The following is a 62100-nucleotide window of genomic DNA, read 5'->3' as shown; positions in this document are numbered from 1 at the left end:
TGGGTACTGCTTCCTCAAGCACTTCAACAACCCTTTACTGCAGCACAGAAAGGGAACTTGATGGACAACCCCCCCCTCCAAGAGTTTCTACTGGAATTCTATGATTTTATGCCCTTGGGTAGCTGAGGCTGGTCTATATTTGCTCAGACACGTCCTGCTGTAGGTCAGATGAACGTATTGCTTGGATCTGGATAAGGCTCTTTCCCCCCTTGAAGTCTGAGCAGGAGGAAGTCTGCAGCGCCTCTAGATACCAAAGTAAATGGAGCTGGATGGATATTGATTATTTTGTTAGGGCTGTTTCACTAAGGAGTGATTGTAATTTTGCTAAAAGAGAATTCCCTTTGCACACAGCAAAAAACAACCCTGGGTGAAAGCTAATAACCATTTATAACCCTCTACTTCTAAATTAGAGAAGGTATTCTGCCAAAACACAAAGTGAGGCTGTCTTTGACTCACAATGTAAAAACTCCAAACAATTTTGCCACTTTCAGCAAGGCCAGGAATAATGGAAAACTGGAAGGATCTAGCATGGCACTGAGGAAAGACCCAGTGGACACAACCCTTAATGTGTGTTTAACAGCTTATCACAGCTGTTTAAAATTTGGTTTTGAGCTTTTTCTAGCCTGGCTTCAGAATAGTTCATTGCAACTGACTGTACAAATCACACAAACTAAAAACGATTTACAAACCCTCTTACTCAGGTGCAGTTTTTAACAGCTTAACTTGGTACTCAGCTGCAAACTGAAAGCTTTTCTAGTAAACACCGGTAATATTCTAACTTCCAAGAATATTGCATGCTTTTCTTTCCACTGACAAACAAAACCATTGTACAGCCTGCCTATATAAGGGACAGCTATATATTACCATGCAGTGTATTAACTTGCATCATGTGGAGAGCTGGCCTCTTCTCACAAGTGACAGGGGGCAGGACAAGAGGGAATGGCCTCAAGCTCCACCAGGGGAAGTTCAGGCTGGACATCAGGAAAAGATTTTTCACAGAAAGGGTCATTGGGCACTGGCAGAGGCTGCCCGGGGAGTTGGTTGAGTCACCTTCCCTGGAGGTGTTTAAGGGACGGATGGATGAGGTGCTGAGGGGCATGGTTTAGTGTTTGATAGGAATGGTTGGACTTGATGATTCTGGAGGTCCTTTCCAACCTGGTGATTCTATGATTCTATGTTAAGATTTACAGAGCCTACATTATCCCTATTTGCATTTCTCCAAATCTAAACAGTCCAAGGATGCATTTGAGTATCTAATTGCCATCAGCAGTTGGTGGGAGGTAAAAGTTGCCTAGCTCAGTATACAAAGTGTGTCTGAGCCACCTGTGCAGGGCTGGTTTAGGACATGCGGCCTCTGGAAGAGCTGCAACCTTTCAGCATAGCAGCTGGAGGCTGGACAAGGTGCCCTCAAATGTTTGAAAGGCACAAGGTAACTGTGTTTCAGCTCCTGAATCACTACCCACGTGGGTAAATATCATGTGCTATTTGAAAACATCTAACTGTGAATGTCTGCAGAACAAGCGAAACACTCGCATTAGATACAAAACCTCTTCTTCTAACCTGAGTTCATCTCATGTATTTAGAACACTTAATTGAGATGCTGAAGTTAGAAACCAAATCAATTTCAGTTTTATCCTACATGGAGAGCATGAGAGAAGGACACGTCTATAGGACTCCTCTAGTCCTGCATGGGCTGAGCCACCAGGTAAGGAACCCCTCTACCCCCACAGAGAAGGACCAGTCAAAGAATTGTGTCTCGGCAACCCCATTGATGGAAGCACCTCAGACAAGGTGAGAAAAACTTGGGCGTTAATGACATTAGTACAGCTGTACAAGGCGAGAGTTAAAAAAACGACCCTCAGTTCTCATACTAGAAGTGTGGTTTTTATGGTTTAGCCAGACAATTTACAAACACATCCTATCCTATGCTAAACAATGAGTGAGATTTCTAATTGGTTTCCTAAGAAATCATGTTCGTAACTTCCATAGATGTTATACAAAATGTATTTCTCCTGTATTAATCTGTCCAAATTAATTTTCTGTACACTGCTGGAAATAATGAAGTACTATTCTGGCTAGCATAGTCTTTTTGACATGCACACTGAAAGCTTGGTAAATAAATAAATATAAAAAAAAAATAATACATTTTTCAGTACCTCCTCTGGGACACCACAGGATATGTCTGAACATAGGGTTAAAGAGGCAGTTTGAAATCTCACCCAAGGCAGCAGCGTTTAAGAGCCATAATCATTTGTGAGCTGCTTTGAGAGCCTGTGAAATGCATTGCTGCTTCTGATATGTTTCTTAGGGGACAGATGCCTTACAGAGCATACAAAGGATTAGTTGAGGATATTTGCTTTCATGGTATTTGTGTTCCTTTATATCTTGTAAGTAATATTTAAAGTTAAGCCTATAGAAGGAGCACTGTATCCTTTTGAAGCATTTTCACATGGATGGTTATGCTTTTTCCAGTATTCACAAAGCATGTTTTTGTGAAATATGGGTCTCTTCCCAAGGTCAAATTTGTTCTTCAGTTACACTGTCTCTCCAGCACTGACACTGAGCTGCTGGATGAAATTAAGCCAGTATTTTTTTGTCTTCTCTTTTCTTCCATTTTTTTTTATGTTTCCACCACACAGTATTTGGTACAAGTTCTGTTTCTTCCCATGTTCAGTTACAGCCTCGTACCACCTGCCCTTGGCTCTTAGGAGTAACTATAAAACACGTCCTTGACAATATATGTTCCAGTAAGCAAGGTGAGAAAGGTATGTTCATGATGGGAACACTCCAAATCCACCTATAGCAATAAAAACTAATTCTTAGGTTTAAGATAGTTGGCTATCTATATGTTAGGAAGAATTATTGCTAAATGTGGTTTGATTTTTGGGGGGTGTTTGTTTTTTTAGGGGTGTGGAGGTTTTTTTCCTTTTTAGGGGGTTGTTTGCTTTTTCTTATCCTTCTATCTTTCTTCTTTACAGAGTTTGTTGTTTGTTTTCTTTCCTGAGAAAAGCTGAAGATATCTCACTGGCTTCAGCATGAAATGCAAAATGTTCTGCTTCTCACATTCTCACTAATACTCACCATCATAAAACCAAATCAAAAGGGGCTTCCACAAAAGAAAAGTCTTAAACAATAAATGTGACATGACAGTATTTATTGATTCTAATTCAGGTTAAAAAAAGTTCACAGCTGTCAGATAAAAATATCTGCAGAGCCTATCGAAAAGGGAACTTAAGAAGGAAACCAAGGGAGACAGTCACCACAGAGGCACTTGAGAAAATGCTACAGTTATAAAAGGCACAAATTCATCACGCACACAGCATACATATTCCTGCAAATTGAAGTCACTCTTTTTTTTTTTTTCCAAAACACAGAGGCAGGCATCACTGAACACTGACCTGCACATAACCACAGAAGACACACTATAAGCAGCAGTCTATGACAATGCCTACACGATTTGATTGTAGAAATATTTTGAAAGCAAGACTGCTTTGGCCATCTCATTTTTATCTCTATTGAAGAACAGTCTGTAAGATGAAGTTGATGGTGGTGGAGATGGGAGAGGGAATGTTAGTCCATTTAAACAAAGGTCAGGTTTATTTAGGAACACTTGTAATCTGTGATTTAAGTGTGTTTGCTTCTTGCCTGAGAGCAGTGGCAAGTGACAGCAGATGTGCTATTTGGAATCAAGATCACTACCGAGAACAAAAATGTACCAGTAAAAGGAAAGACAAAGGGCTGCCTCAGATTGCACACTTCCTTGTTTTGTCAATTAATTTATACAATTAGCTTTCAAATACTTTGGTTAACACAGCTTCGCATGCCATGACCTGATCTTTGCAATATACTGTTGCTGTCAGAACAGTGGACAAGCAATTTTTTTTGCAAACTCTTAGGAGCCCTACAGACTATGCACGATAACACAAATCAGTCCATAAGAGACAAATGCAATTATTTCTATAACACATTTTATGAAGCTGGTAAACTGCTGGAACTTTCATGATAATAGATTTCTCATCAAACATGAATAAATTAGAAATATAGCACAACTGGCTACCCATTAAACCAGACTTCATTCCTTTCTTTGAAGGGCTGGCATAAGGAACTTTAAAAAGGTAAGCCAGTGCTAACATTTTTTTCCACCCACGGGGAAGAAACTTGATTCTCTACCTACACTTGTAATATTCTCATCGTACTGGCATCCACTTAGACACAAGTGCCACATATTCCTTTTATGTCGAAGACGTCAAGAAAACAGCAGCAAATTCTTCTTTTTAATCCCATAGTGGTAATAATGTCCACATCATAATCACAGAAAGACACATCTGTAAAGACAAAAAGAGTATTCCTAATGCTTCAACTGTCTGGAAGGAAGACAATCAATAGAGACTTTTGAGTGCTAATACAGATGCTGCAATTCAGACCTCCCAGTTCCACCAGATCTGGCTAGAAATCTGAGGGGATCCAAATTTAATTGAGATTTCAAGCCATATCCACTTTTAGCTGCAGCAGAATAACACAGGAAATACTTTGTGGGCTTTTTATCCAATTTTCTTTCACTGTGAAACTAAGAATATGAAAAGTTTATAATTATGTATACTTTTTTTTTTTTAACTGACCAATGTAATGAAAAGCTTTGGTTATGATTCAGTTCAGTTCTATCTATGCCTAATTTCTGTTTTCCTTTGCATTTTCTGTCCTGTGGCACACAACATTTTCTTGTTAGACTGTGAATAATTTCTGCCAGATTCAGGAGCAAAGGAGAGATACATTTTTGATGTGAGTAAACCCAATTTATCTTCATTAGTCTCATAGATTTTTTCCCCTTTAGAGATATGCAGACTATTTCTAGGGCAGAAGCAGGACTTGAATTCCAAACAGCTTTGACAGAGAAATCATCTGCAAATGCAGTAGTTCTTTATATGTTAAGTATGTACTCACTGTATAGCACTAAGAAATATTGGGCCAAGACTTTCAAAATCTCTTCCTTTAGGTTCCTGTGATTATTTCTGGCCTGAGAATTGTCTGAGTCAAAAGCTCTGAACTTACGCAGTTCCCATTCAGCTTTCAGTTCCTAATTAATTTAGTAAAAAAATCACACTGAGAGAAAGCCACGTAGAAGCAATCTGTGGTAGGCAAATGTCCCAGGCAATTAGTGCTCTATGTGATGCAATGAAAAAGGCCATATGTACACTACTGCACTGTTCTTCTGAGTTAAAGATCTTTATGTCTGAAAAGTTCCCCTATGAATTTTAAAAGGCAGTTATGAGGATATTCATTTGTGATAAAATCCAAGCTGCTGCTACAAGAAGATTTTTAACTGGCACATCAAGTTAAAAAGAATGAAACCTAAGGGCCAGAAACTGATGCCTTGCTCACAAATATTACAGCTCTATAAGTAGTTCAGTGGATTTCCATGGGACTATTTGGGGAATGAAGTACTACTCTGCACAAGCGAGATCATATGCTAGCCCAGAATGTCTGCCTGAGACTGGTGATACAGTTCTTCCACTGTATGCTCACACCAGTTATTGAATACATTCCTGTTACACTTCCCTCTATGTTTTTTTTTACTGCAATGTAATTTTTTAACATATAAATCAACTCTAGTTGAAGGGAGAAGTGCAAAAAACGGGCTCAGAAAACTTCCAGACACATAACTTTCTTAAACTTATCTGCACCAAAGCAGAAATTCCTAGAACAAGGTACCCTGATGTTGATGGTACATCAATGCCAGGAATCTAAGGTTTTGGTGGCTGGGTTGTTTTGGTTTGATTTTGGTTTTTGAGTTCTTTTTTTTTTTTTCCCTTTCTTATGACATTGTTTGAAAGATACCAATCCAGGAAAGGCAGAAGCACCTGCATGTGACTATCCTCTATCCATGGTTCTCTTAGATCTCTCGACCATTTAGGTCCTTGATTAGTTACCAAAAGTGCACAGTCAGTACAGTGCAGCACAGCAGGCATAAGTGGAAGTGCTAATCACATCAATTCAGTTGTCTGGAGAAACTGAAGCTCTTCATCAACTAAGTTGTGTTCAGCATGAAGCAAGTGTTGGGCAGCAGACAAAGTTTGTTCTTTTTTCACGCTAATGCTAGATTTTCAAGCCCATTTTGCCCTATCAGGCAAAAGAAACAGCATCAAGGTGTTCAAAGTATAAACATGTAGATGAAAGGAAGGAAGGAGATAAGAAAATCATGTAGAAAAGTTTTTATGGACAGCTTTAAAACTTTCTGGGGTAAACAGAGGTTAATTTGCCATCTTGCAGCAACTTAGCTAAAAGAGAACTTTGGAGGCAAAGAGATGTCAAACAGGGTGAAAAAGCCTTGAAAGGCTGTGCCTGTACCATCACATCAACACAAGATTCCCCCTTCACAGTCAGGTCCAACAGCCTGATGAGCTATGCTCCTGCACACACCAGCTATAGTCTGGAGCCTGACAGTTTTCTAGGTGAAAGAGATCTGATCCCGCACAGGGACAGACTCAACTCGGATGCACAAACTCTGCCTTTCCAGGCAGTGTGAACACAGCTGGTGAACCTGAAATTCAGCTCCATTCCCAAGGGCAGTAAAAACATTGTTCTTTGACTCACTGTCGAGGAAATAGGCTAACTAGAAATGCTAACAACCTACTCGCATACTTTGGATGGATACAGTGAGTTTGATTTGTCCCTTAGGTGCCCCTAGGTGCTGGCTATCTGGGTGAAAATTATAAACACTAGGAAGATCCTCACCCAGCGATTTGCATGAAGCGAGTATATTCTCTAAGCTATGGATTTCTTTTCCCAGTCTACCACACAGAAAGGCTGAAAACCTTTGTTTATGACTACAGATGAAACTGCCTATGAAGACAAAGTTCAAAAAAAAAGCTGCCTGGAGGAGAAGGACCTGGAGGTGTTGATTGACAGCCATCTGAACATCAGCCAGCAGTGTGCCCAGGTGGCCATGAAGGCCAATGGCATCTTGGCTTGTATCAGAAACGGCGAGACAAGCAGGTCCAGGGAAGTTATTCTGCCTCCATACTCACCATTGGTGAGTACAGAGGTATTTTGTCACTTCTGCTCTGAGTTCTGGACAAAAATCTCAAGGTAATAGCGCTTGTCAGGGTATTCAGAAATTCAACAACAAAAAAGTTACTGCTAGAAGTAGGCCTAGGTTCAAGGGGTTCTTTTTGAATATGTATCCCCTTCCTTTATCCCTCCCCTCTAGCTTCTTCTCTCTACTGTTTTTATCTTCTTCTCAATTCTGGTCTGATTTTGGAGACAGGGAAGCACATGCCAAAAAAAAAAAAAAAAAAGCCCTCAGGTGTGAGGCTTTGCTTTGGCACCTTTTTCAGTTCCTAACCAGAAGTCCCTTTTTGTAGACAAATAATCCTGCCACAGCCATAGAAGTGAAGAAAGTGGAAAATCCAATCAGCTTTAGCAGTCCTGGCACAGACGGCAAGTTCCTCTCCCAGAAGGTTGTAGTGATGGGCAAAGCTGGAACATCCTGTGGGGAGAACATCCATTATCAACATAACACCTTCACTGTAACAGGCAGGATGTAAATCAAGAGATTCTCGCAGCAGAAATGGAACTGGGCTGAAGCAGTTCATGTTGTGAAGAAATACAAAATTTTCTGCTCAGTTAAAAGGAAGAGGAAGAGACACAGGGAAAGGATTCAGAGACTAGTTAAAAAGTGCAGATCTTTCCAATCCCACACTATAGAATTGTCAGATGTGTGCCTTTTCTGAATGTCTATCATATTCCTGTTAAGGGAAAGGCAATTTTAATGAGTAAGGGAAAGTTTATTGTGGCTTTGGTTTAGTGAACTTAAATAAAAACAGCCAACAAAATTTTATCTCATCAGCAAACCAGCAGAAAAAAATATAAACCACTTAAACTACAGAAAGACTTACAATTGATTCAGGTTCTGGCTTCCAAATTTCACTCTCTGGGATTTTCCTCATAGCAAACAGTATCTGAAAATAATTAACATCGTCCAGTAAGTATCACTGAAAGGCAAAAAGGGCTGGCTTCAATTTTGTTTTTTTTTAAATGGCACAATGAAGATAACAATTGAGCACATAAATCTCTGCAAATTCAAATTCTAAAGAAAACTCAACCATTGTACAACTCTGGGGAGTTCTGATATTTAACAAGACACTCATCCCAGTGGAAAGTAGAAACAGTAACAGAAAAAAACTCTATGCTTCGTTAGTCCATGTGAGGTATCAGAACTTGAGTAGTCCTATGGCAACAGGGTAGCATATGACTAAGAGTTAAGTATTCACTCCAGGCAAAGTCAAGTGTGCATAAACTAGCTACTGAATGGGCAACCTATAAGGCCAGGAGTAGCTTGGTTTGCAAATTCTACCATGATGTAAGGAGGAGAAACAGGATCCTGTGAATAACAAAAGAGCACCACGTTCAGCCAGAGAAAAACATGAACAAAAACTCCACAGTGGAACAGTAACCATTCATAGTATCAAAGATAAACGAGATTAGCAGGATAACAAACGTTACCTGAAATTACAGTCATGAAAGACAGCAAGATTAACTTCTTGTATAGTAAAATAAAATTGAGGTGATAATAGTAATGCTTTTCCTATCCCAGGCACTTGTAGATTTAACAAGGCTTGCTGTCTTTCTAAATGGGCTTTTATTCTAGGCAAGACTCACAGACCTTATTAACTTTTCAGTACAGGAGACTGAGAAACACCATTGCACTGGATTTTAAACATATCTTCCTTTCACAGGTAGACGAGGAAAGGAAAACATCATTTTTTTTACCAGTCAAACTCTCTGCTTGCCAGCTTCTCTGCTGAGGCTTATGGAGGTTTTGCTGTAATGTCCTTACCTTAGAGAGGTCATAAAGCACTACCTTTGGAGGTTTCAGGGAGAGGTTAGGTATAATCTTCACAAATAGGGCAGTGTAGGGACAGCTGATACCTATCTTTTAGGGCAGGGTTACAGGCTAGATGAACTCTCCAGATCTCTCCCAGGCTGATTTCTGTTCTACAACTGTATTTTTTAGCCACAAGGTTCCCTTTCCCTTCACCATGTAGAAGAAAGGTGAAATTTCTCTTGCTGTTCTGTAAAACAGACATATTTAAGTCCTTGTCCAATGACTTTTTGTAAGGTTGTCTCAATGGTATACCACTATGTCAATAGTATTGCTGGAAACAGTTAAAGGAAGGAACTGGCTTGGTGTGTAGAGCTGCAGAACTGAACTGGTCCTAGCAAGGATAACAGCCATGATCTCTCAGTACAATGACTAACACTTCCATTTGGGGGAAAAATTACTAGGTTAGAATGTGGGATTTCTGTCAAAGGATTTCATTCCTGGGACCAAAGAAGAGTTTGATGAAATAGCCAGAGCCATTACTAAGTATTCCAAATCTAAGTGCAAAACCTTCATCTTTTTTGGAGTCTACCTTCCTTTGCAGGGATTTGCATCAAGATTTCAGAACGGCTGAAGCTGTCAACACTCGGTTCCCATTTCACCTCCAATGAGGTCATCTTTCATTTTCCACAGGACATTTGACAGTGCCCCTGTTTTTTGCTTGCATTTATACCTCTCTGGCTGCTCTTTCTCCAGCCTGTACAGCCCCCTCCATGTATCCGCTCCACTCTGTGGCTGTTTCTGTGCCAGCAAAATAGATCCTGCCGATGGGCTGCCGAATAATCCTGGAGGGGTACAAGCAGTAAGTCGCATCAGCCGCATTAGGAAAAGATAACTGAAATCCTTGGGTTAATATTAGAATAGAAGTATTTTAAATAACACTTAAACAGCACTTAAAGACAGCAACTTTCAGTGAGCTGAGCTGGAAGGGGAAGTCTGCGTTGCGTTTCATTTCTTCCAGTAAACACACCAATGTTCATATTTTCTAAGCATTTACACTGCAATTCTTGCAATGTTATTTCCAGTTGTGAATCTAGTGCTTGTAGGTGTGAAGGACAATCAGCTTGAGAAAAGGCTTATTCTACCTTCAGGATTTGGCCAGTGTGGTAAATACCAATGCTAGGCATTACTGGCAACAGTGTAGCATTCTGAAGTATAGACCCATGACAGCTAAAGAAAAAAGCAAACAAGAAGTAAAAAGGATTTTTTAACCCTATTTTTTGCCAGATTTTTCAATAATTATCATTAAAATTACTTTAAAAAATAATGCCTCCATATGCTGTTCAATACAACTGCTTTATTGCTCCAGGTTCTTTTTAAATTGCGAAAACTTACATTTCAAAATTAGAGCCATGCCACCACATTAAAAGCTATGTACCTGAATCCAATCACTGGTCCGACTAGGAAGCTGTTCTCTTTTCAATAAATCTTATTTTAATGCAAAAACTTATGTTGGAAAGGACTGTACACGATGGCACACTGATTACTATATTAAGCCTTGACTGCAGAAAGGAAAGGAACAGTCCAAAGAAATCACTCATTACTGTCAATGTTGGCAGGAATTAAGTCTCTGCCAGTATTTATTAAAAAACAGCTAAAGATGTGCCAGAAATGGTAACACCAATTTCAAATACCCAATGCCAGTTTTGCAAACAGAGCATGAGAGCTTCTATAGGTCCTTTCCAAGAACCTGGTCAGTTCTAATCAGCAAATAACAAAAGTGAGTAAAACCTGCTAATGATAGTGTACTCATCCATCGTGAAGCCCAACTGAGACAAATGGAAGGTTATAATATCTGCCTAAAATATTCCCTAGTGATCTTAAAGGTATAAAGCAAAACAGTGATATAGGACTTAGGACCCTTTCTGAGGATATTTATTAACTTGGTCTTATGTTAGTGCTCCAAAGCCCACTATATATAGACACTGTACCTTCCATACTGAGTCATTATGCCTGGGGGGAAGTAGGCTGTGTAGCAGCCCCCAGAATACTGCTCTTCACACCAGTTCTTCTCTTCATAATGCACTGGCTGTAAAACAGAGATTAATTCACTCAATGAAAGGACAAAGTCTCAAGGAAGCTAATAAAAAAAAAAAGAACTGAGGGAACAGTGAATAAGAATAGCGCATGATTTGTTGCATGTCAGTATCTGACAAGATGAGCACATTTAACAAGTCTCTTAAAGCAGCATGGATCTGACACGATAAGCCTTAATTTCAGACACTGCTAGGTATTTTTTTAAAAAAATCTAATCTGTGCACTGTAGAACGTAATCTTCTTAATCTGTCAATGTAAATTTATGTTTTGAGCCCAAATTTATGCTTTGAGCCATGTAAAGCAAAATTAACCTCCAGTGTACACAGGTACAATAATTGTAATATGTATATTGGATACAAATATATCTCATTAAAAAGACCAAGTATGGCACTTGCATGGTTATGTGTACAATATAGTTGTGTTTAAAATCATGTAATCTCGAGATTGGTTTCTACAACATTTAACTTTTGTAAAATTGCCCTTAAAGGATAGAGGGCATTGATCACATAAACTAAGTGAGATCACACAAATCCCATCAGTTATTTACGTAACAGGAAGGAGAAAGGAAAGACAAAAAGAAAAACACATGCAGCAATAGATGTTTCTTCTGTTTTAGAAAGAAGAAACATTATGCTCAACATAAACTGAGAGGGCATAAGCCTGTCACATCTGAGAACAGTAGAGATGTACAGTGGTAAGCACTGTGAATGCCACCCATGAAGATGGACAAAAATGTATCCACCTTTTAACTGTTTCATAAGCTCATTCTTGCCCTGACTGTCAAACACAACCCAAGACTTGCCATAATCTCCTCTCCACTCCTCTACAGAGGACAGCAAGCACTCCCACAGTAGGTACATTTTCTGTAACACTACATAGTGCTGTGCCAGAGCAATGCTGCATTCCAGTTTCATTTTGCCCTTCTCCAACACAAAAAGTCTGACAAAAGATGCTGTTGTTTAGACTGTTTGCTTACATGTAAAGCTTCCTCTAATCCCAGAACCTTTGCATAGAGCTCACACAGCCTTGTTTTCCTGCAAGAGAAAAAAAAAACAGATCTCTGTAAGGAAAGAGAAAACCATCTCAAATATGTCCTGGTTTCCAGAGAACAAGTATCAATAACTGCTTGAACCTGAGGTTCCAGCTTTTGGGGATCTATCCTAATTGCTCAGCCTCTGGATCACTAGAAATAACTTGCTCAAACTCCTATGCTGCATTAAGTGCCACTTTTACCAGCAGTTATATAAGCTTTTCCCTTAAGATGCTTCCAGCAGCCCAAATTCCAACATTATCTGAAGTTTGTCTAAGCTATTTGGAAAAGAAGGTAGTGCATTGCACTTTTTTGTCTTGGCACATAGACTAATTTATGGTTTGTTCCTACAAAGATGCACATGTTGATAGCCTGAGGCTCTCAGGGAATCAGTACTTTATATCTATATCTATAAAATATCCTCCTGTTTTGGTTTATGAGTCTATAAATCCATGAGTATACTTCATTCTGTAGCAAACCCCAAGTGCAGATCTGTTTGTTTCTACAATCTTTTGGGTCTTACAGTTTACTGTTAGCCGCACTGCACCAATTGCCAAAACCAAGAAGATCAAGATGAAATAATAGTTAACAACTATGTAAAAGAAACATGCAAACACAACACTGGAAAGAACATTACATCTGGAAGCAAATCTTTTGCTTCACAGAAAGTCATGCTGGGCACAGAAATAGATCAGTCCTAGCTCTGTAATTGTATGGGCTACACTTGCGGCTATGAAAGCATATGAGGAAACTGTATCTATACTGCTGTATGAAGCAACCCAGCTATGCAGAAGCTCAGCTATATCCACGAGCAGCTGAATTGAAAGAATGCAATAGAGAGGAAATTGGGGGGAAAAAACCAAACAGGTAAACCTAAATGGCTTTGAAGAAGGTGTCATCCTGTGCAGACTGGGGCTTCAGTAGGAAGGTGAAAGTTGCTACAGTTCAGAAAGAGCTGTGGCCCTGGTAATTTTGCTGCTGGCAGGTGTCAAGCCCAACAGCAGCAGAGGGGAAGGAAGCAGCCTCTTCATTGTGTCCCACGGCAGAGGACAAGGGTCAGCCTGCTCCAGAAGCAGAAATGCATGGTGACAGTGACTGCCCAGGAGAACTCAGAGAGCTGTGGAATCTATATATGAATATCCTCCTACAGTCGGGGAATACGAGAACCCAGCAACAGCCATAACAAAAGGCAACATTTCCTCCATCTCTCTCTCTCCCCCTAAGCAAGGTGATCACTAACCCCTGCAGACTACCAGTACACTCCCAGGGTCTGAACAGAATAAAGCTATTTTAACAGCATGATCCAGCAAAGCCTTTGCTGAGGTCTGCCCATTACCCTTCACAAATGCCCACCAGCTCCTGCTTTCAGGGCAGGTCAGTAACATCATGGGGCTCCACAGGAAAGTGAGTATTACCTTGGGACCCATCTGCTTCTGCTTCTGCTTCTGCTCCTCCCGGTACCGTGATAGGTATGAGAAAGACCTCTCTAGATATGCCTGTGCCCTGCCCTTTTTTCACACGTGACCTGCAGATCCTCCAGGGAGCCTGGAAATGGCATACCAGAAGCTGGTAGCGATTCTCATGTTTGGTCAGCTGCAGGGCTCCAAGAAGGTTACAAGTTCATTGCTGCTTGTTAACTACATTGCTAATTCAGGTAACATTTGTTTAAGATAGCTGTGCAAAAGAAAATATTAAGCTTTAGGTCAAGGCCATCTTCAGGCTATTAAGAAATTTTGACCTTGGAAGGAATTATTTATCCATAACAAGGTACTATTTGACAGAGAAAACACCATAGAAAAGTAGTTTCTAAAGGACTGAACTGTACCGACAGTAAATCGTCACTGAAGACATTCACTCTAATAAAAGCAATCCTTGCAGATGTGGTGGTCTCTCTGCAACATCTGCACTTTTTGTCCCAGAAAAGTTTAAATAAATATTTGTTTATGAATTTATGGCTAATGCTAACACAGAAGATATGGAATAGGCAGTGAGTAAAATCCTTATTTTTGGCTTTGGGCTCAGCCACCAGCACTAATCAAAAGGAAAGTTACGCCTGAAGCTACCTAGGTACAGTACTCTCAAGGGTCACACTGTGCCTGGTGCAGAAGTGGTGCACATGCAGACACTTACGTCTTCTCCCTGATCTCTTATTCCATGGTGGTGTATAATGCCAACACCTTTGTTGCACAGCTGTGAAAGGTAGGGCTAAATTTAACCACTGCGATTATTCCTTGGCACCTGTCCTGGGAAGACCAGCTGGAAGACAGCAGTGAGTTTTACTCCCTTCAGTCTGGCTTAGGCTGTAAAACAGTTTCCATCCCCTCCCACAAGCAGTGTTCCCAGTCATACTTTAGGATAGCTGCATGGACTCTACAACTCACTCTTCATATACAAGGATCACCTAAAATATAACCCTTTCATCAACAACAGAATACAGGGAGAGCTCAGCTTGTGTTCACAAGCAAACACAGCATCTCAGTGAGACGCATCCTCTACCAGGTGCAACAAGAAGGTGTCCTCAGAAGAAATCCCTCCCTGCAAACATCATAGATCATAGCACCGGTTTAAAAACACAAACTGGTTGCATCATGAGTGTATGCCAGGAAAAGGTCTGGGTTCACACTTTGCCTTTTCCTGGACCCCAGTTTCCACTAGAAGGAAACTTGTGTTCATGTGCAGAAGAGGAGCTGCACTGCAGCCCAGTGGGTTCCTGCCTTGGCTGGATGTGACCAGGACTGCAGGAGTCAGAGAGGCATCCCTGCCCCAGGGTACCTCTGTTGGGTACCAAACCAAGCATATTCCATAACCATTATTTACCAAAGCAAAGTCCTTCCTAGTCTAAGGCTTATTCCTCAAAGGACAAGAGTTCAAAATCCTTTTGCATAAAACGTGGCTGTAGTCAGATAATCATGCTGATGCTTTTAACAGTCAAGGGAAACCAACCTTTCTTTCATGGTGCCCTGCTTAGTGCCAGGATAGGCCTTCCTTACACAGAAAGAGAAGCTGTTCTCAAATACTGGAAATGCTCAGTTACATCTAGTGTATTGACACACAAGATAAGACGCCATTTGGTGTGTCTGATGGCTTAAAATGCCAGGCACACTGGATCTCAGAATGTCTACACTACTTTTATCATCAGTCACCTGCTGGGGGGTCTATCTCAAAGTCTGAGTGCTGAGGAAAAAGGCTACTTTGTCCATTCCTGCCAAAGCTAGAAGTGTCCTGTGGTATCAGGCTGTCATTTGAAAAGACTGGGGTATTAACAACCCCATTTATACCCATTAGCCCTAGACAACTAAACTGCCTGCAAAGCTAATCTGAGATGGCTACATCTTCCCTAGTCAGACTAGCTATTATTGTAAAAATGTTTACCTGGACAAAGTATTCCTAGTGGCATGCTTTCAATATCAATGTATTTTCTTGATATCAAAATATGGTTCTGCTCATATCCACACTCTCTACTTGAAGCTTTAATTTGATCAGATATTGTTAATCACTGCGATGGAAGAAATTCATATAAACAACAGTAATAAACAAAAGAGCACTACTGTATGCAGAGATTTGTTTCAACAAGACAGTAAAAGGGACCTTCATCTGTGCCCGAGGGTCATTTCTTTTCCCGTAACTGAGGGTGAAGAGCTGTAGGCTTTTTGACCCATTCATGATGCTGAGGTCTTGTTCATGGCAGCTACATCAGCCTCAAGGTTGCACTAAGTTACTGACTCTAAAAGAACACTCCAGGATGACAAGAAAAAAAAAAACAAACAACCAAGCATAGTCCCTTCTGACAGGCTTCCAAGGAGTTCAGTGTGCTTACAGGAAGCCAGAGTGGTAGCAGTGGGAAGCACAAGACTGGCCCTGGACCCTTTTCAGTGAGGGCAGCAGAGTATCTACATTGCTTTCATAATCAGAAGCTTAGAGCAGTCCTTTTGCTAGAGTCACATAAGCAGAACAGCCCTGCTTAAATATGAGAACCAGGATACCAGAGATCCCACCAGCAGCAGGCTGGGAGCACAAGAAGATGGGAGGGGACACAGCCGGGATATCTGACACAATCTAACTGACCCATACCATAAGTTCAGCATAAAAAGCTGGAGAAGAAAGAACAGATGTTCAGAGTGATGGTGTTTGTCTTCCCAAGTGACCATTACACATGAGAGACCCCTACTTTCCTGGAGAATGCTGAACACCTGCCTGCTGATGGGAAGGAGTGAATGAATTCTTTGTTATGTTCTGCTTGTGTACACAGCTTTTGTTCTACCTATTAAACTGTCTTTATCTCAACCTACAGGTTTTCTCACTTTTACTCTTCCGATTCTCTCTCCCCATCCTGCCAAGGGCAAATGAGGGAGTGTCTTTGTGGTGCTTAGTTGCCAGCTGGGGTTAAACCACAACAGAGATCATCTCCTTGAGGTGACGTGTCTTGTCTACTGTCTCAAGGTTACAGACAACTTCTTTGAAATTCAGGATTTTTTTTCCTGCTCTAGTGATTTATAACAAAAGTTTGACTCAGATTCTATGCAGATCTGCAGTGTTTGTACTTACCTTTCTTCTTTTGTGAGACCTGTCAGTCTTCTACACTTCCGAGCAAGAATGAAGCTGTATAAAAAATAACAAAACTACAAATCATTTACTTCCATTATGTTTCTACATTTTATGCACTGTTTAAAATGCCAGTGCCTTACAATAAACTTCTGTGATTCACAGTATTAGGTTTTGGGTCTCTATCCAAAATATCCATTTCGATTCTCTGCCTAAAGTTATATGAGCTCTGCCTGCTGCTTGCAGGACTCATTGTGGAAGGAAGCACCCCATGATGCAGGTTAGAATATTTGTATGGGCTGTTTCCGAATGACCTTAATTTTATACAGTATTGTGTGCAGGCATACAACTACGAGAGGTCAAGCCTGGGATTGAACTGGAAATTATTGCTAAATAAACATTCTAAAACTAATCATACTCTTTGGGTCTTTATAAAGGCAGAACAAAACAAAACATAATTCCAGAAAATGAATTTTCATTTAAACAACTGAAAGATTTTAGGGAAGGAAAATATTTAGAGAAAATTTTAGATTTCTGTTATCACCTTCTTTTTTCTCCTCCTTCCTTTCCTCTTCTCAAATTTTGTACTTTGCCATGCAAAAAGGCAAAAGGTGACAGTGAAAAAAAGTAAGATTTCTTTTTTTTATTAGCAATTATATCATAGAAACAACTTATCTTGAAAGAAAAAATCATAGATCATAGAACACATTCACTACTCACTGAAAAACTGAACTATTTAACTATTTTCAAGTATTTCCCTTCAAAAGTAGCAAGTTTTCCATTTCAATTATTGCCTCTAAGACAAAATGAAAAGGCATTCATTAAATACTTTGTCTCTTACCCTATTATGGCAGGAAAGCTGCCATCAGACTTGGTATCATCAAGTGTTAGACCAATTGCAGCATCCTCGTCTTCAATGATCATGGTACCACAATACCCTGTGTCAACCACAAGGCAGAAAAGAAGTTAGGATCCATGCATCCAAATGCAGGAACGAGCTTCCAAGAAGTGGTGAAATACTCAGAACTTGAATTCTAAAAGCCCTAAACAACCTGATGGAAATTCACCCTGCTTTGAGTAAGGCACTAAGCAAGATAACATCCAGCGGTCCCTCCCAATCTCTATCATTCTCCAATGCCATGAATGTAATATAGGGAGAGATGAAAACAAAGGAAAGGAGAACTAAAAAACCCAAACAAGTAAAGAGATCCCCACTGAGTGACAAAGATTTGCACACAGCTCCCTTGCAGTGTAGTGTTCTCTTGGCTCAGAGAATAACTAGATCATCTCTAGAAGAGAAAATTCAGATCTGAGATGTGCTCACTATTAATCCTTTTGAAGCATCTTTAAAATAGGAAGTAAGTTAGGGAATTTTCTACTTTTGAATTCATGATAGAAAAAAATATTCTGCAATTTAATTAGCAAGGTCATTATTAATTGCACAGAAACAGATTTCTCTCAGATACTAAAGATGTTCAAGTGCCTCCAGCACAATTGTTTCCGTACTTGGTACTTACGTCAGATATAGGAGATACTAGTACATTCTTTTGAAAACACAACTGTTCTTAAAAGAAGAGTTCGAAGAAAATTAGTTGTTCTTAAAAGAAGAACAATGGAGTTACCAAAGCATAGTACATAAAACTATGACTTCTAACAGGAAACAGGAGTCACCCCTTGTCAATCCATCCCAAATCTAAAAGCCAGAATATGCCAGGATCCAGAGCTCTTAAAAGCACTCAAAGAGATGAAGGGTGGATGACATTTGTAGCCAAACACAGATGTGGACTCCTTATAACCAGTGAAGTGAAATGAGTGCTATTACATTGCAGATTGTCTTAGACTCAGTTAGATCTAAATGAGATCTGAGGAATCAAGATGGAAAGATCCAGTATGTAAAGGGAGTGCAGGATGGCTAGCCCAGCTGGGGATCTCACATTTAAGATGTGAGGACATCTTAAATTAATCCTGCCCAACACATCCAGAAGGGAGAGTTTTCACAGTCTGATAATCGATGAGTAAAACTTTTCTCCAACACATATCACTTGCACCTTTAGATTACTGTACAAGTGGGAGAAAGTCACCTTGTACCCATGTGCTACTGAAGGAAAAGGACAGGACAACAAAGAACAATCAAGGCAATAAGCAACAAGTATGAGTCCTCCCTTTATACCTACTTCCTTTTCCTTCTCCCATCCACCCTCTCTTTCCAACCAGACTCTCAAGTTTCTCAAACAGGGAAACACAAAATCAGCATAGAAGTGTATGAAGTCTGCTTCTAAGGTCCAGCATCCTTTAAACACAAAGTCTACTCCATTACCAAATACCCTCTTCCCTCTCTCTGCCATTACTATTCCCTTCAATTAAAACATAATACCCTTCTTCCTCCAGAAAGTTTCCTTATAGTACACGATGCACTTGATGACTGAGCCCATGGGAATTCGGTTGATGAGCTGGTTTCTCAATGGGGGCAAAGGCGGGTTGAAATGAATCTTCAGACCAAGAGCTGGGGGAATGGCACTGATCACATATTTGCCCTGGAAAAGATATCATACATAAGCCATATACATTCTCCACTACATCATTCTACGTATATTACTCTAATAATTTTGGCAGGCATCTGGGGAAGCTGCAGGGTGTATCTTCTGAAGCAATTTTGGCATTTTGCATAAGAATTGTAAATGTGAACCCTCACAAAAACCTGGTTGTTAAACAACAAAAAAGCATTATATAAACAGCCATCTGTTCTAATGATGGGTGGTTGCTCTTTCCCCAGTGCTTGAGAAAAAAGCCAGAGGAGAGATTTTCTGTTTTACAGCAGTCCATCAGTCTCCCATCTGGTCTCCTCTGTTACAACTTCGAAGTAAAGCCCAAAACATTTTTCACAGAAAGTTTATTACTAAGCTACATTTTTGTCTTCAACTTACAGCTATCCTTTGATCTGGAAGATAACTGAATACTCAAAGAGATGCTAGGGAAGCAAGAGTTAGAATATTCACTATGCTTTTCTGGCATCACTTCAAAAGCTCTATCATTGCTATTACTCATAGATAATTAGAAAGTGGGACTTTATCTCATGGTCTCATCTCTGCTACATTTTTCTACAGAATTTTGGACAGGTCAAGAAGGAAAAGCTAATCTAGCCTTTAGCTAATCTGGCCTTTTCTAGCCATCCCAGCACAAACAGTTGTTTAAATGTTAGAGGTTTCATTACCTCATATAATGCATGATCTAAGGTTTCCACTATGACACTTTCACCCGACTGGTCGATGCGGACAACTGGCTTCCTCAGCTTCACCCGGCTTCCCAGGCGTTCCATCATTTTCTCACAGATCTGGCCAGCGCCCCCAACAAACTTCCTCTCCTGAAACATATAAATCTACAGCTTGGCAAAACAGAATCAGCGGTATGATGCATGTGAAGCATATATCATGACAAAAATTTTGCTTGGCATTCAGAATAAATCCTGCTTTTCAGTTGTTATCAAACCTTCTCATAAGGAAAGTTCAGCAGTCTCACTTGGAAAAGTATTCAAGTTCCTTTCACTTTCAGTGAACTCAAAATACTTTCCATTGTTGACCACCACCCAAAACTAGAACGATCAATAACCTCATAAGAAAATCCCTTCTCGTGTGGTCTCCAAATGTATTTATTCCACAGGCCTGTGCAAACCAGCAAGACTTCCAAAAAGCACTTAAACTTTTAAATCTTTCTCTGATTTCACTCCTATCTCTGCAGAGGTCTGTGCATCAGAAGCAGGAACCCTGAGCCTCAAAATAACTAATAAGGTATAAGAAGTGACATAGCGCACATGAAAAATGTACCCTGCAGTGTGTAATCTAACCTAACTTAAACTCAAATCACTTGTTACATAACACAGAATTCAAATAATATTTTACACAATGTATATAAAGTTAAATAATTATTGCTTATCTATGCATATTTATGCATTTTAACATGTTTTAACATATTCTTCATATTTTTAGTTACTTATTTATGATTAAACAATTTGCATTTCTCAATACTTTCTTGAAGTGCAGAAGCAGCACTAATGTATAAATTTTCAAACATTTCAGAACGACACCATATTCAAGCAGGGGTATTCACTTTCTTCAGACTGATTCTAAAATCTTAATAGTTTTAACCATGGGAGCTACTATCTTTAGGAACACAATTCAGGGTTACATTTTCAGTATTAATTCAGAGCATTCTGCACACTCCTGCAGCTGGCATTGCCATGCTCATCAAGTGCTTCTGAAACGGTAAGGCTGGCTTCAGGATCATGACAGAAAGAAACATAAGTAATTCTTCTTTTTTTAAGGTGGAAAAGCAAAATATGTTCTATAATCAGAATCCAAAAGGAAGCCAGAGTCAGGAATTCATACAAATAGTTTTCCCTGGGGAAGTGCCTTCAGCACAGGAATATCCTTCAACATTAGTTTTGCAAGATACAGATTAACGTATAAATGAATAGCGCTAGTTATCAATGTGCTACTGGCTCAAAATCATGGATGTCTCAGCTGGTCTCTAAAATAAACAAATGAAATGATGCAGTTAAAACATGGTCTGTCACGAACCACAGAAGCTGCAGCTGACAATACCTGCCCTCCATTGGTTGTTGAGAATATCCTCGCTGTCCCTCCACATTGCTTCACATACCACAAAAACCAAAGGGCAGAGACCTCGTGGGGTTCAGAAGTGACATCCACATTCACAAACAGAGTTGCAAAACTCTTGGCAGCACTGCAGCAAAGACAAGAAAGGGAGTTAACTTGACAGCTGAAGAAGGGTGACAATATTGGTTTTCAGCAGGGGAGAGATTGTCTTTGGCAACTTCTTTAACTGAGGGCAAAGGATTCACTAATTCCAGTTGAAATAGGACATAATATTAATTCCTTTTATACAACATTTTCAAGCAAATCTGCAAAAAACTGCTAATTCAGCACTGCTGTATTCTAGAAAAACTAAGGCTCCAATAGGCACAACAGCCAATGTCACATTATGCTACTAATACAAAGTTACTTTACCACTCTAGACTTGGGATTACAGGAAGCAAGCCCTCCTGTCTTTACTGGTCTCCAAAACCACCATGTCCTCACACAGTTCCTGGGTCATATATCAGATCTGCTCCTCTGTTTGCACCTGCTGAATGTCTGTCCCTCAAGCATACAGCAGCGAGATTATTCAACACTTATAAAAAGGTCAAGATGTTGTCTAAGCTAATTATCTAGATTCTCTGGATTAGTCAGCATTCTCTCCCTGCTGGTTCTCTCCCTGCTTGTGGCGCAGCTGGAACATGAAAAGGAAAGAAATGAAAGCAGGAAGCCATAAGTGAAGTGAAGTCCTCCCACTGGTGATTTCGTAACAGCTCTACTAGAAATCACTGTACAAACCTGTGCGAGATTTTGGAGTGCACTAAGACAGGGTTAATTAAGGCTCAGGGAAACATTCCTCCTGTTTGAAGCAAACACTTCCTCTGCCCTCCTTCTAAGAGGGAGTTTAAAGGGACATGGACAGGACTACCAGATGCACAGCTTAACTGCACAGTGAATAACAGGGGCCAAGTTTCTGCAGCTATTTCATATGCAACCAATAACGTCCAAAGCCAGTACAGAATCCACTTTTAGTTGTTTCCTCGTTTTCATGGTGTTTGAACTTTTTTAAAAAAAAAAAATTAAAAATGAAAAGCATAACTCAAAGATATTATCTCAAACTCAGTTGTAGAACTACATAGAAAAAATCCATCTTGTGTCCTTTCTGAAAATGCAAAGTAAAAACTTGATCCATTCTATGACATATGGGTGCGTTCTTGCTTCATTCTTTGCAGTCAAAAATAATACAGAAAATATTTATCAATATTTGTCTCTATAAATACACAATGTAAAGCATGATCGACTCTAGAAGATATTTTGTCTAATGGGAAAATCAGTATCTGTACTGATTAATATTTCATAAGCAGAAGGTATTAGATGGTGGTTAAATTCTCCTAGTTTCTGCTGCCTTCTCATAATTGCTCTTCAGTATTTCATTTCCCCAATTTCTCCTGGTGTTCTACCTAGGAATAGTAGTATTATTTCAAACAAGAGCACTCTGAATATTTCCAGCATGTAGTTTTAGCCAAAAGCAAATCTGTACAGTCTGCTAGATGAGAGGAAATAGTAGAAGAGTATCCTTCTGGATCATTACCTTCCAGGGTAGGATTTTTCTACAGTATGTTACCTAAATCTTGAACAAACTGGGCAAATCAAGCTGAGATGCACATATAAAATCTGAAAAGCATCTTGGAATTAAGGGAGGCCGACAGTTATGCCAGTATTCAGGGAAAATGTCAAGTCTTATTCCATCAGTTTGAAAAAATATAACTGTAAGTCACGTGAGCTATTGGATATTTTATGACTGCTGATGCATAGTGTTTTGCTAACTTATCTAGTTGCTTACCAAATCAGAGGTTCAGGTGGTTAGCAGAACCACCAGCAGACATTTCTATTTGGTTTTACAGAATATGGACAGTGATGCAAATGAGAAAGGTTTTCAAAACGCTTTTGTGCAACAGTCACTCTTATTAAAGCAAAACAACCAGAAGATTAGAAGTTTTTGTACAATAGCCTACTGTCCATTAACAACGATCACGTTGCTCTTTAGGGCATAAAAATGGCCCTGGCAATGACAGCACCAGTTTGAGTGGGTACTAGCAGGCTTTTGCAAGACTTGAATGACCTGTGTATCAGGTGCTTCACAATTCTGAAGAGGTTGCTATAGAAATCAACCTGCTTTACTGTGAGGCAGAATTAATGTGTTGATAGTTTTTATTTTTTTTCTTCAATGCGAAGAAAACCAATCAAATTGTTGTTGAAGGCCAAGTAAAGAAAAACTGCTTTGACGTATACATATAACCACGAAGCATTTTCAGTTTCCCTGAGTGGTATGTAGCGCAGCAGTTAAAGAATGGAATGCTGGATGTTAAGGTGATTTAGTGCTATTTCAAGACAAATGTTACTTTTATAGTGCTTTGGTAAAATCTGCTGGTCCAAAGCAGAATAAATGTGAGCTGTTCCACCAAAAATTTGATTCAAAAACCTGCTGCAGCCAGAGCAGTTTTCTTTCAAAGGTTAAATAGAGGAAAAAGAGAGGAAAAGCACACATAACAGATGCAGGTACTACTCATCTCTACAGAAGTAACCATCCCCAAATACATTCTCCTTTATTTTAGTCTAAAATGCTATGGAAATAGAAAAGAATCTTCTGTGTGTGGTGACAGCTGTTGTGGTCCACTATTACAAGATTTTTTCACCCCATTTCTTTAAAAAGGCTGTATTCTTTTTCATACTTGTACTTGTTTGCAAAGCAGGAATGCTTATTTGGAGCTCTAAGGCACATAAATGTAAGCTATTATATTTTGTATTGAAGAGTTTCTTACTTTGTCCAGCAGATTTTATCTATAAAATCTTGCATAGTCATTTTGTCCCATTCTTCTGCATGTGGAGCCCTCCAGGGGGCTTCACTGGGAATCTAAGGAGACAAAAAAGATCATTCCTCAGCAAATGAATGAGTAGCATAAGGAAGACAACAAATACAAACAATCTCACCTTTACAGGGTAATTCAGCCTGCAAATTCCTGGCAGGTATTACAGTGAACTTAACAGTAAATGCTTTTAGGGGTTTTTTTTGTTGTTTGCTTGTTTGTTTTAAGACATCTTTTTTTCAACTGAAGAATAGAGAATAATTTTAGAGTTAAGGACTTTGCCTTTCTAGGGACATGCTAGGGAATATTTCTGAGTTATTCCATTTCTTTTCCATTCATCTGTGCAAGTAACAGCAAACTCTTCTCAAAATCTTGTATGTTTTCCATTGACTGAGTTACACTACTGTTAACAAACTAAACTAAAATTTAGTTGAATTTGAGGGTAAAGAAGGACATACATTTTACGTCTACAAGCCTCTTAAAATATTACCTACCCAATCATCAGGCAAAGTGCTAAAAATCACATGTATAAAGCCTAATGTTCATATATTGAGAGAAACAAAGGTATGACTGCAGACAGCCTCAGCAGCACAGCCTTCAGAAAAGCTTGCCAGGATGCCATTTCTATATGTGCTCTGACCATCAGCACATACCAGAACGCGTGGCATGATGCTGCTCTTGCTAGCATCAGATTTGTTCAAGCTAGAGTAGCTTTGCCTGTCTGCATCCTAGTCCCATCTTCACTCTGTCCATCATGGAGACAAAGCTGAGCTGAGATAGTCAGCTACAATTCCTCATGCCATACCTCCTTTCCCATTTCATCCATGGTCCTCCATAGGTTGTTGTAGTCCAGGTAGGCCAACGGATTCCACATAGGAGGGAACGGACCTTTAAAGGGATAAGACTTACCCTATAACATGAAAAACAAACAAAATCCCCATAAAAAACAAATACAACCATATTAATTCGTGCAAAGCTGCACCAAATCATTCCAAGTGTTCACTGGAAGAAAGCACAAATTTAATCAATACGTGTAACAGCTTCTGACAGACCATGTCTGTGTGTGCACAAAGAACAAGATGCAATGGACACAAACTGAAACACAGAAGGTTCCTTCTGGACATGAGAAAATATTTTTTTCACAGTGAGGGTGACTGAGCCCCAGCACAGGTTCCCTAGAGAGGTGGTGGAGTCTCCATCCTTGGAGATATTCAATGGCTGCCTTGACATGGTCCTGGACAGTTGGCTCTAGGTGACTTCACTAGAGTCGGGGGACCAAACAAGATGACCTCTAGAAGTCCCTTTCCCAACCTCACCCATTTTGTGATCCTGTTATTCTGCATGTAAAAATAGTGATACACAATTGAATTGTCAGTGGTTTGCAGAACTGATACTGCCTCGTATTTTCAAAGCTTTATACTGGGCACTTCTGGGCAACAAAACTAAAATCCTGCAGTAAAGACACTAAGATCAGGCCAAAAAGTGTGATGGAACAGCACTGCTCAACTGAGGTGAAAAAATGGTTATTTGTTACTGAAGAAAAGAAACATATGTTGCCTTTTTTTCTCCTTAATGTTCATGAAAAGACTGAACTGTTATTTGTATTTAGTGATGAGCTTTATTATAGACTAAAATCATAGCTTAGAGAAGTTCCTGAAAAGAATGGTCTAGGCTACCCTAAAAATCCCCAGCCCTACAGAAAATGCAGCATTTACCACTAATAAGTCATTCTTGCAATTCAACAGCCCCAGCTGGCCATAAATTCCAGAAAGTGATAATGTGGCCCATACAAATATACTAATTACACCATTATATGTTTAATAGTTAGATTTTATACATCTATATTTCTGTCATTAGATATTTAGAAGGTGTAGCTCAATTAAGAGTGGAAGACAGGTAATTTGTAGAGATCTTTTATTCACATGGGATTTCCCTAGTTGACTATATGGATGGAAGCATAACAGCTTCAAAAATTCACAAAGTAATGCTTATTAGCATTATGTGGTTATTCATCTTCCACAGTGCATTCTGTACTCCATAAAATAGATAAACAATAAAGACATATTTTTCAAAGCTGATTTTTCAAAACTTATATTAAACTCTGTACTTAAGTGGGCACTGCATCAGCATCAATATCAATTGGTAGAAGTACTAACTTTTAATAGGTATTCTATGCAGTGCCACACCAATCCATCACTAAAAAATATACTTACACTGGCTTCAAAAGAAATATTGCATCAAAATTTAATATTTAGAACCAGGTAATAACACTAACACCGTGCCTTGTTGAGAAGTATCCAAAGACCACCTATTCAAAGAAGTCAAGCTTGATTTGATTTAGCTTCTTTATTAATAATGTGAAAGAAGGGACGGAGAGCACGTTATCCAAATCTGCAGGTGTTTGCTAACATCAGAACAGAGAGGCAAAGGACACAAAGGGATCCTGAAAGACTCAAAACTTTGTCCAGAACGTGCCTTCCGATCCAAACCGTTCTGTGATTCTATGATAACCTTGAAAAATGCTGGCTAATAACTTGCACATCTGAGTACTATTAGGGAATCCCTTCACATGAAACTAATTTGAACTGGGGTGCACCTTCATACTCTGCTGCCAAAGGGCTATGAAAGAAGACAAAAAGCTCTCAGACAGAGCACTTTCCCACCTAGTAACATCTGAACCATGTTGGTAACAACTTTTGAATACCTAGCATTTCCCAGATTTAGAATTATAAAACACATTTACTGCTGTGCTCAAGAAAACCAGGACAGCACCAGAAGGGGTTATTCCAATTATTGATTTTGTTCTGAGCCTCTTGCTCTGCCAGAGGCAATCCTGACTTATCCCCTCTGAGTTAACTCAAGTCCTATGAATTCCCTTCGGTGCTTCCTCATCAGCACACGGCTGAGAAACACATAAAACATGTCTTTGTTTTAGTGTTCTTCTATTTCACTGCATTTGAACTGCTGAAAGGGAAATCTTGGGTATGTCTCTTGTGCAGAAATCTGGGGTGACAAGTCTTATAAAGTACAAGAAATAACTTCAACCTGGAAAAACAAAAACAATCATCAAAGTTAAGGAGTCTCCTGTGAAAGTTACTTTCAAGACCTGCTCAGGCCCGATCCTTATTTCCTGCACATGAAACGCCAGGAGCTGCCAATCAGAATTTTGCTTGAGAAGAGACTGCAAGACTATGCTCCACACAGAAACATAAATAGCAAAGCCAAATAAATATTCCACACAGTTCTGAGCAGTTTTCAAACTGAAACATGTCAGCTCTACTTCTGATGAATTTGCACTTTTGCAAAAAACCTTTCTAATATTTACGCAAAATTTGCCTATTTCTATCATATTGCTGGGAATATCATACTCTGTACCACCTGGCATAGTATGAGATCTAAAGAAAACTAGACACAGATGAAAAATACGCCCCAAGATGCACAAAACATTTACTTCTCAAATATCAACGCAGTATAAAGACAGCAATAATACCCACCCTTTCGGATCATTTGACATGATATTTCAACACTAGTACTATAATGCTCAGATTTTTAGGGCTTAGTGGTATTTAATGCAGGCATATATATATATTTAGAAATCGTTGCCACTTGGAATGCTTCCAAAAGCAGAGCACCAACATCGGCAGTTGGAGGTCTACTGGCTATTGTATGGGTCACTTGCTGCTTACAAAAGCTGTTGCTGCAGTACGGGCTAAAACATACTAAAGGTGCTGAAACTATTGGGAGGAAAATCATACAACCCTGCTATCTCAGGAGTAAACAAATAGGGAAATAAGAAATTCAGTGTTTGACATAAATATTGCAAATCCCAGTTCGGATGTTCCCATCCACCTGTTTCACGTCAACCACAGTTTGGCTTAGTTACAGTGGACACGTAATATAAATGGTATAGAAATGAACTTCCTGCATGCATCAGCTCTGCTTCAGGTTAAATAGTTGACGTAAGAACAGAGTCACTACAAGGGGAAAAAAAACACAGCATAGCAGCTGAAAATCAGTAGCCCCTTGAATATCAGCTCTAGAACTTGGAAGGGCATAGGGACCAGATCCTACACACTTCCTCCTGTGACACTGAGTGAATGGTTACCTCAGAAACGAAAAGCTCTGCCAGGGAAAATCATCAGTATCTCAATGCTGAGTGGGATCTCAAGATGCTTTTTGCAGGACAACTTCCCTAAACATTATGTACTCAAGTAATGCCTGAGTGGGACGCAGTACTGTGAACTGAAGCTCACGGTGCCCATGATCCATGCATTTTTTAAAGCATGGTATTAACATATGTAGTGGTGCACATCCTCCCACCACCCCTCACCTCCCTACCCTGTTAGGCTGCACAGAAGATTTTAGGCCAGCTAGGACAACTTCTTACTCACTTGGAACAACACCTTCCTCCTCATGCTCTGGGCCACCTGCTGATCCAGTGGAAACCAGACTCATGTTAACACAGGTTTGCTGGGAGAATTGTCATCTCAACCAGGCACAATTCAGTGCTCTTGGGCTCCTGTGTGCCTGGGAAATGGGCCCCCCACCACCTGAGAAAAATACTGACCATCAGTCATCCCCTAACAGCTGAATACGCCTGATAACTGGATCATGGACCAAGTGAGGTGGTCTGATGTAACTGGTAAGTTGCGAGAATAATGTCTTCCAAGTTGCAGCCAAAACTGAATAGTGAAATTTCAAATTAATATTCAAACATTGATGAAAGTCAATTACCTCGAAATCCTCAATAATATTACCTCAAAAGTAAGTGATCATATGGAAGGCTCTTCGAGCTCTTCTGGATCACAGCAGGCTGGGACCAGTTGTCTCTGCCTGAGCTGGGATGCTGCTCAGGAGTAGCACATGATCTCATTTGCCAACACAGCGAATAAAAAGGCCAAGGCAAAGTTGACCCCTTGAGATTCTACCCGTTGTGGAATGCTAATGCATTGGATGTGACTATTCTCACCAGTCTAAAGAGGGAACCTGAGATATATAACATCCTTTTACTCATCTTTCTGTATAGTTAAATGTATGTATATCTTCGTAACTGTGGTTATTCATACTACTTCTATGTTTAAATATTAATATATCTTTGTGTACACATATATCTCTATGTGTGTACTTGCATACGTACTTACTATACTGTGTAGTAAATAGGAGTGAATCTTGTCATTTTAGAAACTGTAATTAAGTCACCTTTTTGATAATAATGGATTTCATACAATCACCTTGCAAAATATTAAATTGGTTTATGATTTAGTATTACTAAAAATCCAACTTTTTGATCTACCTTAAATTAACAATAAATTCTGAATTGCTGATAAATCATAACCTTGTAATATATTTCCATCCACAACAACATCTTACAAAAATGGTCAGCTTTCATTGAGAGAAACAAGATGGTGTGGTGCATTCTCTGCATCACTGAAAGAGCAGATATTCCCTCAGCTAAATCATTCAAACCTTGAAGTAACACCAAGATGTCACTCTGCATGTTAATTCACAGTTACATAGGTTTAACAGGCATGTAGTGCCCTCTGCTGACTCACAGCACTGGTACATCACACACCCCTTGTTCTCTCAACTCAAAATCCTAGTAACATTGTTCATATAAAACACAGAAACAGTAAGATGCAAAGTCGTGAGAACTAAAACGCAATCCAGAAAAGCATCACTCCATATCTGTCTCAAACACTTGGTTTCTCATCCACTGCTGTGTGGAAAACTATCTTTTTGGTTCAGTTTGTCGGGAGTGTTTTGGTTTGTTTTTTTTTTAATCCATAGCATCTAAAAAATATATGTCTTTGGGACTAAGCAATAAAGCATGGCCACTAGCTGGACCAAGCTAAGAACGGTATACAGGCCTACTCATAAAACTGTAACAGTGATGAGCTTCATTGATGTTCCTTTCTTTGAGAAACTGTTCAGGAGCTCAAACACTCAGCTGATTACTATAATGACAGTTATCCTAAAAGTAAAAGGATATATAGGTTACAAAATGTAAATGCAGCACAAGAAAATCTGGATAACTAATGGTGCAAAGCTACAATACTAAGGCATACCAAAATATCCTCCAAATACCTTTCAATATCTAATTTGAGATCATCAGCTGTGGATGCCACTGTTTTGTGATTTTTCATCAGCAAAAGCATTTCCATTTTAAATGTAGCAGAGCCAGACACATTGGCTTGAAACATGCATCATGAAAAGGAAAGGAGGTAGTTGGGAACAGTTTGTTTCTGCCATACTATAGAAATAAAGTCCATCTTCCTTCTGCCACATTAGTCATGCAATACCTCGCCTTGCCTGAAAAAAAATGCAGAATGAGAAAAACATCAACACTGAAGCAATTTAGAATGGGAAATTGAGAATCTGCTCTGAATTTAAAAGCAAATATAATTATTTGTTCCAGCCAGCTGAGGAAATAGTTAACCAAGTCACCTTCCTAATAGAACTGGATTTTGGAGGGGTTGAATACTAAAAAAACACCCTTACAAAAGGCACTTAGGTGTCTTATGAAGCACAGATTTATAGGGACTCTGTTTCTATATACTCTAGGAAACTAGGCCTGCATGTGGCTATTAACCCTTGAATTAAACCTGCCAACAAAGCTGATGAAATCATCAGAAAAACTTTTCAGTATTTCTAGAACTAGTCTTAAAAAAATACTTATTTCCTTCCCAAAAGCAGATAAATGACCAAAAGTAAATGAAAACAGGAGAAGAGTTTCATTTGGGAGAAAGCCATCAAACAAGCTCTACCCATAGATATCATAACTAAGCAGACAGGGCGCACACACTCTCTCACAACTAAAACACTGTCTTAAAAGCAGAGAATGCTGGGGATCACTAGTTTCTTTTCTAAGATACTCCAAGTCATTCAAATTTCTTAACTAAAAAAAAAAACCACCTTACATAATATCTTTTTTTTATAGATGTGTGAAACCAAATATGCTCAGCCAGCTGTTCCTGTGTGAAATACACATTTTTCTAATTCTGTTTTTCTGAAGACCTCAATCAACTTCTCCAGGGAAACAAAAAACAGTTCTTCTAATCAGATGTAATTGAAGCTTTTCTCCTAGTAGTCTGAATTAAATAAGCCAGGTGGGAGCACAGGTCTTTTTCCTTATGTCCTAGGGAACAGACCCTGAGGTCTGGGAGAGCTAAGACTGAGGAAGTTTATTTCCACTTGGATTTAATTAGGAAATGCATACTTTATTTTCAGTTCATTTTTCTTCCTACTTTCATCTTCATGCTACCATTAGGTCACAGCTGCTAGTCTTCCAGTCAGCTTTCTTGTTCGATAAACATCCCTTGCAAGACATTGGTTTGCAGACCCTTTAGACAGAGATCACTGCAGATTTGCTGTACATAATCTTACTTGTTTTGCGCTGCTGTAATACAAATACAATCCATCTTTGAAATTAAAAGTCCTAATTATGATCTTGCTTCTTGCAATTAACGCAAGGATGTTTTCATAAAGAAAGGAAGGTGTCCCTTTAATTACAGGGCAAGTCCAGTGATACTGAAACAAGACCAACCTTTCCTATACTCCTGTCAATGGCTGCTCTTCATTCACAGTGCGGAGGATACCCCCGTGGGAGTCTGGAAGACACTCTCACCAACCTCAGCCTATCCAATCCTCAAACTCACTTTTGAGGCTGCCACTGAGTATGTGATGGCATGGCGTTTTGTGACAGGAATGCCTGCACCCTTTTATCTAATAAAGAGTTAAAATAACATAGATTTGCATTCCAGCAATGACTTGTGAAACCAGTGAGATCCTGTAGTAATTTGAGCATCTTTGAAATTAATTGGCTTCCTTTTCAAGACACCAGACACCCAGCTTCTTAAAGATTCAGATGTATTCCTCTCAGTTCCCCAAGTTCTTGCTTACAAATTGTCAGCAAAAAGGGGAAGAAATAAGACATGTGATACCATTTTGCCACACTTAAATAGATGGCAACTGACAGTCTCACAGACTTTATTATTTTTATTCTCTGACTGCACTCTAATTAAGATATACACAGAAAAATGAAAGCACTTTTATCTAGTCATTCAAAAATCCATTTAAGCTTTTCGGCTATATCCTACTGACTATGCCAGGAGATACTGCCCTTAGATTTGCAGAGAAGCCGGTCAAAAGCTTAAATAAATCATACTGCTTAGCTTCAGTGCATGTATCACTGATATCACACAAGAAACACCACTGAATTCTATAACTGTAGATATAGCAGTCATTTATCCTGTTGCTAATTAAATCCCAATACAATGGGACCATCACATTCTTTATTCATAAACAATACCACAGCAAACCGCATTTTAATAAGCACAATAGTGCTGAAAATGAATGACACTCAAGAGGGCTGTTAAACTTTTTTCTGCAAATGAATTGTAGATCAGTATGTAACCTGCTAACAATAGTGCATATTTCTGGTCCTAGTTACAAGTACTGCGTGTATAAGACTAAATATTCACCTTCAGTGATTTGCTGCGGATTGGGTTCACATCAGCATTCTGCCCAGAGATTGTGATTGTATATGTGCTAGGGAAACACCTAGCAAGAGTTATCTCAATTGCCACCACTGGGGGAATGCTTCAGGTGCAATACACTTCGAAAATAGTGAACTACCTAACCCAGCTGTTAGCACTATCCACAGTCTGCACCCAGACAATATAGAGATTAAAAGGAATAAACGTTACTACCACTGTCTAGCAATGATACTGTCATCTGGGGAAACTCCAAGAAGGATCACAGCATTGTATCACAGAAAGTTCTGGTGGAAAAAACATCTGGAAAAAAACGGCAATAAGCATCAATGGCAGTAGGAAGATCTACCACCGCTAATAACTGGATTTTGAGAAACATGCTTTGCTGCTCTAATGGGGCACAATAACCCTATGTAGTGCTACAGACTAGGAGAAGTCTGTCTAGAAAGCTGCCTGGAGGAGAGGGACCTGGGGGTGTTGGTTGACAGTGACTGACCATGAGCCAGCAGTGTGCCCAGGTGACCAAGAAGGCCAATGGCATCTTGGCCTGTATCGGAAACGGCGTGACCAGCAGGTCCAGAGAGGTTATTATCCCTCTGTACTCGGCACTGGTGAGACCACTCCTCGAATCCTGTGTTCAGTTCTGGGCCCCTCACCACAAGAAGGATGTTGAGGCTCTGGAGCAAGTCCAGAGAAGAGCAACAAAGCTGGTGAGGGGCTGGAGGACAAGTCTTATAAGGGGCGGCTGAGGGAATTGGGGTTGTTTAGCCTGGAGGAGGCTGCGGGGAGACCTCATTGCTCTCTGCAACTACCTGAAAGGAGGTTGTAGAGAGGAGGGTGCTGGCCTCTTCTCCCAAGTGAAAGGTGACAGGACAAGAGAGAATGGCCTCAAGCTCCACCAAGGGAGGTTCAGGCTTGACATGAGGAAAAAATTTTTCACAGAAAGGGTCTTTGGGCCCTGAACAGGCTGCCCAGGGAGGTGGCTGAGTCACCTTCCCTGGAGGTGTTTAAAAGACGGGTGGATGAGGAGCATGGTTTAGTGTTTGATAGGAATGGTTGGACTCAATGATCCAGTGGGTCTTTTCCAACCTAGTGATTCTGTGAATGCAGTCAGTAAGAGAAGTCTTATTGCCAGTCTACATTGCAAGGTTTTCATGCAAGCTCTCCATCAGCAAAATTGGGATCAGAGGGTGTTCATCTGGCACCACAGCAGGACACAGGGTCGATCATTCTGACTTTCTAAGAAGGAATCAAGTTTAAAAAGATAAATTTGGCAAACCACTCACATGAAGAAAGGTTTCTTCCCACAGATTTAGGGTAGCAGAGTAAACCAGTTCCACAGTTAGCCTACTTAGCAAAGGAAACTGTGTTACATTTGATAATATTTGATAAATTTGTGGTTTAAAATGCAATAAATTTGCATGGCTATTGCAATTGCAAAAAAAAAGTGAAGTGCAATTTGAATTAACAATAAAAATATGTTGATATTTAATCACTCATGATAATTGACATGTTTTCATATTTCAACATTTCTTTCCATGGATTGATTACATGGCAAAGGTAAAAATAATGTGGATTATATACACTTTGGCTTGTTTTTCTAAGGCAGAAGTTGTCATTTTGGTGAGGAAAATAAACAGCACCAGTCAAAAGCTGCAAATCTACCCATATAGGTTCCAGCCCTGAATCCTTCCTTGGGAAGCTAATGATAAGTTATCTTATTTAAAGTTTTTACATCTGCTTACCAGTGCAATGGGAGCACTGGTAGGAGGTGATGATCCCTCAGATAGTTCTGCTTTTGCTTCTTAAATCTGGATTTATGAACCTAACTTCAGTTATGTTATTGAAGAGCAGCGGTGTTCAGGCAGCAATTTGCTTACCAAATACTACTTGCAGAGCTATACTAATTTTCTCACTAAGGCTGATGAACCAGCATTTATACAAATGAAAAGAACATATTAATCTCCTTTCAAAGACCACGAAAAAGGCTGCTTAACAAGTAGGAGGAAAGAAAAAAGATGTAGGGCAAGAAACATAATTTTGAGTTTCTGTGAAGTTATCACTCACAATATTAGCGAGACCAAAAATAATCTCACAGTAGAACCTGACATTAAAAAAGATTGAAGGGGAAAAACCACACAACCTAATCAAGCTGATAAAGCTTAATTAGCAAAGACCCACCCAGATATCAACAAAATGCATTCTTTTCATTTTGTAGTACAAAGAAGCTGAATATATTACTTGTATTAAAAAGCCTCTAAAAAGAATTTAATTAACTATGAAAGTGTTGATTTTGCCTTTGGGTATATGTAAAAAAATGAGCTGATTTTACAAGATGCACTGTGATGACTGTGTAGCAGGAGAAGAATTAAAAAACTTTACGTTTCATTGCCTCTCTGGGTTCAAAGAGAATTTTGTGCTTCAGAATTTAATTAGATTTGGCCACAGTCACAAAGCTTGGGTCAGCATGTGAATTTAAATTTACGTGGAGGCAACAGACCTTTGTGCATCTTGGAACCTGATTTGCAAGCTATGACTTGAGAGCACTCCTTAAATTTCAGGGAGCACACAAGAACACTGTCCATTTTCAGGGAACCCATGGGTAAGTCACATGGCTGAAAGTAAGAGATATGTAAGAAATGTATAACAGCCACATCAAATGCAAAGTGCTAAAGATTATTACACTGATTTTACCACAAAACAATACCTATGTTGACTATACACTGTTCATCTTCCAGTTCTTTGAGTAATTCTTCAGCTATGATAATACTTTCCCACCATTGTACAAATACAGAAGCAAAAAGGAAATAAAAGATTTAAAATGAGCAAAATTAGGAAATTCAGAGAAGTTGCTACTCTCTGTGGAATGCTTCCCCTCTCTACTCCCTGCTTGGCTACCAGGAAGTCCTGACACACACTTCTGTCCCTGCTCTCTTTAGAAGCTCGCCTACAGGCAGCCACACTAGAAGCATGAGTCTATAAACTTTGTCTGAATCCAACCCGCAGGCTCCTAGAAGTACTCTTGGAAGTACTTCAGCCAGCAGGTAAGATCTCTCTCCTTCTAGACTTTCAACACTTGACTGGGAATGGCCCTAAGCAACCTGACCTAACTAGGAGGTAGACACTTTTCCAAGCCCAGGGTGGAGTAGGAACCCCCAAGTGTCCCTTCCAGGGCAGCTTTTTTCCGTTGGTCTGCGTAAGGCATACTGCTAATCTCACAAATGCCTGCCAGCACTCAAGTCAAGCCACCTGCCCGCATAGAATTGCCATGGATGCTTCACCCCCCTGGCATACATAAGGGCATACCACCTCATATATGAGCATCCCTCATTATGTCTTACCACAGGCAAATAAGTGCTAAAGTAAGCCCAGGCCTTCATCACAGGTCCCCCAGAATCTGTTTGCACAGATGCAGGCATTAACCAAAGTAGCAAGCAAATATCTTCAGGCTTGGATGGCTTGAATGCCTCCAGGAGCAGAGTGCCTTCCCTCACCTCTGGACTTCTGGATAGAAGTCATACTACTCGATGGATTCCCTGGACTTGTGTCCTAATGCCTTAGAATCCCAATTTAAGGCCCTTTCTCTGTCCAACACACAGACAAGGGCAAGGCAACAAAGCCAACCCCTCTCTGCCAGCCTGGGATACATCCCTGAACACCAGCAAGTCCCATCAGTGCAGAGTAGGGAAGAAAACTGAGATCCTTGACTCACACCAGCACTCACCACCTTGGGCTAGAAGGTATCCATAGATGATGGTAAAAGGCTATGTGCAGCCTCTGGCAACTCATGGGATAAGACACTTTTGGTCAAGGAAAGACAGACTGTTCTTGGCAAGAGCTCAAACTTCTACTTTCATGCCATCCTCGGTTTTTCTCACACTAAAATCCTGTTGGAAAACAAGTGGCTGTTTCAATGAGCATAGTAATATCTATGTCAATCCCCAAGCTGTTTCCTAGGAATTCTAAAAGAAAATGGGGTTTGTCTTACCAAACAAGCAACCATACTTGACTGGCTGCTGGCAATAAATCAGGTCCTCGTACCAGCCTCAGCTTTGGCTTCAGTGACTTCTAGAAGCATTTTGGAATGCCGCAATGGTAGGACAGCAAGGTTGTCCTGAAAGCTGGTCGTCCTGACTGGCCATTGTAATTGCTCTCTACCATTAAAGTTTCCCCCTTATGGCATGACCTCCTATTGCTATTAAGGAGACACTGAAAGCTAAATAACATGAACAAGCAGAAAATTTGGCTTTGAGGGTGATGCCAGAAACAGAACAGCGTGGATGTAACCATCAGTTCTACGACAGCAGAAGTAATTGTGAATCATAGCAAATTACTTTGAGAATAGCCTTCTTTTTTATTATAATAGAGTGGGAAAAGACATTAGAAAACATATGGAAGAACTCCATTTTTCTCCGTTGCTGATTTTAAATCTGTCAACGTTTCGGGGTTTGTTTTAACCTTTGATCTAACACCAATTACTACCTGATAAGTATTTTGCCAGTCATTGCACAATCACTTTTCATAAGCATATAATGAAACTCAATGCCAGTTTCCTCAGGACTAACACAGAAAATTTGCCTTCTGTAGGAGTGCAACACTGCTCTATACCAGGAAAGGAGGAAGAATGCTCTTACAGAGAAAGCATAGTATGGATACTGAGAATATGTGGGCTACTCATGGCAGCTTTGTCATAGCTGTCCTGTTTCAGATCATTGCCTCCACAAGAACATTTGACTTCCAGTGTATTTCACAATTACTATTACAATGCCTTTTACTACTCTGCAGGTCAGCTTCCCCGTCAGCAAAACCAGGCTTAAAACCTCACATTTCTTTCAGTCAGGATAATAATTGTTACTGGTTTAAGACTCTGATCCTGAAAAATTTTCAGCCTCATTGAGGATACTTCGAGGACTCCCGACAGAGACTTTCAGTTACCTTGAGTGGGTTATATGAGAGCTGACCTGCACAGAAGAGTCATGATTGTACTGTTCATAAACAATGAAGCTTTTTGAAAGCTTTTAACTAAGAGCTCAGACCTGCACTGAGGCATCAGCTAACAGGATGCATCTACAGGGTACATACGTAGATGTGCATGCAGGTATTAATTTGTGTGAGTTCTTCACTACCAACATACTTTTTTTTTCTCCAAGAAACCCATACAATACATACTTAAATAGGTATATTTCACTGTACCAAAGACGGAAAACAACAAGAAAGGAAAGCACTACAACTTGCCTATCTAGAGGAGCATACTTGAGAGAATCTTACCTTGACATGGTGTATCAGGTGCTCAACTTCATTCACTTTATAGGTCTCTATTCCTAACTCTTTAGATAACCGCAGGAGACGATTTTGTGTTGGGCCCACGTAAGCTCCTCCAAGGTCCACATATTTAACTTGCTTATTCTAGTTTATAACACACAACACACACACACACAAAAAAATGATAAGCCCTTTGCAAATAGCACACAAGTTAAAAGAGCAGTCCAGAGGAATTCTTTCAGTGAAACACTCCCAGAGAATTTTGGCCAAGATTTCTCTCCCCATGGAAAACTTCAGTTCTCTGGTGTTGCAGTTACTGAGAACTTCAGATAAGAAGTTCCTAACCAGCTTAGCTGGCCTGTTGTTACATTACAGCCTTCACAAACAGGAGCAGAAAGAGCCTGATAGGCAGAGAGGGATGGACAGAGTCAGAGACATCTGTGGGGTTCTTGATCAGTCAAGCATCTCCCCAACAACTAGTTCAAAAGAGATTGTACTAGGAAGTAGTACAGCTAAGATTTTCTAATGACTAGTGGGAGGGGGTCTGCCAGGTGAAGGTAGGGCAGATGGTAAAGGAGTGAAGGGAGACATGCTGGCTCTAGTTCCCAGCTACCCCTGCCATTCCTCTAGCTTATATCAGTCTTCATGGGGCTTGTTACGTTTCAGCTCAATGCTCTTCATGGCACGGTAAGCCTTACAAGTGCTTTTTCATAGAGATTTCTCCCCAGGAAATGATTTTGAAACTTAGCTAATAATTTTCTCATTTCCACAGGAAAGGACTGATGATTCCAAAGCCTGCAGATCACCCGGAAATACTCTGTCCTCACCATCATGCCAGTCTTTCCCTGCTCTTACTGGCACAATAACAGGAAATTTACCACCTGCTATTGCTCTAAAAATTTTCTATCAAGTAGGGTCCTCTAGCAGGAAAGAAAAATAAATACGTGAATCACATAGTATATGTATACTACACCTATATATATACATACAACCATACAGTGTGTAATTTTACATATGTATAGTATATAACACACATGCATATGTAGTATAATTGGTTTGGAGATACTTACCCGGGCAGTGAAAGTTCTTCCACCAACCCTGTCATTGGCTTCCAGCAACACCACATTCAAGCCCAACTCAGTCAGCAGTTTGGCTGCTGAAAGACCTAAAAGATGAAAAGAAAAACAGTTGAAGAATACTTCTACATATGCAACCCATGGCTTTTGTGACTTGACATGTAAACACCCACATAGCTATTCATCAAAATCCTGAATTTTTCATTCAAACACTTAGATAGGGGGAATGAGGTGAAATTAAAAAACAAAACAAATAATCATGAAATGGAACTGAAGCCACATATTAAAACACCTTGTGGTCAAATTTTGCATGGGCTGAGCACTTCTTTATTACACACTCAGCTCTTCTGATGTGTAAGCCAGCACTTCTTCTGATAGTCATAAGGCTGGGGAGGATAGCTTTCTAACATCAGCATGTCATCTTTTATAACCCCAACAAGAAAGGGGAAGAAGTGAAGTTTTCTTAGGACTGTCCTAAATTTCAAACATTTTCGTGAAGCTTGTTATACACGTCTGTTTTCCAGCTCTGAATATTTTAAAGTAGAACAGCGAAGTCCCTGCACAATCAGGTCACAGGTTTCTTCTCCAGAAGAACACGTGGTCTGACTCACGAGAGACAGAAAGTCTGCTTGTGTGGCAAAAAGAACTAAAAATATAGGTAAGTCTACCTCCAAAAATTGTTTCATTCCTCATCCATTTTCTTCATACAGTTTTATTTCCATCTCATAATTATTGAAGCTGAGACATCAAGAGAGAATACAGGAGGGAACATCTCATTTTAGTTTTGATGACATAAATTCTCATTATCACAGAGGAAAATATTAGTGTCAGGCCCTGCAGCAAGCATGTGAAGTTGCTATGGAAGTAAAGGGAACTAGAAAGAGTGCACAACATGGACGGAACACAGCCCATAATTTCTCAACTTCTTAAGATTTTCTCTTCTTTTTACTTTAGCACACAAACTGAGCTTTGTATAAAGTGAGGTTCTTACTTCGGCCACACGTGAGTGAATTTCTAGATAGAAGCTACACTCATAGATCGTAATTTAGCTATCCCTTCTGGCACTGTGCCTTGTAACCATCAGAAGGCAGTTTCCTCTCTGTGTCCCAATACCTGCAGATTTTGAGAAGAAGTAGTCCAAGCAGATTCTTCCAAGTATAAGGCAGCATGGAAGAATGGCAAAAGCGCTGGCAGGAAAAATAGATGGTCAAAGCCAGCATGGCAGGACTCAATGAATAAAATATAGCAGCCCTGGATAGAGAAAGCATACTAATGAGAGCTACTAAAAGTGCTACAGAACATCTCGGTCATCAACTAGTGGCTTGGGAACAGGAGAACCAGATCCTCTTCCCAGCACCGCAGTGAACCTGCTGCACTGTGCTGGTTAAATCACTTAAGCTCTTTGTTTCCCCATCTGTAAAAAAGGAGACAATGGTGTAGACCTATCTATCTAAAGGATTTGACATTTTCGGGAAAAAAAGCAACAGATGCTTCCATTAAAAGAACATACTGTCCTGCTTTTTTTCTAGCTTTAAGGGCTTATTTATCTTGGGTTTTCACATAAGTATGGGTGAGAAAACCAGTAATGACTTTGATAAAGGTCTTTCCATTAGTTCCTTATTGAGGAAATCATACTGCAAAAACAGCTGGCTGGATCAGTGGCCTTGACTACACTCACAAATATTTGAAAATACCAAGGAAGTACAAAATACAGAAAACAGTCATGGTATGCAAACATGGACTGCCCCTTCAAACAAATTGCAAAAATATATTGGTTCCCGAAGGAAAAAAAGGCAACAAATCTCCTAAATACATATAGCTTCCTTGTTGAAGAAAATAAAAATTTTGCTCTTCAAGAAAGACAATTATTTCATCATTTGGGAGAGGACCAGTAGTAATTATTAATAATTTACAGAATGAACACATAATCTAAAGGCTGTTGTCACTTCAGGTTTCTGCTGGCTTATCATCCTAACAGGTAGTGACTAACCAATTAATAATATTCAGTTACCAGTGCTGTTTAAGGAATATGAGATTTGACTTCCTTTATTAAAATCTAATGAATAAACATTTCAGTACAGCTGAGAACAAAGGCAGTTTAATCCCAAGAGTTGAACAGATAGAGAAGCTTGTGAAAGGACCACTCTCTAGACTCAACTGAGACACAGATGATTCGCAGCACACAGCCCAGACACCATCTCCTTGTTTCCTTATGTACCTTTCATCCTATTTACTCCCTACATTTTACATTTGGCAGGTACCACCTTTTTTAACCCATACATGATGTATACAGATGTACTTGTTAGAGATAGATAACAGTTTACCCTTTCCTGATACGAATACAAAAAAATCAAACCAGTGTTGAGGGAAGGATCAGGTTCATTAATATCTCACTGCCCCATGGACACCCTCCAGAGGATCATATCTCTGCAAGGGGTTGGATGTGACTTTGGGGCTTGACTCTATAATGGAAGCTGGAATCTACACATTTCCTAAACTAAGCACCATCTGAACACTTTGTTCTTTTCAAGAGCTGGTGGTCCACCCCTTTCTCTCACTTACATGATGACTCTGTTCTGAGCCAAAGTTTGCTGCAGATACTATGCAGATAATTGCTGGCAAAGGCAGGGAACATGGCCAGCCTCTAGATCCTCCTTTCCCTCCTCACAAATGTGTAACTGGAGAAAAAGGCGGAAGAAGGGAAGGCCAAGGCTCAAGAGGGTCAGATGGCACACCGAAGAACCAGATTAGGTCTCATAGCATTCACAGCACAGGATAAGGCAAGACTGCTGTCACAGATACCACACATTACAGTGCAATATTGACAGGAGGGACTGTTGCTATTTTTGTTCTCTCACACATTTGGAATCACAGTACTGCCACATCACCCTGTACCTGTTCTCTGGAGCTGCACCCAAGACCCCAAACGGGTTCTTCGACTGTTACTGTAATAACAGCAAGAGGACTGGATCTTGCAGAGGGAGAGCTCCGAGCCAAACTGATACAGGGACAGATAAGGCGCCAGGAACAGCAACAAAAACATATTAAAATGGAAATGAATACTAGCACATGAATACTGGGGCATGAGGTTGTGGTCTGCTTTTCAGAAACTAAAAATTGCTGCAGGAAAGTCCTACAAACCACAGCCTCTTTTCTGGGCAAAACTCAGAGAAGCCTCTCTGTGCTTAACACTCCAATTGCTGCAAACAACATGCACGAAGCCTGCAAAATAAAGCCTGGAAAAAAATCTGTCATACATGATGCAAGATCTCTTCTTGAGAAGTTTAACCCTTAACAAGTTTCAAATTTCAGCACTGCCTCTGGCTTGCCTCTCACTCCCTTGCACACCACTAGCAAAGGAAAGACCTTTAACATCGCCTCCATTCCTCACAAGTGAGGCAAACAGCCACATTCCAATGTAAAGTTCATCAAAAATCATGACTGATACTGTTATTGCTCCCATTTTGTGCACAATGTTTTGTCACCCAGTGGCCCCTTCCCCTCCTCCCCAGGAGCATTTCAACACAATCAGATCCAAATTGCAATATAAGGGTCCAACCACTTTTGCCACCACTTTGCAGAGGGCAGTAACCCGGTCCAGTCTCTGTTGCAGGGCGGCTTTCTTCAAGAAGCAACGGAAAACCATACATATATAGCAGAAAACATATGAGTTAAGCAGCTTCACCTGCAATTCTGCTCAGAGTTGAGAGGCAGATAATTAATGCAAACAACAAAGAAGCAAAGATGATAGGTCTTATTTGAAGCCTCAGGCTGAAAATACCATTGTGTTCAGAGGCAAGCCTTCATCCATTACCATAGCAACCCGGTACCCGACTGCAACCACTCAGAGATAGTGGTGAGAGATTGCCTCCCCCAGAATTTTATAATCCAAGTTCAAGCCACAAAAATCATTTCTACATTGTGCAGCACACTGCATTCACACAGCTCTTACTCAAGTATAATAATCATAATAATTATTCCATCTTCAGTTCCAACTACTTTCCTGCTTGGTATCTCCATACCTGCTAAACATTTTAAATTATGCTGTTTGATTAAGCAGATTCATTATAATCTCATTTCCTAACATTAACAGTTTTCTCAGATTAAGAGAAGAACTAATTAGGAATTTATTTATTTATTTATAAAAAGAAAAATAGTCTGTGCTAGGGCAGAATCCATACTCACATGTGGATTGACAGATGTGAGAATAATCATAATTTTTATTTCACCCACATGTATTACAGGCTACAATGAAGCACTACAGTCAAACACATCTGACTTTAAAAAATATTTGAGAGTAGATTTTTAAAACCCCAATCAAAATTATGTATCACCAGTCTGATTCTGCCTAGAATCAGCAAATATACTGAAACACTCTTTTAACCTTAGCATTTCCACAACAAATTTCATTGGAAAGGACATGATTGGAAGTTGTATCTCTGATACACCTCTAAATGATACTTGCTCCTTCTTCCATTTAGGGTTGGTTTTTTTTTTCATAGGATACTTCTCTGATACTCTGGACGGCTAGACAAAAAATACACAATAGCAAGCCCATCAGTAAAATTTTATTTCTCCCTTAGGCTACATGCAGTTCCCTTGCGTGTACAATGGACAGAGTGGGCAACTGGGAAGGGGACATATTATAAAGCTGTAGATGAAATTTATTTCTGAAGGCATTCCCACAGTTCCTGATGTATCTTCTCTGTATTATTGACTATTTTATCATCTTCCCCCATGTTTATTTCCCTTCCAAAAAAAAAAAACCAATTTGTTTTCTCTTATACACATAATAACAATTAAATGTACAAATTCTTAATTTTAATCGATGCAGGGGGTAAAGGAAGAGCCTCTGAGCCACTGCCATTCATTTAATAGCTTTTAAGATCACTTTCAAAAATCTGTTCACTTTAACACCTCAAAAATTTCTCTCTCCAGCTAAAACTGTGAGTTGAACAGGAGGAAAGGCTGCCATCATACTTGTACTGTACTTACAGGTCTTACTGCAGAACCTGCACATCTCACATCTGGATTTCCTCAGATTCATGCCATTTGCTGATACGTCTCTCTGCTCCTCTTTATTTATTTATTTTGACAGCAAAGATATGTTTACTAAGTACTGCTCAGGGGAGTTTTAATATCTGTAACAGACGTCAGACACTTGGGCACTGCTTACAAATATTGGCTGTACATGTAGATTAGAAACATCCAACACTTAGAAGAGGCAAGCAGCTGTTTTTTACCTTTGTTATGCCTCCACAACTTGGATATACATTTGTGAACAAGCTCTACCCTAGCTTGGTTAATTGCTGACAGCATCCCCTTTGACATCCTGTGTTTAAGCAAGAGCTAGCATCTGGTTTTCCCAGTGTATTTGAAGATGCTGCAGCTGCGTACAAAGTCATCCTCCAGGCATCCACCTGAGAGCTCTAGGGTGTCAGCGTGAGCAGTGGCTGCCGCAACATACCTTGTAAACACAGCCAAACCCACTGAATTTCTTGAGGACTTTTTCCTTGCTCTCAACCTGTTCAGCCACATCTAAATCACTGTCTGCAGAGACATCAGGTAACAGATGCTCCTTAACCCAGAGCTAGCAGGCAGAGCCACCCGCAGCACCAGAGTTTGAGCCTAAGCACTCTTGACGAGGTCCAGGGAAGTACATGTACATAGCATGAGGTTCAACATGAGCATCTGTCATTAAAATGTATTTTGGAAATGGCATAATGACTCAGCCTGCTGAACAAGCACAGTCCCCTTCCCTGGGGCCAATGGAGAAATTGTAGGATGCAAAAATGTTTCACGAGACTGAGAGCAAAAAAAGAAAACATACCATCATTTACTGCCTATTAAAAAAGACTTGAGTTCAGGGTCACTAAGGTAAATGAACTCAGGCATTTCTTAACATAAGTACTCAAAAATATTAGTCAGACCACCTTTGTCCATGGACATTTAACATCTTGAAGCTGCATTTTTAGAAGTCTCAAGATTTGTACTCATCTTCTTGATTTAGAGTCTAAGTCTCAGTTTGACCAAAGGGGCAAAGAATTTCTTTTCTTAATGAAGTGATGAGCCTTACAAAAATTGCTGTCACAGTTTAGCCCCACCCAGGCTCAAACCACAACCATCATGAAACCTGAAGTTGCTGAACGCTTAAAAACAGCAAATCTTCAAAACCTAAACAAAGTTATAGAAGCCAGCATTGCTGCAGGATCACATTGGAAATACAACTTTCTCACTATTAGTGGTCTGCATACAGTACTGATTATTTACCATCACTGACTTCACTTTTCAGAAACACATACATAATGTACACAGTAAATAGATTACTTTGACTAAAACTCTTGCACTGTACCAAGTGAAACAAAATTCAACCGTCTTAAATCTACAGACCTTTTCAGGAGAACCCTTTTGTCAATGATCAATGCAACTGCAGTGTTTGACCTAGGGTAATAGGAAGAAGTACAGAGGAATATGCCTCAAGCAACTGAGGTAAAGTTTGGGGTAATCAGAAAAACACTCCTTTGTCCTGTAATAGCCTCTGGGCAAGTTCCTAGCATCTGAAAATTAAATCAGTTAATGGAAGAATCCTGTTTGCTGCTGCTTAGACATAATTACTCTAAAGATCAAATAAAAAGCCTCCTTGTTTATACTCAGGGTTCTCTGACATCCTTCTAAGACATGTCCCAAAAACATCCTGTAAGTTTAGTGCCATTGCTGCAATATAGTTTGCATACTGCTGCGATACGGAAGAGATGGAGGGTAGAACCAGAGAAAAGGCATTTGCTTATCTGCAGCTAAGCAGTCATTTTGCACCAGTGGGTTTTCTCCTTCAAATCTTCCATGGTTTCTTTATTGCATTACTGTGTTAGAAACAGCAGTTTAATAGCCTTGGTTCTGTTTGTGTTGACTGCTTTAATGAACACAATCTGATTACTGCTCTGCCACTGAGAGATTGAATCTGGCGCTGATCACCTTTACCTCTGTCACTCATGATTAACCAGCTAAAATGTTTTAATTGAAATAATGGCTTGAGACAATAATGCCTGTAAGGCATTACAGATAAGGAATGTAAGTGAAAAAAAAAAAGCAAAACCAATATGGGGCCAGGGTCTGGATGAATTTAGGTGATATAGCCATTTTTTGTGGCTTTCCTCATACCATGGGAAGGTCAAGGGATTTTGCTCTTATGAAGAATACTATCCCTTTATAAACTTAAGGGTCATGCTCACAATTCTAATGAGAGCACTAGAAAAGGGGTAGCTAACAGCACACTGCCTGAAACTACGCTCACTTCAATCTGGCAGTGCTATAAAAAAATGATTAGCACACACAAGAGGACAAAAGGCAGTTTTCCTGTTTCATTGTTTTCTTGGTCCTCTGCAAGACAAGGTACACAGCATCCAGATTGCTCCAACAGCTGCCTAGATGACAGTACTACTGGAAAGCTAAGGGCAACATGGACAACAAGATACTGCAACCCAACAATAGCTTTTATTAACGTATCCCCTTACTAAATCCATATGTTTTCAGGGCGAAGGTAACCTTTCAGCTTCTCTAATTTGGGTCAACTCTACAAAGGTACTTTAGATGTTTGAATCAACCTCGTGGAAGAAAGGTACAAAAATTATAGTTCAGAATCTAAAAACGTGGTAGAGCTGGGTCTCTGTAATTGTTACTCTTGGTTATTCTCAATGCCTTACCCCCATGTGCTGTATCAAAGCAACATTTTTTTATACAAGTAGTTTGAATGTGGGAGGAGATATTCTCTCTTCCTAAGCTGTTCCACTGTGCAGCAGTGAATGCCATTAAAATGAGTATCACTTACCTACAATATTAGGGAACTTTAAAAAAAATTAAACTACAGTTTCAGAAACCCCAAGGAGCAAAACAAAGACATTATCAATCTGCATATCTGTTTGTATATTTACTTCAAATATTTGTACAAAGGACATAACATTTCTGCCTAGGATACAATACTCTATGGGCAAACATAATTTATTTCTGTTAGCATTTTATTGTCTAACTGAGGCAATGAGTTTTTCTGTCTGAGTGCTGGCTCTGTAACCTTGTCACTGAGGTCAGTATAAACATCCCCTTGAATCAATGCAACTTTACATCAGCATAAACTCTAGTCCAACTTTCTGTGACCTCTCTTCCCTGGCAGCACTCCTAGATCATTCATCCACAGTGCAGGGAGCACTATTTATTAAGCAGAATTCTTAAAACATTAAAAACATTCAGTCTGCATTTGTCCCAGGCATCACATCTGGTTAAGCAACATAGAGCCTGGCCAGTTATGAATGAATCAAGCGAAGTAGTGGTGCCTTAACCTCAAGCCCTGCTGAATGTGGCATGAACACAGGTTGTTGTGCTTCGGTGGAACCTTACTGAGGTGGCACCTAGGCTCAAGCGCTGAAGCCACAGCTGTGCTGCCCTTGCATAGGTCTGCCATTTAGTTTCGACTGTATTTTTACATATGAAGTTTTCAGTGAAACTTTAGACTGACAAATCTGGGCACTCAGCTATTTCAAAGGAGAAGTGTTTCTAGTATCAATCATTTACTCAGTATTCTGTTCATTTTATGAATTTGTCATGTCTTACACAGGAAGCAGTACACCCATTCAATGCCCAATTCACACATTGAAAGGAAGAGTTAGAGTTCTGTAGGCTCCAGTCAGTTAAAAAAACCAAACACATACATTGTGCATGTCCTTTGTTATGGCACCAGGATATACTGAAGAGCTAAAGTTAATTGCATCATCATTATCATCATTATTATTATTATTATTCCCACGACCATCCTCATCATCATTCACCACATGCATTGCATTATCATCTCACTGTCAATCTCACTGCCTCCTTTGGCTGATGTCATTCCTTTCTGCTATTTTACAACCAAAGCTGCTTCAAAACACAACAGAGAGATAAAAATAAATGAAAGACAATTAGCACTACAACAGACACAAAGTAGCATTAGAGAAAACAAAGCTTAGCACAATGAACTGGCTGGGGCACTATACAGGTAGTTTACTAAAAGCACCCTTTTAGGCATTACTATTATGAAGAGATGTACAAGCAAATGTAATACTAGCCAGGTTTACTCTGAAGAAGAGTTCTGCCTTCCATATACAGTGACATGGGGAAAAAAAAGACAAGGCTACGTCTGGAAAATCTTGCAAAATTACGCAGCAGTTGCCTCAGAAGAGAAATGCTTATCTGTTTTGCTAAATCTGCATGTTCTCAAGCAAAGAATTAGGGTTTTTTTCAGTTTTTTTTCAGTCCCCTGACAAAAGTAAATACATGATCAAATAGAAGATGTTAACTTAAAAATAAACAGACTATCATTCTCATATCTTGACATTAAGGAGTAATGTGTGATTACCAGATTTCTCAGTATCTGGTAACTCACAAGTATCCATCTAGAGAAGGTTACTTCTCATGGCAGCTAACAAAGCCCCCAGCAGACTTCACCAAGTCCTCATTCCATGGCTACTCATTTTGTTTCATGTCTTCCTTGATCGTCAGCTATTTTCAACCAGTTGCATGTAATAATTATAGATTTATACAAAGCATAACTCAGTGTCACTTTCAAGTATCTACCAAGCCATGCCCCAGAGACTCTCTAGAAATTTCTATCATCATCATAGCACACACATACAAGTAGGTAAGTGTGCACACACATGGACATGCAGGCTAGGTATTACCAGCTTGTAAAGCTAACAACCATTCGTGAACATTTTATCTATTTGAACAACTGAACAATGAAGATGAACCTCACCACTTCCCAGCATCCTGTATAATCACTTTACATGCCAGCCAGCAATTTGTTGATATCACAGAAAGACCATTTCATTTCTTGACGAACAGCTCAGGATAAACCATTCCCTGGCTAAGTTATCAAAGGCTGAGAACACAGATGTCAGAGAAGCCCAAACGGAATGGCCGAATAAGATTTTCAAGTAACTGGCTTCCTTCCTCCTCTAAGTACACACAGGAGAACGTTTGAGCCAAACAGCTCATAAAAATTTCAGTGTTACGAAAGAAAACCACTATCATTAGATTTGTACCATTCCAATATAAAGTGGGGGGGGGGGAGGGGGAAGGTGAAAGAAGTATAGCAAAAAAAGAGAAGTATCTAAGGTGTAAAATAAAATAATTTACACTCCTTCCATTCCTCATTTGTCATCAGTATTTAGCATAACTCACTGATTCAGTCTCTGATCAAGCTAGCCTCATAAAGAATTAACTCACATTGGAATAAAACAGGTGTCTTGCTCCAATATTTAATGCATTCAAAGACAGATCTATCACTCAAGCAAGTTTATATGCAAACTATCTAGGTAATCATGATGTATAGTATGAACTGACTGTTTGATCACCTTTGCCATGTGCGGTCAATCAGACAGACTTCATTTGATGTTTTATATATGAACTATACCATCAAGATAAAGACCAGCTGGCTGGGAGGCAGGAGGCTACAAAGCCATCTTCCCTCCCCGGCCCTCTCATGCTGAGCTGAGTCAAATTCAGTGGGAACTGAAAAAAGTGAAAACTGAGATACTGATGCCCATTCCTCCTTCTGTTCCCTCACAGCACTCCAGCCTCAAGTACTGGTCACAAAAATGGTTTGGGGAGCAAACGCAGTTTTTAAGGAACTTCACGCTGACATTACTTTTAAGCAAGCTGTTGGAACTGAAAACTGACAAGACAGACTAGGTTGCACAAAATATAAATGCACAGATGAGTTATTTAAAAGAGTACTAGACATTAATGGTTTAAGTACCAACATTCTGCAGTGCACTTTCACTGACACCTGCAAGCAGCAAAACCAAATCTTTAAACAAGGACCACACAACATTACAAAATTCTAAACCTTAGACACAAATCAGTTCCTAAGGAAAAAAGAGGTAGTCAGATGAACAACCACATTTTGACAAACCATCTCACAAGTTAGCAAAAATCTTAAGATGCGACAGAAGTTTATGAGGATGAAATAGGTTATCGGTCCAGAAGGAAAATCATATTAAGTTCAAAATAGCTATAAAAAATGAAACTATTGGAACTGTAATGAGACAAATGCAATTTCCTCAGGAAATTGAAGCCCAGTTGAATGATGACTGATTTCAGAAACATAACTGAGAGCTTTGCAAGTGAATCAAGACATGCTTCTCAGTAAAGGAAAACCAAAGGAAGGTCTTCAAGCCACCATGATATTGCTCAGCAAACTTTTATAACCTTGGTAAACTTTATTGCTGTATCAGTGCATTCTGTGAAGTAGATGCTACAGAACTGAGACAAAACACAAAGGCAAGCTACTCCCATTGTGAAAAGGGGCAGTGAAACAATACGGCTTTTTATCTTTAAGTAACAGAGCTACTTAGCTAGAGCTGTCAGTTCTGCTATGGAGAAGGAAATTGTGCCAGTGGGAAGTGTGCCAAAATCACCCAGATTGTTTACATACAGAATAGTAACTTCTGAAAAAGAAAAGCCTTCTCAACTGACTAAATTATGCAGAAGACCTAATTCATTGTCATTAGCTGCTTCATAAGATATGTAAATAGAGAGCAAATTGTCTGCTGGTTTATGATACTACAAGCAGCGCTGGAAGTTTACCTTGGGGACTACCAGGGCTGTGTAAGCCTGCACTGCTCAGGCTGCCTGCTTAGGCAGCACACACATCCCTGCTTTAGCTTTTGCCACAGTTCTTCACCTCTTGATAAGAAAGCCTCCACTCACTCACTAGGTGTCCTTAAGTCCTTGCTCTCGAGATCACTTAAAAACACACAGGATGAAGTCATAACAGTAGGTTGGTCCTCACAGCTTCTGGGGCTGCAGGGACCAGAGTTTGACCCAGACTTGTATCACTGCGGTAATTGACATCTTGCTGGTTTTGCTGGAGGCTGACACTATGGTCACTTGCTCCAGAGGAGAAGCGTGCTGAGTCCTGTGTCTTTAAAATTATCCCTGTCCTTGATGGAGGAATAAAACAGGTAAACTAGAGTTCTCAATTACACAGAAGGTGATCTTTTGGCAATCTCCTGATACTACAAGAAAATGAAAAGAAAAAGTAGGCAAGGAGAAGACTAGGCAAAAAGTAGGCAAGCAAAAGTCCAGTGTAGGTGGTTGCCCAAGTAAACAATGGACTGAACTTTCTTACGAAGAACTTTATGCTTTTCCCGTGTCTAATCTTGTTTATCAAAAAATATGCAATTCAGTAGTATAGCTAAGAAAATCTTGTGGACTTTGCAGTTTGTAGCCGTAACATCAAATATAAACTTACGTTCTCCACCAGTCATTTCCATAACAGCTACCCAGGAAACACCTGCACAAAGTTTTGCCACCCTAACTTACCTTTTTTTGCCCCTCCCAGGGTGGTTATCACATTTTGCTGAACAGACAGAATGAACTTTCCCTAATACCGCCCTTTCATAATGGTTAAATAAGCTAATGGAAAAAGCTTTCCTTAATGATGCATTGCTTTGATCCCCAGGAGATGAGATCTCTCCTGCAGGTAGAATGGAAAGCTTATTAAATCAACATTCAGACCAATAAGGACGTATCAGTCAGGAACTTACAATACTGCCCTTGCTGCCTAGGCTACCAAACTATCTCAGAGCACAATGCAGCTGCTGTCTGTCCTGTTTACTGTGCACTGCCAAGGTTTATATGAAAAATCTGTAAGTAGAATGGCAGGTTCCACGTAATTGCCTCATATTCCGTTGCAATAGCTATGAGAGTAGTTGAATATAAAATGAAGAATCCTCTGAGGGAAAAGACAGAGACAGATGATTGAAAATAGGAACAAAGAGCTTCATCATGTCAACTGACACAGAAATGTCCTGGATTCCTTTTGCCTGACCATATCGCAGAGAAGGTGGTAACCCTCGGAGAGGGTCACAATCCTCCCATGGATGGGTCCACTCCATTTCATCATGCACAGCTATTTCACTCATGGCCACATTTTGGTTTGATTTGGGTTTTTTTCCCCTCCAAATGGGCACTCAGTATAGGGATGCTAGATTGGTAATGTTCTTCAAAAAATTGCATCTCATTTGGCAAACTCTCTTTTCAAAGGAGGAGAATTATGACACTGTAAATTACTACCAGGGAACAAAAAAAACATCCTCTAAATTGATAAGTAAGTAGTGGAGGTTATGCATCACTTGTTAAAAAAAAAAGTATACATATCCAGATTTGTTTTGAAAAGCAATTTTGACTTCTGCTTCAGTCTATTTTAAAACAGATTGAACATCCTCAGTTAATAGCCCCCAAAACACTTGACTTGTTGGTTTTGGGTTTTTTAAAAATAATTTGAAACTGGCTCACAGATGCAGTGAGAGTTACTGTAATTATACAGCTTATCAGATCTTCACAGAAATACAAAGTAAGACCAAAGAAGAAGAGTTGAGAGCAGAGTGGTATCTCAATAACACCAGAGCAGGTATGTAAATAATCTAAAACACTGATGTTTAAATAGAAATATTTTATCTTACAGTAGGTTTGGTTCTAAACTTATAGGAACATGAAAAGTTAGGAAAACTCTAAGCATACTTGAAATAACATTTGCCACAATTTAAAATTCTTCACCTTGCAGAGAAAAATAACCAAACATTAACCTCACTTTAATGGTAACATCTGTGCACCCGTCATTTAAGAGAAACATTTTCTTAAACAGCACTGGTATAACATTAGCTTAATATCTGATACCTCATTTTATAACAAAAGAAATAAATAGGTCCCCCATGGCAAAAGCAGGGAGAGGAAAGCACTTTTGAAAACATACAGATGAAGTTTTTAAATTAAACCTCTGAACAGATTCCAAGTTTTGATTTTAAGAAAAATTCTGTCATCAGTGTCTCAATTAAGACGAGAAGCAAGTCTGACAACACAACCTCATAGCTTTCTCATAGTTGTTTCCATCCTCCTGCTTAAGAAGTTCTTCCAGGAAAGGAAGGACTCTCTAGGCTTGTTTAGCCTAAAAAAGAGAAGGCTCTGGCGAGACCTTATAGCAGCCTTCCAGTACCTAAAGGGGGCCTACAGGAAAGCTGAGGAGATGCTCTTTCTCAGTGCGATGCGGGGCAATGGTTTTAAGATGTTCTTTCTCAGAGGACGAGGGGCAATGGTTTTAAGGTGAAAGACAGGAGATTTAGATTAGATATTAGAAAGAATTTTTTTTATAGTGAGGGTGGTGAGGCACTGGAACAGCTTGCCCAGAGAAGCTGTGGATGCCCCATCCGTGGAGGTGTTCAAGACCAGGCTGAATAAGGCTTTGAGCAACACAGTCTAGTGGAAGGTGTCCCTGCCCATCGCAGAGGGGTTGGAACTGGATGATCTTTAATGTCCCTTCCAACCTAAACGATTCCATGATTCTATGATTCTGTGAAAAAGAGACAGCTCTGAGTAAACAGAACAACTTGTCTTGACCCAAGTTTCAGTTCTATGAGGACCTTCTACATTTCCGATCTAAATAGTCTTTAGTACCAGGTATACTACACACAGCATTTGGTATAGTGGTTTTATATGTGCGTTTTTAAGCTGGGAAGTTTTCTTCTAAAATATTTATTTTTAATTTACACCATTCCCTAAAATTTCAAGGATTTAAGAAGTAGTTTTACTAATAAAACAGTATCTATTTTGTAGTAAAACCTCCTGTTCTTCCAACGTATTTGTTGTCATAACTGTACTGAGAAGATCTGAAACCTTCAGAGAAGCCGCAGACCATTTTTTAGACTTGAAAGAAATTAACAAATGCTAATCTTGAATAGATTTTAATTAAATAAAACTTAGATCAGTCAATTCTTTAGTTTTATAATTTGCTTTTCGAATCAATTGGTATTTTCAGGCGAAACATCAGCCCCTTCAGAAGGGAATAGTGGCAGTGAGGGTTGTGAAGACCTCTACGCTGCTATTCCATTACCAGAATTGTTTACTCTTTAAATTTGAAATCCTGCTAATTAAATCTGAATAAAAGATGGGCAGAACTACTGCTAAAGAGGGTCAGAGCACTGTAAAGGGACACCTTTTATTAACCTAAACACACAAATAGAAAAGAGAGAACTGAACGGCACCTCTGCAACATGTTAGTTCTCATCCTCACATAAGCACAGAAACTCTGTTTCTTCTGTGATTACCCGCTTTGCTTATGGCTTTAACAGCTAACTCAGGCTACTAACCTATTCTGAAGGTTACAAGAGCTTTCTGCTGTTTTACAGCCATGCATTGACTGACGTCTTCCTCATCTATAGACAGCAACAGCAAAGTCTCAGTTGGCTGCACCTCAGGCAGCTCAAAACCAGTGACTTTTTGAAGGAATGCACATCAAATTGGAAGCAACTCATTTTCCAGTGGACAGGAGAAGATATCTCTGCAGCAGTTTGGCATGTCAGTAGGAGTTTTCAATTGGAGTAAGGAGATAAAAAACCACAGTTTTATCACCTCACTGGAAGGTCAATGATTTAGAGAGAAGTGTACTTGTAGAGGAGAGAGGTGAATGAGGAGATATACACAGTAGCTGAAGGAAATTGACTAAAAGGGTGTGCCTAGTCATTAGTAGTATTAGTAAGTGTGTATTTTTCTAGCTTCTGTGCCAGCGCAGGAGAAAAGCTGCTACAGCATGAGAGCACAGGGCTTTGGAGAAGATCTGGCATAAACGGAAGTGAATAGAAAATAGGTTCCTTACCACCACCCTGCCACTTGGTGCTGTCTGCAGGTAGCAGAGAGCTAAGCACACAATTAAATACGACATAGCACTGCTTCTCTCTTCCCAGTGCTCTTTTAGATAAACATACGTGGGCTGTGCAGGCCTGCCACCAACATATTCCCATGGCAACTGTGAAAAACAAGGATAGCTTGAAAGCTGTTACACTCTCACTCCAGCTCATTCAACAGAGGGAACCTATAGCACTGCTCCTGTTGCAAAACCACACCACTCAAAATGTTTCAGGTTAGAAGGCATGAACAAGTAGGGTATCACAGGTTAATCTTCTGTAATCAAACATGGCGAAACAGTATAAGTTAAAATACAGCCAAAGCACTGTGTTCCAAATCAAGTGTGCTTTATAGAAAAGCGATGGTTAATTTTTGCTGATCACATAAACATACCTGAAACATTAAAAAACTATACAGCAGTTTGTTATCAGGGAATTCTCCTTGGGGAATAATTCTGGAGATTTTGTTAACTGCATTCTGCATATCATTCAAATTGCACGCTGTATACCTTAATATAATTGATTTGGGCACGTGCATCTCCCAACTATACATGAAAGAGAGAAAGACAGAGAGACTGATTCACTCTGGGCAGGCACAGAGGTCTTCCAGCCACGATTAGGTTAAAAACAGCAGATTACCACCCAGGGCAACAAGGCTCCCAGGCCTGCTGCCCATTTCTCCAAAGCTCTTCATGCTCTTAAATCCATACCTGTGCTGAATAAGGAACCTGACATTTACTAAACAATTGAGCAGATTTCAGGCATTTTTCCTTTGTGCTTCTACCTGCTCGAAACAGAAGGCACCCCAAGATTTAGATCAGTCACACGTGACCGAGGGCCTCTGCGCAACACCCCTGGGCTCAGGACAGAAAGGATGCAAAGAGCCTATAAACTCACCAGCCCAGAACTTCCAGGGACTTCAGTAAGAACTAAACAGGTTCAGGGGATGCTGGGGCTGGACAGTGGCAGTATCAGGGAAATAAATGTGAAATATAATAACATAGTGAGAATAATAAAACAATCACAGTATCATAGAATGGTTTGGGTTGGAAGGGACCTTAAAGATCACCGAGTTCCAGCCCCCTACCATGGGCAGGGACACCTCCCACCAGGCCAGGCTGCCCAAGGCCCCATCCAACCTGGCCTTGAACACCTCCAGGGATGGGGCAGCCACAGCTTCCCTGGGCAAACTGTGCCAGGGCCTCACCATTTCTCGTGAAGAATTTCTTCCTTATGTCTAGTCTAAATCTGCCCCTCTCCAGTTTATACCCATTGCCCCACGTCCTGTCACCACAAGCCTTTGTGAACAGTCCCTCCTCAGCTTTCTTGTAGCCCCTTCAGGTACTGGAAGGTCACTATAAGGTCTCCTTGGACCCTTCTCTTCTCCAGGCTGAACACCCCCAACTCTCTCAGCCTGTCCTCGTATGGGAGGTGCTCCAGCCCTCTGATCATCTTTGTAGCCTCCTCTGGACCCGTTCCAACAGCTCCATATCTTTCTTATGTTGAGGATTCCAGAACTGGACACAGTACTTCAGGCGGGGTCTCATAAGAGTGGAGTAGAGGGATAGAACCAATAATAAAAATCAGAAATTAAAAATTGTAAAATTGAAGTAATAAAAATAAAATAAAAGAAGAGAGTAAATTATAAAATAAAAATAATAGAATGGACAGTAATGAAAATGGGAAAGAAATGAAGGGAATATAGCAAGAAAAACAATGAAAGAAAAATATTAAGAGGAAAATAATTAAAGAAATATAATAAAAGAAAAATAACAAGAGAAATATGATAGAAAAATAAAAGAAAAATGAATGCAAAAATAAAAGACAAATAATAAATGAAAAATAAAAGAATAATAAAAATTATATATGAAAAATTATAAATGAAAAATAATAAAAGAAAAATTAATGAAAAAATTAAAAGAAAAATAATAAAAGAAAAATAATAAAAGAAAAATAATAAAAGAAAAATAATAAAAGAAAAATAATAAAAGAAAAATAATATAAAATATCAAGAAAAAAACAGTAAAATTAAAAATAAAATCAAAATTAAGAAAATTTAAAATAACAAAATCAGAAATAATAAGATTTAGAACAGTGAAATAAAAACTATTAACATAAAAATAATAAAATCCAACGCAATAAGCTTAAAAATGGAAAAAAAATACCGACAGTAAAACCAAACCCGAATTGCGGCGCAGCGGAGGCGGCCGCCGCGCTCGCAGCGGGGGCTCCAGCGCAGCCCGTCCCGGGGGCCGCTGCCCTGCCCCGCAGCCCGGACCCACCTGAGATGCCGCCCCCGACCACCACCACGTCGTGCTTCTCCGCCATCGCTCCGGCCCCGCGCCTCCCGCTCCCTGCCGCCCCGGCCCCGGCTCTGCCGCCCCCGCCCCGCCCCGCCCCGCCGGCGCCGCCCCCGCCGGGGCTGTTAGGGCCGCTCGCCCAGCGCGGGGTGGTGGCTAAGCCCGGTCCCGCTCGCCCGCGGGCCTTCGCTTTCCTAGCGCCCAGCGGGGGCTGGGGCGGCCCTGGCTGGGGAGCGCAGCCCCGGGGCGTAGCAGGAGGGCTGGGTCTGGAGCAGCTCTGCCGTGGGGACAGGCGGAGGGAGGTGGGAATGTTCAGCGTGGAGAAGAGAAGGCTGTGAGGAGACCTTATAGCGACCTTCCAGTACCTGAAGGGGCTACAAGAAAGCTGGGGAGGGACTGTTTACAAAGGCTTGTAGTGATAGGACGTGGGGCAATGGGTATAAACTGGAGAGGAGCAGATTTAGACTAGACATAAGGAAGAATTCCTTCACCATGAGGCTGGTGAGGCCCTGGCACAGGTTGCCCAGGGAAGCTGTGGCTGCCCCATCTCTGGAGGTGTTCAAGGCCAGGCTGGATGGGGCCTTGGGCAGCCTGGCCTGGTGGGAGGTGTCCATGGGTGTCCCCCCTGATGGAACTGGATGATCTGTAAGGTCTCTTCCAACCCAAACCATTCTCTGATTGTTTTATTATTCTTATTGTTATTATATTTCACATTTATTTCCCTGATACTGCCACTGTCCAGCCCCAGCATCCCCTGAACCTGTTTAGTTCTTACTGAAGTCCCTGGAAGTTCTGGGCTGGTGAGGTTATAGGCTTTTTGCATCCCCTCTGTCCTGAGCCCAGGGGTGTTGCGCAGAGGCCCTCGGTCACATGTGACTGATCTAAATCTTGGGGTGCCTTCTGTTTCGAGCAGGTAGAAGCACAAAGGAAAAATGCCTGAAATCTGCTCAATTGTTTAGTAAATGTCAGGTTCCTTATTCAGCACAGGTATGGATTTAAGAGCATGAACAGCTTTGGAGAAATGGGCAGCAGGCCTGGGAGCCTTGTTGCCCTGGGTGCAATCTGCTGTTTTTAACCTAATCATGGCTGGAAGACCTCTGTGCCTGCCCAGAGTGAATCAGTCTCTCTGTCTTTCTTTCTTTCATGTGTAGTTGGGAGATGCACATGCCCAAATCAATTTGCCCTCTGGTTTTTTTTACGTAGTTTTTAATTTCCACTCTTTTTTTAATAGCAGCTGTGGGCCCGCTGCCCTTCGCTCTCCAAAGGTCATGGAAATCATCAAATCATGGAATCATTAAGGTTGGAAAAGACTTTTAAGATCATCAAGTCCAACCGTTAGCCCAGCATCACCATGCCTAGTAAACCATGTCCCGAGGTGCCACATCTACATGCTTTTTGAACACTTAGAGGGATGGTTAGTCCATCAGTGTCCTGGGCCACTTTTTCCAATGCTTGATCACTCTTTTGGTAAATAATTTTTTGTAGTATCCAATCTAAACCTTCCCTGGAGCAACTTGAGACCATTTTGTCCATCGATGAAAATAGCTGTAGTTACATCAATGCACTTAATGCCAACTGGCACAGATTCACGATGTCCACAATACATAACAGAGTTGTGGGATTCCTCTCAACGTTATTTTCCTCCTGTGGCTCTAAGGATTTTTTTTTCCTCTTTTCTCAATATGAGTGTTTGAAACAGAGAGGGCTGCATTGCCTGCCTGCAGCTGGGAGTATGTGGTGCATGCCCTAAAGTCACATGAAGGTCCATGGGGGTGTTTGAGGGCACAAAGCCCTCAAAGGGCTGTTCAAGTACAGCTGTTGAGATACAACAGAGCAAACACACAGGTCATTAAGTCTGGTTTTCTATCATCATGGACCTATTATATAATCCTTCTGCTTAATAAATTTAGCTCTGTCTAGAGCAGGTCAAATCTCTGCCAAAGACAGGCTGGCAGTTTTTCCCTCCTTTCTCTAACAACAAGTCCGTTGCAAAGGTTCATGTTTTCATCTTTGTTGCTTCTGCTTCCAAAATGTTTACACTACAATGCATTTAAACAGCTATCATCTTCTCCTTTTTGCATTTCTCCTTGCAAGGCTGATACTTGTCAAGCACTTTAGTAGCCTCACAGACTAGGGTACATATTTGCTGATTCTAATAGCTCTTTTCTACATCTGTTTTTGTCCAAATGTATCTAATCTTCAATGGTTCTGACCCGAATGGTATGTGTAATCCTAATAAACCCTCTTTGATGGCATAAAGATTTATTTATTTTTTATTTTAATGTCAGGAAACATCTCTTCAAATCGTATTAGGATTTCTGTTTCTGGTTTTTATGGCCCCATTACTTCTCTCATCCCTTGTGGTTCTGACTAATTAAACAGATAAAGCGTCTTCTACCTGGATTTTGGTGCATTATCCTTTGAACGCATAATGTTAAAACCTAAGCAAACTTTTTGAGAAAACAGAGCAACTGAGAGACTCCACATTTTCTCAGCGTGGAAGAGAACTCGTCCGAGACAAAGTATATTTTTCTCATAAACTTTGTTAGACATTTAAATGCTGCAGCAATGAGGTAGCATAAATAGCTATACTGTTTGGTAAAAAATGTACTGACAGCCCTGGCCTAAATTTTGAGAAATGAGTAGAAAGTTGATGTCGTAGGGGTCAAAGCCAAAGACCTTCAGATTTACAAAGACTAAGAGGTAGAATTTAGGCACATCTTTCATGACAGTCTGGTCAGTGGCTGGTAGAAACACAGCACAGCTTTTTAAGCTACACATCCTCTCAGGTTCTGCTCCTTAAACAGCAGTGCATTTAATAAGGCAGCTTTTCATTGTTTGTTTTGTGTTCCAGTCTCTCCTCATTGTATTCGGCGGAATAGTCGCTCCTTTAGGACAAGCCAGTTTTCACTGCTGAAATTTTCCACTGGCAGATAACACATGTTGACATCGCCTCTAATCAAGGTGGCAGAATGAATTCCTGCATTACCCACAAGCTGTTTTAGCACCTGCATCACTAGGGTGCTTCAGCAACAGCATTATAATCAGATCCAGGAATTCAAAATTCCTGGGTTTGGATGCAAACTCCCACTGCACTAGGTACATGTCAGTGAGCCCTGGGTGTTCATACTGCCTCCCACCCTCCCTCACCACTGCCACCACCTCCTATTACATAGGAAGGAAGCCCAGGCACAGAGCATAGGTAGGCACCACAGCACACCAAAGCAGGTGCCAAACCTTCATAACTGGAGTCAGGGCACAAGGGCCCAACACATTTTAAGCTGTTTGCAGGTCAGAGGTTCAGGTTCAGGAACACGGGAAAGTCTAGACAGAGCCTTAGGGCATCACAGGCACGTGCAGAGAAACTGTGTGAAGAGAAACATGACAAAGAGCTTGGCTGTAAAGAGGGAGATTACATCTTTCATCAGCTGCAAGCATACACTGAGACATGGTGCTTTCAGGGACTTTGTGAATTTGGCACTCATACTTCATTATTGGTTTGTGGTGGAGAATACCCTTGCAGGTAGGGTGAACACAGCTTGCTACGTCTCTAGTCTGCGACCAGGTCATGCCGTTCTTCCAGTTAGCACCTTTGTGTCTGCTGAATACTGATGTTATAGAAGACAGGCAGATTTAGACACATTTGTAAACATACATTTTACATAATTTCAACTTTCTCTCAAGCAATCAGTGCAGAAATTGTGGAAGCACATGTCAGTGCTTTTGAAATACTGTACAATTAAATAAGCATAAGTTCCATGCCAGGCTATCCAATAAAAGAAAACTGCTACAAGGATTGTCAGGAGGCTGTCTAGTCTGATCCTTTGCCCTACGGCAGCATCAGCCATGACCAAAATGTGTCTTGATTAGCAGTGAACATTAACTGGAGAGGCTAAATGTTAACAGCCAAGATTTTTACACCAACGTACAACTGTCTGATATTAACCTAGAGCTAATAAGCAAAAATTGAATGTTTAATCAGTCAGATTCCATTGTAAGTAGAACTGATCGTTAAATGTAAAACCCACCAAATTAAGCTCATTAGTAAAAGCTATGAATGAATGTAAATATGTGAGCACACACAGCTGTAGCACAAGACCAGAACAAGAGTCCAAGTGCTGTGGCACACTCAGGCCAGCAGCTGTTCAGGGCCAGGATCATGGGAGCTCCTCGTAGAAGGTTGGCAGGGCAGTCTCTGGCAGCCACGGTCTATCTGACCCCCAGCCAGGAGCATTCTAGGGCAGTGGGGCAGCCCAAGCCCTGGGCTTCAGGCATCCACTGGGGCTAGAGCTGGGCTGAGGTGTGGCAGGTGGTTCCGACTTGGCAGGGCAGTGGCTGGGCAGAATGGGGCTGTGGGAGCTGGAGACCAGCCCTGCTGTAGCTCTTATTATTAGCTTTTTCTCGATTTAGACTTAAGGATCCTCCTGGCCAAAAGCATCTGTAATGGATATAAAGACAATGTCGTGTTCAGTGGAGGGAGGACATGTAGGCTCTAACACAATAAGGAGTCAATCACGTGTTCCCTTGTTAGATCTCACAGAGAACCCATTCGTCAAGACTGCTTGAGTAATGAAGCCACATGAAGGAGTGAAGGAATGTTGTTGTGATATCTCAAACCATTCCAGCTAGTCCTACTTCACAGCCTCTAGTTTCCTTTACCATACTTTGCTCTAATGAATCTGCTTTTAGAAAACTGAAACTGATGTAACCACCATTCTGATTCAAGGATTAATAACACTTATGGTAATTATACAAGTATAGGCATATTTACTAATATAGTCAACAGAGAAAAAGCAGGGAAAAAAACCCTTATACTAGCATAAATTATTTTACCAACATTAAGCTCATCCCTGAACTACGCTAATCTCTTCCTGACCATTAGTTATATTTGAGGCTGGTCTGATTTCCTATTACTTTTCTCTTTTGCAAAATTTTCCTCCAAAAGAAATCCACTGTCAGGTTTGCAGTGATATTAATTCCTGGTATTAGCACACATATCTGTCAGAGGCAGCTGGTACTGCCATAGCATCTATGACATGGATTTCTACCGATTTCAAAAGACACTTTGCATTCATTTACAGGCACTACCAATTCCTGCCATGTCAAATTCCTGGCAACCAATACAGACAAGGGTAATGACAAAAATAGAAAGCAACATTACGAGTAGATGTAAAGGAGTTAGAAAACCCAGTGTCTTAGAAGATAACAAAGATGGAAAAGAAAAAAAAAATCTTAACAGCAGCAGCTAAATTGAACCCCATGTATATATCATGTTGAGGGGGAGCACTGATTCCCCTATTGTCCATGTTGGAGG

At 40.2% G+C, this 62100-nt stretch overlaps 1 protein-coding gene across 1 annotated transcript; it reads right to left on the bottom strand.

The window, feature by feature from the left end:
- Positions 1-3139: 3139 nt before the first annotated feature.
- On the bottom strand, positions 3140-56824 carry MAOB (monoamine oxidase B). The gene is made up of 16 exons (XM_069873158.1): positions 56769-56824; positions 38774-38868; positions 37710-37847; positions 24755-24859; positions 23905-23996; positions 21089-21230; positions 19702-19851; positions 18865-19024; positions 17332-17428; positions 16494-16547; positions 11895-11952; positions 10813-10910; positions 9555-9666; positions 7896-7958; positions 7326-7486; positions 3140-4325 (listed from the first exon to the last, which is right to left on the bottom strand). The coding sequence occupies exons 1-15, from the start codon at positions 56812-56814 to the stop codon at positions 7331-7333; spliced, it is 1566 nt and encodes a 521-aa protein (XP_069729259.1). The 5' UTR covers positions 56815-56824; the 3' UTR covers positions 3140-4325; positions 7326-7330.
- Between the last annotated feature and the right edge of the window lie 5276 nt (positions 56825-62100).

This window comes from Phaenicophaeus curvirostris, chromosome 1 (assembly GCF_032191515.1).
Source record: "Phaenicophaeus curvirostris isolate KB17595 chromosome 1, BPBGC_Pcur_1.0, whole genome shotgun sequence".
Taxonomy (NCBI): domain Eukaryota; kingdom Metazoa; phylum Chordata; class Aves; order Cuculiformes; family Cuculidae; genus Phaenicophaeus; species Phaenicophaeus curvirostris.
This window is presented reverse-complemented; position numbering and strand designations above follow the sequence as displayed.

Bases quoted from the DNA above. Each gene is read 5' to 3' on its own strand.
- MAOB (XM_069873158.1), bottom strand. From the start codon at position 56,814: ATGGCGGAGAAGCACGACGTGGTGGTGGTCGGGGGCGGCATCTCAG. The intron at 10,911-11,894 runs GTAAGCAAACAG...TCTGTTTTACAG, and splicing joins GATTAGAGGAAGCTTTACAT to CCAGTGCATTATGAAGAGAA. The intron at 9,667-10,812 runs GTACAGTGTCTA...GTACCCCTCCAG, and splicing joins ATAATGACTCAGTATGGAAG to GATTATTCGGCAGCCCATCG.